At 45.1% G+C, this 72,089-nt stretch overlaps 1 protein-coding gene and 2 pseudogenes across 2 annotated transcripts; all 3 read left to right on the top strand.

Annotated features, from left to right (window-relative positions):
• Window positions 1–14,257: 14,257 nt before the first annotated feature.
• LOC123723858 (nitric oxide synthase, inducible-like) lies at window positions 14,258–44,282 on the top strand (annotated as a pseudogene). Its single transcript, XR_014381918.1, has 24 exons — window positions 14,258–14,346; window positions 15,107–15,169; window positions 24,756–26,599; window positions 26,781–26,920; window positions 27,344–27,508; window positions 33,102–33,193; window positions 37,506–37,646; window positions 37,790–37,928; window positions 38,720–38,894; window positions 39,116–39,217; window positions 39,457–39,651; window positions 39,782–39,864; window positions 40,059–40,203; window positions 40,524–40,629; window positions 40,733–40,782; window positions 41,118–41,324; window positions 41,484–41,559; window positions 42,402–42,480; window positions 42,612–42,802; window positions 42,930–43,091; window positions 43,319–43,529; window positions 43,711–43,798; window positions 43,948–44,069; window positions 44,154–44,282. The product of XR_014381918.1 is annotated as a nitric oxide synthase, inducible-like (transcript).
• Window positions 44,176–45,135, top strand: LOC106581243 (nitric oxide synthase, inducible-like; annotated as a pseudogene).
• Window positions 45,136–45,913: 778 nt separating this feature from the next.
• Window positions 45,914–52,146, top strand: mrps23 (mitochondrial ribosomal protein S23). The gene is made up of 5 exons (XM_014163224.3): window positions 45,914–46,196; window positions 46,489–46,668; window positions 46,750–46,827; window positions 46,943–47,066; window positions 51,380–52,146. Exons 1-5 carry the CDS (start codon window positions 46,153–46,155, stop codon window positions 51,509–51,511), a joined length of 558 nt encoding a protein of 185 aa, XP_014018699.1. The 5' UTR covers window positions 45,914–46,152; the 3' UTR covers window positions 51,512–52,146.
• The last annotated feature ends 19,943 nt before the right edge of the window (window positions 52,147–72,089 follow it).

Below are 72,089 nucleotides of genomic sequence, written 5' to 3'. Positions count from 1 at the left end.
GCTGTCAGTATTGTTTACGTGTTTAGCTAATGCATAATATCATCAAAGTACAGAATTGCCAGCAACTGTAACCATTTCATGTTTGTAGCTATTATTATGTGCATGCTACTATTACTGTAAGAGTGTGTTGTGTGCAAGAAAAGTAAATAAGTCATAGAAGATTCTAGACCACCTAGTGTGCTCCCGCAAACACACTGATTTATGGCGTATTAGTTAAGATCTCTAGCTGGCTGTAGAGAAGGCCATAAATTGTGACTGGCAGCTGTCATTATTTTACAATGACGGCCTACCCAGGCAAAACCCTAACCCGGACGACGCTGGGCCAATTGTGCGCCGACCTATGGGACTCCCAATCACGGCAGGTTGTGATACAGCCCGGGATCGAACCAGGGTCTGTAGTGACACCTCTAGCACTGAGATGCAGTGCCTTAGATTGCTGCGCCACTCGGGAGCCCCCACACTGCACAAACCAGCTATTAAACTAGGATTATATTTCTTGATACAGAGTAGGATTTTCTCTGTACTGTAGATGGCACAGTGCCCTCAGAAACCTGAGGATGAAACGCTTTTCAGTTGAAGAGCAAGATGATTTATGCTGTTATTGAGTGATTTGCATTGTCATGTATGTGGAAAGCACCTGTGTGAACATGTGAGTGTTGGGGTAATCCAAGTTTTAGATTCCTGGAGAGATAATTGCTCAATTATGAATAAGTTTGTGGCCTGTTGCGTTCTGTTTGGCTGGTTTTTACAACAATGCAACAATTTTCAAAACATCCATAGACCAATATTATGGTGCCCCCAGGTGGTAAGGGTAGGCAACAACACATCTGCCACACTGATCCTCAACACTGGGGCCCCTCAGGGGTGTGTACTTAGTCCCCTCCTGTAATCTCTGTTCACCCACGACTGCGTGGCCAAACACGACTCCATCATTAAGTTTGCTGACGACACAACAGTGAACAGCCTGATCACCGACAACGATGAGACAGCCTATAGGAAGGAGGTCAGAGAACTGGCAGTGTGGTTCCAGGACAACAACCTCTCCCTCAATGTATGCAAGACAAAGGAGCTAATCGTGGACTACAGGAAAAGGCTGGCCGAACAGGCCCCCATTAACATCGACGGGGTTGTAGTGGAGCGGGTCGAATGTTTCAAGTTCCTTGGTGTCCACATCTCCAGAAAACTATCATGGTCCAAACACACCAAGACAATTGTGAAGAGGGCATGACAAAACCTATTCCCCCTCAGGAGACTGAAAGATTTGGCATGGGTCCTCAGATCCTCAAAAAATTCTACAGCTGCACCATCGAGAGCATCCTGACTGGTTGCATCACTGCCTGGTATGGCATCTGCTTGGCCTCCGATCGCAAGGCACTAAAGAGGGTAGTGCATACGGCCCAGTACATCACCGTGGTCAATCTTCCTACAGGACCTATATACCAGGCGGTGTCAGAGGAAGGCCCTAAAAATTGTCAAAGACTCCAGCCACCCTGGTCATAGACTGTTCTCTCTGCTACCGCATGGCAAGCGGTACCGGAGCGCCAAGTCTGGGTCCAAGAGGCTCCTAAATAGCTTCTACCCCCAAGCCATAAGACTCCTGAACAGCTAATCAAATGGCTAGCCAGATTATTTGCATTGCCCCCCACCTCCTCCTCTGGAACGCTGCTGCTACTCTTTGTTATTATCTATGCATAATCACTTTAATAATTCTACCTACATATACATATTACCTCAGTTACCTCGACACCGGTGCTCTCGCACGTTGACTCTGTACCGGTACCCCCTGTATATAGCTCCGCTATTGTTATTTACTGCTGCTCTTTAATTATTTGTTATTCTTATCTCTTACTTTTTTGGGGGTATTGTCTTAAAACTGCATTGTTGGTTAAGGGCTTGTAAGTAAGCATTTCATTGTAAGGTCCACACCTGTTGTATTCGACGCATGTGACAAATAACATTTGATTTGATTTGAGATCCGTATTTAATGTGCGACTCATTGTCTTGTTAATGTCAGTATAGCCATTCTTTAGAAGTTGTACATGTTTTCCTTTCATTGATGTTTGACATAAACCACATCCAGTGGGTGTTATTTTTGACCACACAAATGTTTTAGCTGTTCTGCTCTTCAGTAGAACTCAATAGAAACAGAGATGGCTCCTTCTGTACTGCCGCTGTCAGTCAGCCTGTAAAGAATGTGGAGTGCTTGATGAGATAAGCGAGAGTTAAGATTTGATGTCCACTCAAAATAAAGTTGTAACATACAGTATGTTCTGAAATATGTAATGGAGGTAAGTGAGAGTTCATATGCACTAAAATAATGTATTTTCTATGTATGTATTACAACCGTTATAACAGTTAATGGTTTTTGATCATGGCTGCAGCTTTCATGTGTGGCTTCTCATATTCCAGTTTTTGTCTAACCGCTGCAGCCTCAAATACGGACAATTCTTGATAGTTTGAGCATCTACAGGGGACTATCCAAATAGTGATACAGAAAATTCTAAATTCTTTAGAAGTTCAAAAGTTTTTAACCAGGTTTCCATTTAACCATTTCAAACTAGAGCACACCTAAAGCCTACATGATGAGATTATGGATTTAAGAGCAAGATTATTTTTTATTTGTCAAACGGCATCCAAGCATCAATGATCATGTCATCAGAATAAGACCCTTGATATTTATTGGAAAGGAGCATCAAGCTCATCACCTTGCACTTTCACTACCCTGTGAAGTTCATCATAATTTATTTAATCTGTAGCCTAATAAACTGCATACTTTCCTGACGAGTAAAAGTGGGAGGACCACATATGTCATCGTGTGACTCCAAGTTTACTTCAATATGATGGTTATTATATAAATATTTGCACATAAAACCATTTCCACTGAAATGTCTTAAATAATTAATTTTACAGAGACAAAAACATCCCACCTTGTCTAGTGTATTTTGTTTTGTCAACATTTGGAAAGTTTACAGAAAAACGTTCTGTTACCATCAGGACTGTCATGGCATTTTTTATACGACATGTACTTTAATAAAAAGGTTGGATGGAAACCTGGTTAGTGTCACATTTGGTTATTGTGTTTGAGGCAGTCATTTTGTAAAGTTGAATACAGGGGCATACTGTAGGAATATTGAAGTCGGGTTTGTGTTGTCAAGAATTGATTACTTTATTTGATTCAACGTTTTTTATTTTGTACAGTATATTTATAGTAATCTATTTAATTGTTTTAATATTTTCAAGCCTTAAAATAAAAGATTCCTTGAATGCCTGAAAATTCACTGACTTTTAGTTGTGTGTACTAAGAATAATAGTATGGTTTGGTACATTTTTAGTTAATAGTACCTAACTAAATCGAGGTAATCGGTTTCCAAAAATGGTTTGAGTAAGGTCATAAGAATGACTTTCATTTAAGGCTCATATTTTGAGTTGGTATGACTATTGCACTACTCAAAGTTGACTACAGATTAAGCATAGCAGTTAAATATGCAGGAATTAAATGTATTTAATCAAACAATATTTAAGTTAAGTACAGTTTAAAAAAAATGTTCGCATAAAACCATTAATTAGGTGTGACCTTACTTTAAACTTTAACAAACATTTTTCTAGGTAATCTGTTTCCCAAAAAGTTTGTTCATAGAATTTATCGGGTTTACACTGTATGATGCAACAACAATCCTTTATTTTGTATTCTTATTTCTCAATACACATTTAAATGATCTGGTTTCAAATAAGAGCTCAAAATGTCACAGCTGTATAGGCCTAAAACAATTAGCTCAAGTTTAGAAGTTGCTGATAATATACACTGAGTGCACAAAATATTAAGACAACCTTCCTAATTTTGAGTTGCTCCACCCCCTTTTGCCCTCAGAACAGCTTCAATTCATCAGGGCATTGACTCTACAAGGTGTCAAAAGCATTCCACAGGAATGCTGGCACATGTTGACTCCAATACTTCCCACAGCTGTGTCAAGTTGGCTGGATGTCCTTTGGGTGGTGGACCATTCTTAATACACACAGGAAACTGTTGAGCATGAAAAACCCAGCAGCGTTGCAGTTCTTGACACAAACCGGTGTGCCTGGCACCGAATACCATACCCCGTTCAAAGGCACTTAAATATTTTCTTGCCCTCTAAATGGCACATATACACAGTCACATTTACATTTACATTTAAGACATTTAGCAGACGCTCTTATTCAGAGCGAATTACAAATTGGTGCATTCACCTTATAATATCCAGTGGAACAACCACTTTACAATAGTGCATCTAAATCTTTTAAGGGGGGGGGGGTTAGAAGGATTACTTTATCCTATCCCAGGTATTCCTTAAAGAGGTGGGGTTTCAGGTGTCTCCGGAAGGTGGTGATTGACTCCGCTGTCCTGGCGTCGTGAGGGAGCTTGTTCCACCATTGGGGTGCCAGAGCAGCGAACAGTTTTGACTGGGCTGAGCAGGAACTGTGCTTCCTCAGAGGTAGGGAGGCGAGCAGGCCAGAGGTGGATGAACGCAGTGCCCTTGTTTGGGTGTAGGGCCTGATCAGAGCCTGAAGGTACGGAGGTGCCGTTCCCCTCACAGCTCCGTAGGCAAGCACCATGGTCTTGTAGCGGATGCGAACTTCGACTGGAAGCCAGTGGAGAGAGCGGAGGAGCGGGGTGACGTGAGAGAACTTGGGAAGGTTGAACACCAGACGGGCTGCGGCGTTCTGGATGAGTTGTAGGGGTTTAGTGGCACAGGCAGGGAGCCCAGCCAACAGCGAGTTGCAGTAATCCAGGCGGGAGATGACAAGTGCCTGGATTAGGACCTGCGCCGCTTCCTGTGTGAGGCAGGGTCGTACTCTGCGAATGTTGTAGAGCATGAACCTACAGGATCGGGTCACCGCCTTGATGTTAGTGGAGAACGACAGGGTGTTGTCCAGGGTCACGCCGAGGCTCTTAGCACTCTGGGAGGAGGACACATGGGAGTTGTCAACCGTGATGGCGAGATCATGGAACGGGCAGTCCTTCCCCGGGAGGAAGAGCAGCTCCGTCTTGCCGAGGTTCAGCTTGAGGTGGTGATCCGTCATCCACACTGATATGTCTGCCAGACATGCAGAGATGCGATTCGCCACCTGGTTGTCAGAAGGGGGAAAGGAGAAGATTAATTGTGTGTCGTCTGCATAGCAATGATAGGAGAGACCATGTGAGGATATGACAGAGCCAAGAGACTTGGTGTATAGCGAGAATAGGAGAGGGCCTAGAACAGAGCCCTGGGGGACACCAGTGGTGAGAGCACGTGGTGCGGAGACAGATTCTCGCCACGCCACCTGGTAGGAGCGACCTGTCAGGTAGGACGCAATCCAAGCGTGGGCCGCGCCGGAGATGCCCAGCTCGGAGAGGGTGGAGAGGAGGATCTGATGGTTCACAGTCCATATCTCAATTGTCTCAAGGCTTAAATATCCTTCTTTAACCTGCCCCCATCTACACTGATTTGAAGGGAATTTAACAAGTGACATCAATAAGGGATCATATCTTTCACCTGAATTCACCTAGTAGAGTCTGTCATGGAAAGAGATGTTCATAATGTTTTGTACACGCAGTGTAGACACACTCTCCAGGATACACTTCCACACTTCCCCCAGGGGGCAGCAGCAATCTTGTCCTTCTCTGGTGTCTCCTCCACCCGTTACTGGGTCTGAGACTCCGAAGCCTCCCACCATTATCTCTGACAAATTGAAAACCCTAGTCATTGGCGACTCCATTACCCGTAGTATTAGACTTAAAAAGAATCATCCAGCGATCATACACTGTTTACTAGGGGGCAGGGCTACCGACGTTAAGGCAAATCTGAAGATGGTGCTGGCTAAAGCTAAAACTGGCGAGTGTAGAGAGTATAGATAGGGATATTGTTATCCACGTCGGCAACCAACAATGTTAGGATGAACAGTCAGAGGTCACCAAGCGCAACATAGCCTCAACGTGTAAATCAGCTAGAAAGATGTGTCGGCATCGAGTAATTGTCTCTCGCCCCCTCTCAGTTAGGTGGAGTGATGAGCTCTACAGCAGCGTCTCACAACTCAATCGCTGGTTGAAAACTGTTTTCTGCCCCTCCCAAAAGATAGAATTTGTAGATAATTGCTCCTCTTTCTGGGACTCACCCACAAACAGGACCAAGTCTGGCCTGCTGAGGAGTGGAGTCTGCCACTAGCACAGTCAGTGTCGTCAGCTCAGCTATCTCCATTGAGACCGTGTCTGTGCCTCAATCTAGGTTGGGAAAAACTAAACATGGCCGTGTTCGCCTTAGCAATCTCACTGGAATAAAGACATCCTCCATTCCTGCCATTATTGAAAGAGATTGTGATACCTCACATCTCAAAATAGGGCTACTTAATGTTAGATCCTTCTCTTCCAAGGCAGTTATCGTCAATGAACTAATCACTGATCATAATCTTGATGTGATTGGCCTGACTGAAACATGGCTTAAGCCTGATGAATTTATTGTGTTAAATGAGGCCTCTCCTCCTGGTTACACTAGTGACCATATCCCCCGCACATCCCGCAAAGGTGGAGGTGTTGGTAACATTTACGATACCAAATTTCAATTTACCCCCCCCAAAAAAATACTGCATTTTTGTCTTTTGAGCTTCTAGTCATTAAATCTATGCAGCCTACTCAACCACTTTTTATAGCTACTGTTTACAGGCCTCCTGGGCCGTATACAGCGTTCCTCACTGAGTTCCCTGAATTCCTATCGGACTTTGTAGTCATGGCAGATAATATTCTAATTTTTGGTGACTTTAATATCCACATGGAAAAGTCCACAGAACCTTTTGGAGCCATCATCGACTCAGTGGGTTTTGTCCAACATGTCTCCGGACCTACTCAGTGCCACAGTCATACTCTGGACCTAGTTTTGTTCCTTGGAATAAATATTGTGGATCTTAATGTTTTTCCTCATAATCCTGGACTATCGGACCACCATTTTATTATGTTTGCAATCGCAACAAATAATCTGCTCAGACCCCAACCAAGGATCATCAAAGCCATGCTATAAATTCTTGGACAACCCAAAGATTCCTAGATGCCCTTCCAGACTCCCTCCACCTACCCAAGGACGTCAGAGTGCAACAATCGGTTAACCACCTAACTGAGAAACTAAATTTAACTTTGTGTAATACCCTAGATGCAGTCGCACCCCAAAAACAACAAAAACAACATTTGTCATGAGAAACTAGCTTCCTGGTACACAGAAAATACCTGAGCTCTGAAGCAAGCTTCCAGAAAACTTTAACAGAAATGGCGCTACACCAAACTCGAAGATTTCCGATTAGCTTGGAAAGACAGTACCGAAGAGCCCTCACTGCTGCTCGATCATCCTATTTTTCCAACTTAATTGAGGAGAATAAGAACAATCCTACATTTATTTTTGATACTGTCGCAAAGCTAACTGAAAAGCAGCATTCCCCAAGAGAGGATGGCTTTCACTTCAGCAGTGATAAATTCATGAACTTCTTTGATAGAAAGATCATGATCATTAGAAAGCAAATTACAGACTCCTCTTTAAATCTGCGTATTTCTCCAAAGCACAGTTGTCCTGAGTCTGCACAACTCTGCCAGGACCTAGGATCAAGGGAGACACTCAAGTTTTTTAATACTATATCTCTTGACACATTGATGAAAATAGTCATGGCCTCTAAAACCTCAAGCTGCATACTGGACCCTATTCCAACTAAACTACTGAAAGAGCTGCTTCCTGTGCTTGGCCCTCCTATGTTGAACATAATAAAATGGCTCCCTATCCACCAGATATGTACCAAAGTCACTAAAAGTGGCAGTAATAAAGCCTCCCTTGAAAAAGCCAAACCTTGACCCAGAAAATCTAAAAAAATGATCGGCCTATATCGAATCTCCCATTCCTCTCAAAAATGTTTGAAAAAGCTGTTGCATAGCAACTCACGGCCTTCCTGAAGCCTAACATTGTATACGAAACACTTCAGTCTGGTTTTATATCCCATCATAGCACTGAGACTGCACTCGTGAAGGTGGTAACTGACCTTTTAATGGCGTCAGACCAAGGCTCTGCATCTGTCCTCGTGCTCCTAGACATTCGTGCTGCTTTTGATACCATCGATCACCACATTCTTTTGGAGAGATTGGAAACTCAAATTGGTCTACATGGACAAGTTCTGGCCTGGTTTAGATCTTATCTGTCGGAAAGATATCAGTTTGTCTCTGTAGATGGTTTGTCCTCTGACAAATCAACTGTAAATGTCAGTGTTCCTCAAGGTTCCGTTTTAAGACCTCTATTGTTTTCACTATATATTTTACCGCTTGGTGATGTCATTCGGAAACATAATGTTAACTTTCACTGCTATGCGGACGACACACAGCACATTTCGATGAAATATGGTGAAGCCCCAAAGTTGCCCTCCCTGGAAGCCTGTGTTTCAGACATAAGGAAGTGGATGGTGTCATTTTTTTTAACGTTTAAACTCAGACAAAACAGAGATGCTAGGTCTAGGTCTCAAGAAACAGAGATGTTCTGTTGGATCTGACAATTAAGCTTAATGGTTGTACAGTTTTCTCAAATAAAACTGTAAAGGACCTCGGTGTAACCCTGATCTCTCTTTTGACAAACACACAGTTGAAGTTGAAAGTTTACATACAACTTAACCAAATACATTTAAACTCAGTGTTTCACAATTCCTGACATTTAATCCTAGTAAAAATTCCCTATCTTAGGTCAGTTAGGATCACCACTTTATTATAAGAATGTGAAATGTCAGAATAATAGTAGAGAAAATGATTTATTTCAGCTTTTATTTATTTCATCACATTCCCAGTGGGTCAGAAGTTTACATACACTCAATTAGTATTTGGTAGCATTGCCTTTAAATTGTTTAACTTGGGTCAAACGTTTCGGGTAGCCTTCCACAAGCTTCCCACAATGAGTTGGGTGAATTTTGGCCCATTCCTCCTAACAGAGCTGGAGTAACTGAGTCAGGTTTGTAGGCCTCCTTGCTCGCACACGCTTTTTCAGTTGTGCCCACACATTTTCTATAGGCTTGAGGTCAGGGCTTTGTGATGGGCACTCCAATACCTTGACTTTATTGTCCTTAAGCCATTTTGCCACAACTTTGGAAGTTTAATTGGGGTCATTGTCCATTTGGAAGACCCATTTGTGACCAAGCTTTAACTTCCTGACTGATGTCTTGAGATGTTGCTTCAATATATCCACATAATTTTACTCCATCATGATGCCATCTATTTTGTGAATTGCACCAGTCCCTCCTGCAGCAAAGCACCCCCACAACATGATGCTGGCACCCCCGTGCTTCACGTTTGGCATGGTGTTCTTCGGCTTGCAAGCTTCCCCCTTTTTCCTCCAAACATAACGATGGTCATTATGGCCAAACAGTTCTATATTTGTTTCAACAGACCAGAGGGCATTTCTCCAAAAAGTACGATCTTTGTCCCCATGTGCAGTTGCAAACCATAGTCTGTCTTTTTTATGGCGGTTTTGAAGCAGTGGCTTCTTCCTTGCTGAGCGGCCTTTCAGGTTATGTCGATATAGGCCTCGTTTTACTGTGGATATAGATACTTTTGTACCTGTTTCCTCCAGCATCTTCACAAGGTCCTTTGCTGTCATCTCTAGGAGACAGAACGTGTCTTCTTCCTGAGCGGTATGTCAGCTGCGTGGTCCCATGGTGTTTATACTTGCATACTATTGTTTGTACAGATGAACGTGGTACCTTCAGGCATTTGGAAATTGCTCCCAAGGATGAACCAGACTTATAGAGGTCTACAATTTATTTTCTGAGGTCTTGGCTGATTTCTTTTGATTTTCCCATGATGTCAAGCAAAGAGGCACTGAGTTTGAAAGTAGGCCTTGAAATACATCCACAGGTGCACCTCCAATTGACTCAAATTATGTCAATTAGCCTATTAGAAGCTTCTAAAGCCATGACATCATTTTCTGGAATTTTCCAAGCTGTTTAAAGGCACAGTCAACTTAGTGTATGTAAACTTCTGACCCACTGGAATTGTGATACAGTGAGTTATAAGTGAAATAATCTTTCTTTAACTTCTCTGGCGCAGGCGTTCCGCTAGCGACCCACCTCGACAACATCCGGTGAAATTGCAGTGTGTCAAGTTCAAAATACATTAATACTCATAATAAACATTCATAAAAAATACAAGTGTTATACATCGGCTTAAAGATTACCTTGTTGTTTATCCAGCCATTTTGTCAGATTTCAAAAAGGCTTTACGCCGAAAGCATACCATGCGATTATCTGAGGACAGCGCCCCACTTACAAAAGCATAACAAGCATTTTCCAACCAAGCACAGGAATCACGAAAGTCAGAAATAGCAATAAAATAAATCACTTACCTTTGAACATGGAATGGAGTAGAATGGAACAGCACCTCACCATAGTGATTGGGTTCCCTCATCTCTATATAATATGTGTCTGTGTCTGTGTGTGTGTGTCTGTGTGTCTCTATATATTAGATATTTTTTGTATTTATTTTATATAAACATGGAATGGAGTAGAATGGAACAGCACTTCACCATAGTGATTGGGTTCCCTCATCTCTATATAATACATATCTGTTTATTTTACGTGTTGATACAGGGCTCAGACGTGAAAGTATTCTTACTGAATTTCTGTCTTTCACAGTCCTACCGACTCTGACTGGGAGCCCCCGGTGCCACGGTGCCCATCCCCCACTGAAGCTGGTTCATCCAGCCAGACCCCTGCTGTCTCCGGCTCCACACCTACCCCCGCCCGGCCATCAAGAGGTGTGAAGTCAGTGACAAAGAAGCGGAGGAGGGGAAGTGTGAAACCTGCCGAAAAAGAGCCAGAGGGGCACACTGTGTTCAAAGATGATGTGGTGCCACATCCACCAACATTTCGACCAAAAAGGCAGCCAGGCCCTCAGCTAGACATGACTGCAAAGTACAGCCCCCTGAACTTTTTCCGCTGTTTTTCACCTCATCAGTTGTTGATTCCCTGGTCTATAACACTAATAAGTATGGGGCTAAGAAGTAGGCAGGCAAGAAAGAGGCATAGAAGCCCATTTCCATGCCAGACCTTTCTTGTTACCTTTCAATGGTCATTTACATGGGTCTTGTGAAGCTAAAAACCCTGAAGAACTACTGGAAAACGGCACCCTTCTATCAACTGCCTTTCCCCACCACTGTCATATCTTCCAAAAGGCTTCTGACTATCTCACGGGGCTTCATATCAGTGACCCAGAAGTTGATGAGGATAATGAGAAGAGGAGAGGCACAGCAAGGTTTGATAGGCTCTGCAAAATCCAACCTCTCTACCACAACGTGGTTGAGGCCTTCAAGACCTATTTTCAGCCTGCCCAGAACCTCTCCATAGATGAGAGGATGGTAGCCTCAAAGGCCAGAATTGGCCTCAAACATTACTTGCGTAACAAACCTACTAAATGGGGTTACAAACTGTTTGTTTTGGCTGATTCTGCGTGTGCATACACGTGCAATTTTTTTGTTTATGAGGGGAAGAGCCGTTTTGCAACCGGTAAGGGACTTAGCTATGATTCCGTTATGGAGTTATTGGATTTTCAATTGCTGGGGAAGGGCTACAAACTGTTTGTGGACAACTTCTACACAAGCCCTACCCTGTTTACAGACCTGAGGAAGTATCCAGCTTGTGGGCTTGTGGCACCATTCGTACCAACAGAGTGGGCTTTCCAAAAACCAAGGTGAACGACATGCCTAAGCGGGCTGATCAGGGTACCATGCGATGGATTCGTGAAGATGGCCTGCTCTTTGTGAAGTGGATGGATACCAGAGAGGTGGTCATGTGCACCACTATCCACAAGTCCTTCAGTGGCGATCACGTTGTCAGGCATGTGAAGGACGCTACTGGGGCATGGACCACCAAAAATGTCCCCTTTCCAGCTGCTGTGAAGGATTACAACAAGAGCATGGGAGGTGTGGACCTGTCAGACGCGCTGATAGGTTACTAGAATGTTCTCCACAAGACAATGAAATGGTACAAGACATTGTTCTATCATTTCATTGACATTGCTGTGGTGAATTCATTCATCCTCCAGAAGGAAATGGCTAAGAGCTGTGGACAGCCCCCCATCTCACAGCTAGCCTTCAGAGAGCTGCTCATCCAGGAGCTTGCTAGCTACAGCAAGTCCACTCCATCACCTTCTGTCCCCTCTACCTCTGTCCCTTCTGCTCCTTCAACCAGTGGTGTTCACATGCCCACATTCATCTCTGCAGACATGAATGTGCCTCAAAACAAAAATGTCACAGTAGGGAGGTGTCGTTGTGCTCTTTGCCACATGAAATCCCCCGGCACCTGCACCACTTGTTCGGTGACCCAGAAAGAGACTGCTATGGGCTATGGCATCAGCAGCACAATATTGTGAATTCAAAGTGTGTAAATAGTTACCCTTGTTATTTTGTATCAATTTTTCAAAAAAAATAAATGTAGTATTTTGTGTATAGTTATTTGCATCAAAATGTATCACTGTACAAATTCGGCCACTTTTGGGCAACTTTTGGGCAACTTGTGTGGGACACCTGGGTGACTTCATGCTCAGTCATGTAGCTCACTCATTCCTGAAGTTATCTGTCTGAAACTTTGCTCAACTACTGTTGCCCTCTTATGTTCTTCATTGAAAGTATCCCCAGCATCCTATCTGAATGTTTGGCTGTTCTTGTTCATTTGAAAGATGATACAACAACAATAAAAAACTGAAAACGTATGTTTTTTCCTTGTATTTTCTTCTACCAGATCTATTGTGTTATATTCTCCTACATTCAATTCACATTCACATTTCCACAAACTTCAGCGTGTTTCCTTTCAAATGATACCAAGAATATGCATATCCTTGCTTCTGGGCCTGAGCTACAGGCAGTTAGATTAGGGTATGTCTTCAGGCGGAAATTGAGAAGAAGGGGGGCAAGCCCAAACAGGTTAAACAATTGTTGGAAAAATTACTTGTGTCATGCACAAAGTAGATGTCCTAACCGACTTGCAAAACTACACTTTGTTAACAAGAAATTTGTGGAGTGGTTGAAAAATGAGTTTTAATGACTCCAACCTAAGTGTATGTAAACTTCCAACTTCAACTGTATATCGGATATGAGATTTTGGCCATTTCGCCCAGCCCTACTCTGACGTGATCTTCCTGTCCAGGTTGACGCCCCCCTCGGGTTCATTCCGTGGGGGAGATCTTCGTGGGCTATACTTTTCCTTGTCTCAGGGTAGTAAGTTGGTGGCTGAAGATATCCCTTTAGTGGTGTGGGGTTGTGCTTTGGCAAAGTGGGTGGTTATATCCTGCCTGGTTGGCCCTGTCAGGGGGTATAGTCGGACAGGGCCACAGTGTCTCCCGACCCCTCGTCTCAGCCTCCAGTAATTATGCTGCACTAGTTTGTGTCGGGGGGCTAGGTTCAGTTTGTTATATGTGGAGTATTTCTCCTGTCTTATCCGGTGTCCTGTGTGAATTTAAGTATGCTCATTCTAATTGTCTTTCTCTCCTTCTATTTTTCTTCTCTCAGAGGACCTGAGCCCTAGGACCATGCCTCAGGACTACCTGGACTGATGACTCCTTGCTGTCCCCAGTCCACCTGGTTGTGCTTCTGCTCCAGTTTCAACTGTTCTGCCTTCGGCTATGGAACCCTGACCTGTACACCGGACATGTTACCTTGTCCCTGCTGTCTCGAACTCTGAATGATCGACTATGAAAAGCCAACTGACATTTATTCCTGAGGCGCTGACCTGTTGCACCCTCTACAACCACTGTGGTTATTATTATTTGACCCTGCTGGTCATCTATGAACGTTTGAACATCTTGGCCATGTACTGTTATAATCTCCACCCGGCACAGCCAGAAGAGTACTGGCCACCCCTCGGAGCCTGGTTCCCCTCTAGGTTTCTTTGTAGGTTCCTGCCTTTATTGGGAGTTTTTCCTAGCCACCGTGCTTCTACATCTGAATTGCTTGCTGTTCGGGGTTTTAGGCTGGGTTTCTGTTCAGCACTTTGTGACATTGGCTGATGTAAAAAGGGCTTTATAAATACATTTGATTGATTGATTTTTACTTAAAATAATAGGTTTCTGGTTTTACTTACAGTTTTGTATATAGTACCTAAATTATGTGTGTTGAAAAAGACTGGCTTTTGAAAATAAAAATCCAAGGTAATATGCTGCTAAATTTGAACAAATATTTCTAAGTAACAACCAACAACTTAAAAATAGAATATTCAAATTATCATTATTATGTTGGACTGACATGCTAGATCTAGTTCTGAACGTCAATTGTGCTTGGAAAAGTTCAACGGACGTCGTCTTGATCTTTGTCCTCTGGAATGGCCATGTGGCAGGTAAGGACCAAATTATAACTTGTAATGTAGTTTGGATCTCTCTACACATATTTTCAATGAAATGTAAAAAATATTAGTGGAAAACGTTAAATAATATTCTTCAAGTATGAAAAGCCTTTAGCTCGCTATGTTGCCAGAGTATGTTATATATTTGCACGTTGATAAGCTAGCTAGTTAACAGCTGTGGTGTCTGTATAGTCAGCTAGTGGTGGGCATGCTACTAGCTAGTAAGTTAGCAGTGCATTTACTCACCTCAGCGCTGTTTCTAACCTTTGTTATTTTTTTGTAAGGTTTATATTAGCCGAAATAGCTATGTAACATATTAGCTACCTAGCTTACCAAAAAATGCATAATCAGCAAACATTACAGTAGAACTGAACACATGGTGCCCCTACAATTTAATGTTTGCCTGCTAGGCAAGCTGGCCAGGCAGAGACAGGAACGAACAATACGTAGCTAGCTAGCTAACTACACCTAGCTATCTAGCTACACCTGTCCTTGCAGAAACCTTCTTGTTGTACACGTATTGACAACATGTTCAAGGCAGCACTGCAAACGTTGACCTTGTGCAGTAGTTATCTAGTCAATAATCTAACAGCCAAACTAGCTAAATTAAATAACTGGGCTGGCTAGTAAGATGGAAGAGTTGCTTGTTATCTAAGTCAGCTAGGATTGCAATGTATCCGTTTAGCTAACTAGCTAAAGCTGAAGTCATTTTCCTGACATTGTCATAGATTTTAATTCAACTCCTCTTCTTTAGGTATAGGTATTCATACATTCCTGAATACTGGACAGACCATATTTTCCAGAATACATTGACAAGGTATGTAAATGTATTCAAATGTCTGCGTATTTTCATTGTAGCTCACATTAGGGCTTGTAGGGCAATGCGGAAAACTCAGACAGAATCCTATGGAATCCAGAAATTTCAACAGAATACACGGTACCCCTCAGACAGGATACACAGGATATTTTTATTACAGTAACCCAACATTAGTGTGAATAATAGGTATTACATATATACTGTATTTTTAAATCAACCAAATGGATTGAACATGTTAGGCAACAAAAAGTTTACACTGAATTCCGGAAAATAAAACCACATTTGGGAAAAAATAACAAGGATTTCATAGGGCCCTATTAGTGTTTTACACAATGCATTGTTGCCGAGGCAGGTATTGACAATGTGTTCCTTATTTTAGAATGAGAACATATGGGATGTGTAAGTAATAATATGTTTTGAGCTTTTGTAGTTCTTATGTATACACAAAAAATTATTGATTTTATCTAAGTTCCATGGGGATCAGGCGGCACATGCAATGTAAGATCTGAAGTTTTGCTGCGTTCAAACAAACAGAACTTTTGAAACACTATAGACTGAGACATGGACAATCAACCACTGCCCTGCCTCCAACCAGATTGCATCTGTTCCTTCAAAACATGGGGTCCCCTTAAGGTACATTTGTCAAGGCAACATGCAACTGACAAGTCAGTAAGGCCAGGAGAGGTCTTTTCTTTTAAATGTGAAATTTGCAGAGCTTGCAGTTTCTCAACAGACAAGTTTTTTTTTTAACACCTTGGAAACTATCTAAAGAAACACGAAACTGTCCTCTGCGTATTTGACAAGTGCGGATTTAGAACAAATGTATATGGTACCTTTACATCTCATAGGAGTTGAAAACACAATCCTCATTCTCTGGGCAACTTTAGAACTGGAGTCATACAAAAACATATTGAACATTCAAATACACAAGTCCATGAAGAGGAGTAAACTTTAGAAGAACCAGAATTGCAAAATGACATTGAGCAAAAAAAAGGTCACCTTTTGCTCAAATTGGAAACTATTTACAACATGTCAAACAAGTGTATCAATGAGGTAGTAGAGGAGCTGCAGTACATATCGTGCTCTGTGTCAGGGAACATGGCTGTGTCATTGACAATGACATGATCTCAGATTTGGTTTAAGATGTCTGTGAGACAAATCCCATGAGCACAGTTTTAGAGCCGGATGGACCCCTCGCCACACCGTACAAGCGGAAGGAGTTTAAGAAAAACTTTGTGGTGGAGCCGGTAGAATATATAGTTGATGCAAAGAAAGGAAGAAGCTTTCAGTATGTTCCTATTCCACAGTCACTATTACAAGTATTGAGCAACAAGGACATTCAGGAGAAAGCTTTTAAAAAAATAGTTTCTCGATACAAGTCTTTTTATGATGACACACATTTCACTGAAATGTTTATCTTTACTTCTCTATGTTGTTGACTTTGAAGTGTGCAATCCCCTTGGAATATCCCACAAAAAGCACAAAATCACAGGAGTCTATTGGGTGTTAGCAAAGGTCCCATTACAGTTTAGGTATACACTCAAGTCTATTTACTTAGCTGTTCTCTTCAAGGCTGTTAGATATGGAAAGGTGCTAGAACCACTTTTAAAAGATCTTGCACAATTGGAGGAGGAAGGACTTTTTATTCCTGTGCTGGGAAAGATACTGAAGGGCACTGTTTTATGGCAGAATATAAACAGTGTAGTTATTCACTCCGGTAATATGGCAGAATATAAACAGTGTAGTTATTTACTCTGCAAGGCAATCAAACAAGCTAAACATCAGTATAGAGATAAAGTGGAGTTGCAATTCAACGGCTCAGACACGAGACGTATGTGGCAGAGACTACAGACAATCACGGACTACAAAAGGAAAACCAGCAATGTCGCCGAGACCGACGTCTTGCTTCCGGACAGGCTAAACACATTCTTCGCACGCTTTGATGATAACACAGTGCCACCAATGTGGCCCTGTACAACACCTGGAATGGTGACAGGCCAGTGAAGGAACACTGGAGAGTGTTGTGTGCATACTCCACCCAGGGAAGGTGCTGACTCCAAGTGGCAGGGTTGACAGACACACAGCACCGTAAGGCGGTCTCCAGATCCTGGTTCACCTGCTCAGTTTGACCATTGGACTGAGGGTGATAACCCGAGGACAGACTGACTGATGACCCCAGAAGAGTAAAGAATGACCTCCAAAATCTGGAGGCAAACTGGGGACCCCGGTCGGAGACTATGTCCAGAGGAAGTCTGTGAAGGCGGAAAACATTCTGAATGACTAGCTGAGCAGTCCCACGGGCAGATGGAAGCTTAGGCAGCGGAATGAAATGTGCCACCTTGGAAAAGCAGTCCACAATGACCAGGATGATCGTGTGTCCCTCTGAGGATGGAAGGCCCGTGATGAAATCCATAGAGAGACGGGACCATGGTCGAGAAGGTGTTGGCAGCGGATGAAGAAGCCCCAGAGGCTGCTGCCGAGGAGTCTTGTTCCGGGCGCATGTCGGACAGGCAGCCACAGAGTGTCCGCCTCTGGCGAGGGCCACTATTACTTCCTCCTCAAAAAAAACTCTAGCATTTGCTGCCCTCCCGGATGAGAGGTGAGACGCGACGAGTGAGCCCACTGAAGTGGACCGTGCCCCAAGAGGAACAAAAAGTCTGTTAGATGGACAGCTGTCTGGAACTGCCTACCTCACTACAGTCTCTATACCCCAGGACACCGGCGCGAGGATGAGCGCCCTGGGGATGATGGATTCAAGCAGCCGATCCTCACTGGAGCTGGGGAACAGGCGAGAAAGGGCATCCGGCTTCACGTTCTTAGACCCCGGACGGTAAGATAACGTGAATCTGAACCGAGTGAAGAAGAGAGCACAACGAGCCTGTTGGGGGTTGAGGCGTTTAGCCTCCTGGATGTAGGCCAAGTTCTTGTGGTCAGTCCAAACCGTAAAGGGATGTTCCGAGCCCTCCAACCAGTGCCGCCACTCCTCCAAAGCCAGTTTGACCGCAAGAAGCTCCCGATTGCCGACATCATAGTTCCTCTCCACTGGAGTGAGATGCCTGGAGAAGAAGGCACAGGGATGGAGCTTTTGGTCTTTCACCAGGCGCTGCGACAGAACCGCATCCATGCTAACCTCAGGGGCATCCACCTCTACCACGAAGGGGAGAGAAGGGTCTACATGAACGAGAATGGGTGCAGAAGAAAACCAACGTTTCAGGACCTGGAACGCCTTCTCAGCAGCAGGGGTCCAGCATACATGCCCAGCCGAGCCCATGGTGAGCGTTGTCAATGGCGCCTCCACAGCATTAAAGTTTCTCACAAATCTCCGGTAGAAATTAGCAAAACACAAAAAACGCTGAACTTGCTTGACCATGCTGTGTCGCGGCCAGTTGACCACCACTCCTACCTTTCGGGAGTCCATCCATACACAGCCCTGAGACACAATGTACCCCAGGAAGGAGATCTGAGGAACGTGAAACTCACACTTTTTGGCCTTCACAAACAGGTGATGAGCGAGGAGTCTTTGAAGAACCTTGAGGACATGTTAGACGTGTTCAACCATGGACTTGGAGAAGATGAGGATGTCATCCAGGTACATAAACATGAACTGGTGAAGGAAGTCACGCAGCACATCATTGACCAGGGCCTGGAAAATGGCTGGAGCATTAGTAAGTCCAAACGGCATGACCCGGTACTCATGATCACCATTAGGAGTGTTGAACACTGTCTTCCACTTGTGTCCCTGTCTGATGCACACCAGATTGTACGCGTTCCGTAAATCCAATTTACAGAAAACCGTAGCTTCCTGGAGTCTCTCAAAAGCTGATGGCATAAGAGGAAGGGGGTAACTGTTCTTGATGGTAATGTTATTTTAAACGCTGGTAATCGATACAGGGGCATAATCCCCATCCTTCTTCCCAACAAAGAAAAAACCCGCTCCTGCAAGTGAAGTGGATGGCCGAACAAATCAGCCACCAGCGCCTACTCAATATAACTGTTCATGGCTGCAGTCTCTGGACCTGAGAGAGAATACAGCCCTCCTCTCGGAGGAGTGGTGCCGGACAGGAGGTCGATGGCACAATTGTAGGGCCTGTGAGGAGGTAGTTTGTTGGCCATTTATTTTGCTGAAGACCTGACCCAAATCCCAGTAATCCCGAGGTATGCGAGAAAGATCAGGCTTGTAATTCCCACCCAGAGGAACAGGAAGATCGGAAGTCTCCAGACGAGCAGGGCCGGAAAGCTGTGGAGAGAGTTGCTGGTAGGTGAACTGGCATGAAGGATTCCATCCCAAAACTCTTCCCGAAGGCCAGTCAATTTGAGGATTATGTGTGGAAAGCCACAGATGTCCAAGAACCAGGGGAAGCTCAGGAGAGTCCACCAGATGTAAATGGATAAGCTCCACATGGTCATCCAGAACTCGTAGCTGGATAGGCATGGTGAGTTGCTTCACCTTCCCAGACCCTAGGAGTAGACCATCCAGCGCAGTGACCGACAATGGCATGTCCAGTTTAGTGAGTGGCAGCCTCTGTTGGCGAGCTAATGTGCGATCCAGAAAACAGCCGGTAGCCCCAGAGTCTATGAAAGCCGGAATGTCCAACTGTCCCTTGTCCCACCGCAGGTTGGCCGGAAGCAAGGTGCGTACCATATCGGATGTAGGAGACTGTATCTGACTCTCCAGAGCGGAAAGTCTGGTGCCTCCCAATTGCATCGGCTCCTCTAAAGGATATGAAGGAGAACCATAGCTGAATTGAGAACCCTGACGGGGTGCAGGACAAGCAGGCCCAGCACATGGCACTGGAACAAATGAAGAGTGGACTCCCTCAGCGGGGCCCGAAACACTGGAACCAACTCGGGACCTCTCCGTCCTCTCATGACGACATTTCCGAAGCCGGTTGTCAATCCGGATGGCCAGAACGATAAGCTCCTCCAGAGTGTCAGGGTTGTCCCGGGAAGCCAGTTCATTCTTGAGAACCTCGCTGAGTCCATTCAGAAAGATTGAGTGAAGTGCCGCTATATTCCAAACACTCTCAGCGGCGAGCGTCCGAAGGTCAATGGTGAGCGTCCGAAGGTCAATGGCGTAATCAGCTATGCTCCGGCTGCCCTGCCAAAGCGCAATCAATCTTTGAGCAGCATTCCTACCACTGATAGGATGATCAAAAACCCTCATCTCCTGGGTGAAGCTTTGCCAATTGAAACAAATGTCTGATTGCTGCTCCCAGATGGCAGTAGCCCAGGCCAGAGCTCGTCCTGAGAGCAAGGAGATGACATATGCCACTCTGGAACGCTCGGTGGGAAACGTTGATGCCTGCAGCTCGAAGACCAGTGAATATTGGAGCAGGAACCCACGACACCTCCCAGGATGCCCCTCATAGCACTCCAGTGCTGAGAGATGAGGATCCCGAGGGGAGGGAGTCCTGTAGACCGGGATCTGTCCGGTCTACAGAGTGAACAAGAGTTCCTAAATCCTCCGACAAAGTCTTCAGCCGCGCCTCATGGCAACCAATCACTGTTCCATGGTGAGTGAGAGCCGACCGTAAGTGGTGGAGCTCGGAGTGTCCTTCGGACGATGTAGAAATCTCTGTTGGGTCCATTTTGTGGGCTCAGGTCTACTGTGACAATAGTGCTAGTACGAACTTGGACCCAGGCGCAGAGAAACACAGCAGGCAGAGGTAAGGGTAAATCCAGAATATTTACTTAAGGTCTTCATAGCAAAACAACAAAGCAAGGGCACACGAGATCACTGAACAAACCATGAGACCTGAGCAACTGGCCCAGTCCACAGAGGAACCTAAATAGTCATCCAGCAGGTAATCCCAATTAGCCCAATCAGGGTCACCTGGATACTAGAGGAAACTGAAGAGTGCTCTCCAGTGGCAACCATAGGTAGTACACTCCAGGAAGAAACCCTGACCTGTGACACCATGGACTGTGGACTCTCCTTTTCCGTGGCCGACGTGAGTAAAACATTTAAACGTGTTAACCCTCGCAAGGCTGCCGGCCCAGACGGCATCCCTAGCCACGTCCTCAGAGCATGCGTAGACCAGCTGGCTGGTGTGTTTACATATTCAATCTCTCCCTATCCCAATCTGCTGTCCCTACATGCTTCAAGATGGCCACCATTGTTCCTGTACCCAAGAAGGCAAAGGTGGAGAGAGGAGGAGGTTTTTCAGCGCCTCCACCAGCCCCACTACAACAGGTCCCACTGTCCACCCCTCTTTCACCTGGTCCCAGCGGGATTCGACTCGCGCTCCCGAAGGAGTATGATGGGACGGCTGCCGGATGCCAGGGATTTCTACTACAGCTGGAGCTCTACCTGGTGACCGTCTACCCGGCTCCTTCGGGGCGTGAGAGTGTGTCCGCCCTCATCTCCTGCCTCTCAGGCAAAGCCCTGGAGTGGGCCAACGCCGTATGGAGTGAGGGAGACGCGGCGTTGGACCATTACGCAGAGTTCACCCGCCGCTTTCAGGCAGTGTTCGACCACCCGCCTGAGGGTCGAGCGGCGGGTGAACATCTGTTCCACCTGAGGCAAGGGACGAGGAGCGCGCAGGATTTCGCCTTGGACTTCCGGACCCCGGCCGCCAGCGCGGGATGGAACGACAGCGCCCTGATCGATCACTACAGGTGCAGTCTGCGCAAGGACGTCCGTCGGGAGTTGGCCTGCCGAGACACCACCCTCACATTGGACCAGCTGGTGGACCTGTCCATCCGGTTGGACAACCTGCTGACTGCCCGCGGACGTCCGGATCGGGACCTGTCAGTTCCATCCCCCAGCACCTCCGCTCCGACGCCCATGGAGCTGGGAGGTGCTGCACTTAGGGCGACCGGAGGAGGGGCCATTCCCTGCACCATCTGTGGCCGCAGAGGGCACACTGCTGGTCGGTGCTGGGGGGGTTCCTCAAGGAGTCGAGGCAGCAGGCAGGGCAATATCGTGTCACCCCAGGTGAATCGGCACCAGGCTCACCCAGAGCCCCTGTTGCTCACATGTATGTGTTTATTTCAGTTCCTGAGTTTTCCCTGTATTCCCAGCATAAGGCGCTAGTAGATTCAGGCGCAGCTGGGAATTTTATTGACCATTCATTTGCTCATAGTTTAGGGATTCCCCTTGTTCCTGTGGATATGCCCTTCCCTGTGCACGCCCTAGATAGTCGACCATTAGGGTCAGGGCTGATTAGGGAGGCCACCGCTCCACTTGACATGGTTACGCAGGAGGGTCATAAGGAGAGAATCAGTCTCTTCCTTATTGATTCACCTGCATTTCCCATGGTGCTGGGCTTACCCTAGTTGGCCTGTCATGACCCCACTATTTCGTGGCAACAGAGGGCTCTCAAGGGGTGGTCACGAGAGTGCTCAGGGAGGTGTGTGGGGGTTTCCATCGGTGCGACTACGGTGGAAAGTCCAGACCAGGTCTCCACCTTGCACATCCCCTCAGAATATGCCGATTTGGCTCTCGCCTTCTGTAAGAAGAGGGTGACTAAATTACCACCTCATCGATGGGTGGACTGTGCGATAAAGCTCCTGGTAGACGCAGCACTACCCAGGAGTCACGTGTATCCTCTGTCACAGGAGGAGACGGTGGCTATGGAAACATATGTCTCCAAATCCCTGGGGCAGGGATACTTTCGGCCCTCCACTTCACCTGCCTCCTCAAGTTTCTTTTTTGAGAAGAAGAAGGATGGGGGTCTGCACCCGTGTATTGACTATCCACGTATCAATCAGATCACTGTGAGGTACAGCTTCTCGCTGCGTCTCATCGCCAGTGTGATCGAGTCAATGCACGGGGCGCACTTCTTCACAAAATTGGATCTCAGGAGCGCTTACAATCTGGTGCGTATCAGGGAGGGGGACGAGTGGAAGACGGCATTTAGTACTACCTCAGGGCACTATGAGTACCTCGTCATACCGTACAGGTTGATGAGTGCTCCATCAGTCTTCCAGGCCTTTGTTGACGAGATTTTCCGGGTATAGTGGTGTATATCGACGACATTCTGATATACTTCGCTACACGCGCGGAGCATGTGTCCCTGGTGCGCAGGGTGCTTGGTCGACAGTTGGAGCATGACCTGTACGTCAAGGCTGAGAAATGTCTGTTCTTCCAACAGTCCGTCTCCTTCCTAGGGTACCGCATTTCCACGTCAGGGGTGGAGATGGAGAGTGACCGCATTTCAGCCGTGCGTAATTGGCCGACTCCCACCACGGTAAAGGAGGTGCAGCGGTTTCTAGGGTTTGCCAACTACTACCGGAGGTTTATCCGGGGTTTTGGTCAGGTAGCAGCTCCCATTACCTCACTGCTGAAGGGGGGACCGTTGTGGCTGCAGTGGTCGGCTGAGGCGGACAGGGCTTTTGGTCACCTGAAGGCTCTGTTTACCTCCGCTCCCGTGCTGACTCATCCGGATCCCTCTTTGACGTTCATAGTGGAGGTGGACGCGTCCGAGGCTGGGATAGGAGCCGTGCTCTCTCAGCGCTCGGGCATGCCACCAAAGCTCCGCCCCTGTGCTTTCTTTTCGAAGAAGCTCAGCCCGGCAGAGCGAAACTATGATGTGGGGGACCGGGAGCTGTTTGCTGTTGTCAAGGCTCTGAAGGCGTGGAGACATTGGCTTGAGGGGGCAAAACACCCTTTTCTCATCTGGACTGATCACCGCAATCTGGAGTACATCTGGGCTGCGAGGAGACAGCCCACCTTGCCTGGCGAGGGTTCAATGTTCTTTACCCGTTTTGTTTTCACTCTATCCTACAGACCAGGTTCCCAGAACGCTAAGGTGGCACCAGTGGTGTGGGAGCTGGACGCGGACATCGAGCGGGCGTTACGCACAGAGCCCACTCCCCCCCAGTGTCCACCTTGAGCGCCTATACATTCCGTCTGCTGTCTGCGACCGTTTGATATATTGGGCCCATATGTCACCCTCCTCTGGTCATCCTGGCATTGGTCGGACGGTGCGTTGCCTTAGTGGGAAGTACTGGTGGCCCACCTTGGCCAAGGATGTGAGGGTTTATGTTTCCTCCTGCTCAGTGTGTGCCCAGTGCAAGGCTCCCAGGCACCTGCCCAGAGGGATATTACAACCCTTACCCGTTCCACAACGGCCTTGGTCGCACCTGTCGGTGGACTTCCTGATGGATCTTCCGCCATCACAGGGCAACGCCACGATCCTGGTCGTTGTGGATGGTTTTCTAAGTCCTGCAGTCTCCTCTTTGCCCAGTCTCCCTACAGCCCTATAGACTGCGGAGGCCCTGTTCACACATGTTTTCCGGCACTACGGGGTGCCTGAGGACATAGTTTCTGATCGGGGTCCCCAGTTCACGTCCAGGGTCTGGAGATTAAGCGCACGGTGGTTCAAGCGCTCGGAGGAGACCTGGGACGCCGTCCATGTGCACCTACAATGGGCCGTGAGGCGGCAAAAAGAGAGCGCCGACCGCCACCGCACCAGGTCTGGCTCTCGACCCGAAACCTGCCCCTCCGCCTGCCCTGCCGGAAGCTGGATCCGCGGTTTGTGGGGCCATTTAAAGTCCTGAGGAGACTGAAAGAGGTATGCTACAGGTTACAGCTTCCCCCAGATTATCGCATTAATCCCTCGTTCCATGTGTCTCTCCTCAGGCCGGTGGTGGCTGGTCCACTCTAGGAAGCTGAGGTGCGGGAGGGTCCTCCTAACCCTCTGGACATCGAGGGGGCCCTGGCGTATGCTGTTCAAGCCATCATGGACTCGAGGCGTCGGGCGAGGGGCCTTCAGTACCTCGTGGAGTGGGTACGGTCCTGAGGAGAGATGCTGGGTGCCGGTGGAGGACGTCCTGGACCCTTCGTTGCTGCGGGATTTCCACCGTCTCCATCCGGATTGCCCTGCGCCTCGTCCTCTGGGTCGTCCCCGATGTCGGCGTGCTGCTGGAGCCGCGCGTCAAGGGGGAGTACTGTCACGACTTCCGCCGAAGTCGGTCCCTCTCCTTGTTCGGGCGGCGTTCGGCAGTCGACGTCACCGGCTTTCTAGCCACCGCCGATCCACTTTTAATTTTCTATTTGTTCTGTCTTTGTCTTATCACACCTGGCTTCACTCAATCAATTTACTTGTTTATTCTTTAACCCTCTGTTCCCCATGTTGTATTTGTGAGTGATTGTTTATTGTTACGTGGATATTTGTCAGGCGCTGCACTTTTGTTTTAGACCGTGATTTTGGCACTAGTATGTGTTAGTTGCTGTCATATGTTAACCGGTATTAAAGTGCGCCTGTTCATTATACTCCGCTCTCCTGCACTTGACTTCGCCTCCCATATACACACCTTACAGAATGAACGGAATTTATTTTTGAGATCCAGTTAGTTGTTTGCACTTAATATATTTGAGTTTGTCATACACTAAAAGCGAAGTATATTATACTTAAAAGATCCTCCTTGTTGGATTTACTTAAAGAGCTGATGCAAATAGTTACCTATATTTTTTTATGTAAAAGGAGCACCATATTTTTTACAGTGCAGGAAGTTGTCTTGTTTCCCATAATGTCACGAATAGCACTATTACCTCCACACTCCTGGAAAACCCCCATACCTCTGGACTGCAGTAGTTACTGGTCTAGTTGCCCTGGTCATGCTACTGATCTGATTCTTGGCAGACCAAACAACTGAAAAACCGGTTGGCCACAAAAATGTTAATTGTAATTCATTTTAGCCTACCTACCTGGAACACAACCAGGGAATTTTCCTAGAAGCCTGCCCATGTTTCGTTACAGGCAGGTATAAATTGAAAAATCTCAGGAGGAAAAGTTTCAGAGAGGAATTGATGCCTGTCTCACCTCGAATTCGATCGTTTTAGAGTTTATGCCACAACACTGAAGGCTATTGAGCACATTTTAACTTTAACATTTTTAATTAAACTAAATATTCATGTTTTTTTTTGTTACCAAGGTATTCAAAATGATTTTACTCAAAGCAAAATAGCCTATAAGCACTAACATTTCGATCTAATAGGCTACAAATGTTTGAATTATTTAGATAAATGGCATTTCCATATATGATAATGAACTGCATTTATTTTACAATTATGGAGATGGTGCTTCAAGATGATGAAACCAAAATAGCTCTCCAGACTAAACCAATGAAGGTACGAATTGAGATTACGGTCCTGTGTGGCTCAGTTGGTAGAGCATGGTGTTTGCAACGCCAGGGTTGTGGGTTCGATTCCCACGGGGGACTAGTACGGGGAAAAAATGTATGAAATGTATGCCTTCACTACTGTAAGTCGCTCTGGATAAGAGTGTTTGCTAAATGACTAAAAAGTAAAAAAAAAAAATGACTAATATTAGAAAATGTGCTAAAAGCAAGTGACATATGTTAAACCCGTTTCTCCTCTATGTTCATCCCATAGTGGGAAACAAGAGCAAGCAGGTGTCCGTTGTCTATACCTGTGCGTAACGTGAAGGATGGCTCAAGTCTCAATGATATGCTGCAGTTAAGGTGTGTTTACAGTTTATGATGCTTTGTGTGGTACCGTACCGCAACTTATTTGCTTGGCTCTTTTGCTCAAATTATGAAGCCGCGCCTCAATTTGAGTGTTTTCTATTTCAGTAAAGATTGAACACTATAAAATAAAGCAATACATTTGAATTTAAATTGTCTTATTTTATTTCATATGCAGAACCAACAATGTACATCACAAGTTTGTGAAGGTTCTGTCATGACTCCCAAGGCTCTAACGCGCTGTCCCAAAGACACTCCTCTTGAGATCCTACCTCAGCTGATCGACCTAATCAACCAATACTACAAGTCCTTCAAAATGTAACTAATAGGCCTAAGTGTAATACTTCTCTAAAGACGATGACTATTATTATTGCAAAATTGTTCAACCCAAGTGTGGAATCTGTAAAAGACACACTGTTGCTTAAAATTGCAATATTGTTTAATGCCTTTTAGGCATTTATAGATTGTTGCCTATATTTTCTGTACTACATTTATGAGCCTTTATAAAGCCTTTACTGTACAATGTATTCTTAGATGCTTCATATATTATGACAGTATGGGAAAATATTTAAGCCAGTTAGCCTTTATAGCCTATTGTACGAATTTGCTTATAGATCATTTATGAAGCATCTATGCGGGCCTTACAAAAGGTTTGCAATGGGAAAAATGTAAATCCCCTCTATTTTATGATTTGTTTGTTTTCAATGATTTACACATAGCCTAATTTAATCTCAAATGCAGAGCCCCAAAACTGAACACCACCTTGCCAGATTGGAGGAAGTTGCTATGGAGATAGGTTCCACAGGAACATATTCGCTGACTATGGACGAATTAGTGTTTGGTGCTCGACAAGCATGGAGGAACGCCCCAAGATGCATCGGCAGGATTCAGTGGTCCAATTTACAAGTAAGAAAACATACTAACAAGGCAGAAGATACATTTCCGTTTCTCATTATCTATTAGGAATCAATATCAGTATATATTATATTCTTGTATGTGTTTTTCATGCATGCACATGGGTGTCTATGTGTAGGTTAACCTAATGAATGATGAGGGTGAGTATTGTTAAAGTGGGACACTTTATGAAAATATGCTTTCTGGAACACCTTACAGAATCATCCCATTGTCTTAACCCCCAACATGATACCATTCTAAATAGCTTAAGAACTCCACTACACTGCACTACCATTCCATTAAAATAACATTAAATTGATCAGAAATACAGTGTAGACATGGTTAATGTTGTAAATGACAATTGTAGCTGGTACCGGCTGATTTTTAATGGAGTATCTACATAGGCTTACAGAGGCCCATTATCAGCAACCATCACTCTTGTGTTCCAATGGCAAGTTGTGTTAGCTAATCCAAGTTTATCATTTTAAAAGGCTAATTGATCAATAGAAAACCCCTTTTCAATTATGTTAGCACAGCTGAAAACTGATTAAAGAAGCAATACAACTGGCCTTCTTTAGACGAGTTGAGTATCTGGAGCATCAGTATTTGTGGGTTCGATTACAGGCTCAAAATGGCCAGAAACAAAGAACTTTCTTCTGAAACGCATCAGTCTATTCTTGTTCTGAGAAATGATGGCTATTCCATGCGAGAAATTGCCAAGAAACTGAAGATCTCGTACAACGCTGTATAGTACTCCCTTCACAGAACAGCGCAAACTGTCTCTAACCAGAATAGAAAAAGTAGTGGGAGGCCCTGGTTGTCACGTCCTGACCAGTATAAGGTTAATTGGTATTGTAGTTTGGTCAGGACGTGGCAGAGGGTATTCGTTTTATGTGGTTCGGGGTGGTGTGTTTTGTTGAAGGGGCATTTGGTTTAAGTATTCCGGGGTTTTTGGGCACTGTTTGGTTTTCAGGTATTCTATGATTTGTCTAGTATGTCTGTTTCTATGTTTGGTTAATTGGGGTTGGGACTCTCAGTTGAAGGCAGGTGTTGTCTATCTGCCTTTGATTGAGAGTCCCATATATGAGGGTGTGTTTGTTATTTGTGGGTGATTGTTCTGTGTTGAGCTTATTGCTTTGCCAGACTGTTTGTTGTTCGTTCGTTCTAGTTCTTTGTTATTTTGGTGTTCATTTTGTATTTATTACAAAGCAAGATGAGCATACACATACCTGCTGCGTTTTGGTCCTCCATTTCCAACGACAAGCGTGACACTGGTGCACAAATGAGCAAGAGGACAAGTACATTAGAGTGTCTAGTTTGGGAAACAGACGCCTCACAAGTCCTCAACTGGCAGCTTCATTAAATAGTACCTGCAAAACACCAGTCTCAACGTCAACAGTGAAGAGGCGACTCCGGGATGCTGGCCTTCTAGGCAGAGTTGCAAAGAAAAAGCCATATCTCAGACTGGCCAATAAAAATAAAATATTAAGACAGGCAAAAGAACACAGACACTGGACAGAGGAAGACTGGAAAAAAGTGTGATGGACAGGCAAATCTAAGTTTGAGGTATTCGGATCACAAAGAAGAACATTTGTGAGACGCAGAAAAAATGAAAAGATGCTGGAGGAGTGCTTGACAACATCTGTAAAGCATGGTGGAGGCGACATGATGGTCTGGAGGTGCTTTGGTGGTGGTAAAGTGGGAGAATTGCACAGGGTAAAAGGGATCTTGAAGAAGGAAGGCTATCACTCCATTTTGCAACGTCATGCCATACCCTGTGGACGGCTCTTAATTGGAGCCAGTTTCCTCCTACAACAGGACAATGACCCAAAGCACAGCTCCAAACTATGCAAGAACTATTTAGGGAAGAAGCAGTCAGCTGGTATTCTGTCTATAAATGAGTGGCCAGCACAATCACCGGATCTCAACCCTATTGAGCTGTTGTGGGAGCAGCTTGACCGTATGGTACGTAAAAAGTGCCCATTCCAACTTGTGGGAGGTGCTTCAGGAAGAATGCTAAAGGTCTGCAAGGCTGTAATTGCAGCAAATTGAGGATTCTATGACGATAGCAAAGTTTGAAGGACACAATTATTATTTCAATTAAGAATCATTATTTTGAACCTTGTCAACATCTTGACTATATTTCCTATTCATTTTGCAACTCATTTCATGTATGTTTTCATGGAAAACAAGGACATTTCTAAGTGACCCCAAACTTTTGAACGGTAGTGTATGTGCATGCAAAGAGCAAACAACAAGCTACACAAGAACTCACTACTGTAATGGTCCAGGTTACAAAGTGGCTCAGTGACTCATGTTCACATCTCAATGTTAAAAATCCAGTCTGCATGTTCCTCACATAGAGGGCAACTGATGCCACTGAGCCAGATGTCTATGTGTCAGGGGAGAAGCTCCAGCTGGTATCCGATTTTAAGTACCTTGGCATCATACTTGATTCCAACCTCTCTTTTAAAAAGCAGGTGAAAAAGGTTACTCAAATAACCAAATTCAACCTAGCTAATTTCCGATATATACACGAAATTGTTTGACTACAGAGGTAGCAAAACTGTACTTCAAATCTATGATACTCCCCTACTTAACATACTGCTTGACTAGTTGGGCCCAAGTTTGCTGTACAACATCAAAGCCCATTCAGTCTGTCTACACACAGGCTCTCAGGGTGCTTGATTGGAAGCCCAACAGCCATCATCACTGTTACATCCTCAGGAAGCATGAGCTCCTGAGTTGGAAAAATCTTGTGCAACACACCGACGCATGTCTTGTATTCAAGATCCTAAGTGACCTGGCTCCCCCTCCACTCAATACTTTTGTTAAACAGAAAACCCACACCTATGGCAGCAGATCTACAAGGTCTGCTTTGAGAGGTGACTGTATAGTTCCCTTAAGGAAAAGCACCTTTAGTCAATCTGCTTTCTCTGTGAGAGCTTCCCATGGCTAGAGGCCAATCAGACTAGTGAAAATAATCCCTAGCTGTGTATTACCGCTTTCAAATCAAATCAAATAAAACTTTATTTGTCACATGCGCCGAATACAACAAGTGTAGACTTTACCGTGAAATACTTACTTACAAGCCCTTAACCAACAGTGCAGTTCAAGAAGAGTTAAGAAAATATTTACCAAGTAAACTAAAATGAAAAGTAATAATAAAAAGTAACACAACAGGAATAACAATAACGAGACTATATACAGGGGGCACCGGTACCGAGTCAGTGTGCAGGGGTACAGGCTAGTTGAGGTAATCTGTACATGTAGGTGGGGGGAAGTGACTATGCATAGATGACAAACAAACAGCGAGTAGCAGCAGTGTACGAAAGGAGGGGTCAATGTAAATTGTCCGGTGGCGATTTTATTAATTTGTTCAGCAGTCTTATGGCTTGGGGGTAGAAGCTGTTGAGAAGCCTTTTGGTCCTAGACTTGGCGCTCCGGTACCGCTTGCCGTGCGGTAGCAGAGAAAACAGTCTATGACTTAGGTGACAGGAGTCTCTGACAATTTTATGGGCTTTCCTCTGATCTATTATATAGGTCCTTGATGGCAGGAAGCTTGGCCCCAGTGATGTACTGGGCCGTTCATACAACCCTATGTAGCGCCTTACGGTCAGATGCCGAACAGTTGCCATACCAGGCGATGATGCAACCGGTCAGGATGCTCTCGGTGGTGCAGCTGTAGAACCTTTTGAGGATCTGAGGACCCATGCCAAATCTCTTCAGTCTCCTGAGGGGGAAAAGGTTTTGTCGTGCCCTCTTCACCACTGTCTTGGTATGTTTGGAACATGATATGGGCCTTGGTATGCTTTCCCTGTTGTCTGTAGCTGGTGAGGTGCGGAAACACTTTTATGTATTTTGTTTTGTTGCTTTTTGCGTGCTACGTGTTACTTGTTCTATGTTGCTCTGCGTGTGCTCACTGCTCATTGATTGTCTGTAATGTTATTGTAATTGTTTTTAATAACCTGCACAGGGACTGCGGTTGAAAATTAGCCCGCTGGCTAAAACCAGAACTTTAACTGAAACGTTAATTAATGTGCACTGTCCATGTAAAAATAAACTCAAACTCAAACTGCAATCCACTTTAATGACCGGACATTGTTCCACGTAATGGAAACAGATTATAATGTTAGAATACATTAACTTAATGCTCAAATTAACTGGTGTTACCTAAACTATAAAACCAAGCAACAGTAATCAGAAACTGTCAAAGAACATCTCCAATCCAACTATTCAGGCTTCAAATGTCCCACTGCGTCCCTTACAGCCCGATATAGCCCAGCGAGCATGACTCGCTTTCTCCAGCGGACTAAAACATGGCATTAGTAGTTTATCTAAAAACCACCAATAACTAATAACATATTCCATTCAAATTATTAGAAGGCATTGTTGTCATTCCAGTCTACCCAAACAATATAACACAGGATGGATGGCTCTTCTTCAAACATAAATTGTCCTGAGACCACATTTTTTCTGTAGATACTGGCAAATTGGGACACCTTGATAATCAAAGTGGGACACTTCATTCTTTATTGTAAAGAAGGATAAATTAGAGTATATGAGAAATTTCTATATTTTTATAATAAACTTCAATTATTCATACAAATTAAATGTATTAAAACATTCTTTAGGTCATTTTGTGGAACATTAAAGTGGCAATATGTAACTTTTTGGGCAACCCAACCAAATTCACATAGAAATGTGAGTTATAGATCCATCATTCTACCTGAAAGCAAGTCTAAGAAGTGGTAGATCTGTTCAATGTGCGCTATTGTAATGCTTCCAGTTCTTACATTTTTTTTTGTTTTGTCTTTTACTTTAGGGTTTTGTACACCAGCTTCAAACTACACTCTAGTCGACATTTTGTAGAATGAAACCATTAAGACCTCACCCCTCAAACATGTCAATGACTGTTTTATTGTCACCAGAGTGTCAAATACAGCAAAATAAACTTCTTTAATCATCATATTACCTGTATGGTTATGAATATAGCTAGCTAGGATTTTTTATGTTGGTGAGGTAATATCTTTCCAAGTAAAATGCAGCAATGATTGTTTTTGCTTGCAAGCTAGATGATAGCAGATTTGAGGAAAATGTAATAAAACATTTGATCCTATTTAGAAAATTGATTTCTGTTAAGAAAACAACATGTATTTCATAATCCCCCCGGGAAAAAACTGCCTTAAAATGGCCTAGAGTGTCCAGTGTGACAGTAACAGGATGTCCCAGTTTGGCAGCAGGCAAATATTCTAAAAAGGTGAGAGTAGTAAAATAACCATTTACAGTCATTATGATTTACATTTACAAAATATGTTGTAATGAAAAGCTGAATATCCATTCTTAATTTTTTATAAGCTTAACATTATCTCAGAATCCTATGTCATTTTACTTACCATTAGAGACATGTCATTACACGGGATGCCACGCCCACAATTATGTCACACCCATTGAATCAATGTTTTATCACATACTTCCTCACTAACACACAGGCATTGATTGTTTGTTATGTTATTGTACACATTTAAAGATATCCATTATAAAGCTTTGCTAGGTGTCCCACTTAACCAATACTCACCAACATGTTTCTTGGATTGTTCTGCAGGTGTTTGACGCCAGAAAGTGCAAGACTACTCAGGATATGTTCAAGTCTCTGTGCAAACACTTACAGTTTGCCACAAATGGAGGAAACCTAAGGTAAACAAAGAGTTCGGACAAAGAGCAGGGACTAGTTTCAATCCAAACATCTGCGTTATAGCGCGATTGAAACTATAAGGTAATTTTCGATTGAGAGATCATATGCAGTGTTTACGTGAATGCAGTCTCTGCGAATGCGGGAAGATTGCCTTTCGATTTAAATCACGCTTCCACACAGATTGAATCTAGGCCTAGGTGACCAACAGCCCTACTTTCTGAGGTAGCCTAACTACTGCAGCGTTCTTTGTGAAACATGAAAGGATAGAGAAGTATGAGGCAGAGGGCAGAAAACACTGAGTAAAGATGAACCCTGTATGTAGTTAGAAATGTGTCAAATGTAAACTACAGATTTGTCCCACTAACTGTAAATCATTCACTAACTGTAAGTCGCTCTGGATAACAATGTCTGCTAAAATACTAAAATGTAAATGCACCAATGTAAAAGTAATTATACTAATACTCCTGTCTCATGCGTTATTTCTGGGGATGAAGTTGGTATGGTCATGCAAATGATGTTACTGATCTGGTTGGCCTGGCATGCTACTGATCTGATTATTGATAGACCATTATCTTGGCCAGGTCGCAGTTGTAAATGAGAACTTGTTCTCAACTAGCCTACCTGGTTAAATAAAGGTGAAATAAACAAATAAAAAAGACCAAACAACTGAAACACCCGTCTCTAAGAAATCTTTTACAGTCTAAATGTAATTTTAATGGTAAAATTCTTGAATGGAAAATTCTCTTAACATTAATGAATAACTTAAAATAAATACAACTTAAATATACATTAACCTCTTCAATTAAAATAAATTAACATTATCATCTATAGAATGATTTAACTAAGTATACATACCAACTAGAAAATAAGCAGCGGTAAAAGTGGAAATGGAAAACAAAATAGAAACGAAAAGGCCTGATGGTGGCGCTAGAGGATAGGTCAAGTGGTCACCAAATCAATAGGTTTCTTCCACTTAGTCTTGATTGTGCACAACAAATTTTATGGCAATCCAGCCATTACTTTGAGATATATCTTGTTCTCAGTCTTGTTCTCAGCCTGTGGGCATCATGTGTGTAGTGATCCAATATCCATAGCCATGCCATTTAACAGTTATCACTGGCCCTTGCTCAGCCTTACTCACCAAGAGCCCAGTGCCGAGCCTTCTTGCTAGCAGTCACTGATCAAGTCTTTGAAGTCCAGCTTTCTAGCTAACTGACTTTCAATGGACAGCATGGCAAGACTTCAAAGCCTGTCCTGGGACATAGTGGACCTCAAATAGTTTTTTATCAGTTTTAGCTTACTGAAAGCTCTCTCGCCACCAGCAACAGTCACAGGCTGTGTGCAAAATATACGTAAAGCAATGCACACTTCTCCAACAATGCTTTGCAGCTGCATCTTACAAATCGCATTCTGGAGACCAAGAGGGGACAAGTTAGGGGGGAAAGTGGCAGCATATACAGTGTTCAGGTGTCTTACTTCATTTGGAAACTCAGGTGTAAGATCTCTGATCTCTGGAATACTTCATGATCAGTGGATGGCACACAGAAGGGACTTTATCCTCACTAATCTGCCCATCTTTCAGAACAGCAGAAAAGTATTCTACAATTTTTGCAGTGTTCTGGAACCTAGTGTCCAAGTTACTTATGATGTTGTCCATAGCAGTAAAAAACACTGTGTTCTGAAACACTGTTGCTGCACTGTCCTGAGCTGTATCCTCTTGAGAGGTCTCATCATGGAATCTCTTCCTTTTCCTCTGGCGGCTGTGTTCCTTGTTAAATAGAGGTGTAACGTTGCCTCAGACAGAAGAGACTCCCATCCATCTCTAAGAACCCTGCATCTCTTCCTTTAAGGCTCTGATATTGGCTGCCTCTGTGTCAAGTGAGATTTTTCCTGACTGGAGAATCACATTCCTGTTCTCAATGCATTGCAGTACCTGCAATTATGCCAACTGACATGTCATTCAACACAATGCTGCTCACCTCCTTCTTCAGTTGGGAGTAGGGCTGGTTCAGGGGTATGGGTATGGGGAGACAGGGCTGGTTCAGGGGTATGGGGATGGGGAGACAGGGCTGGTTCAGGGGTATGGGGATGGGGAGACAGGGCTGGTTCAGGGGTATGGGGATGGGGAGACAGGGCTGGCTCAGGGGGATGGGGAGACAGGGCTGGTTCAGGTGTATGGGGATGGGGAGACAGGGCTGGTTCAGGGGTATGGGGATGGGGAGACAGGGCTGGTTCAGGGGGATGGGGATGGGGAGACAAGGGCTGGTTCAGGGGTATGGGGATGGGGAGACAGGGCTGGTTCAGGGGTATGGGGATGGAGAGACAGGGCTGGTTCAGGGGTATGGGGATGGGGAGACAGGGCTGGTTCAGGTGTATGGGGATGGGGAGACAGGGCTGGTTCAGGGGGATGGGGAGACAGGGCTGGTTCAGGGGTATGGGGAGACAGGGCTGGTTCAGGTGTATGGGGATGGGGAGACAGGGCTGGCTCAGGGGGATGGGGAGACAGGGCTGGTTCAGGTGTATGGGGATGGGGAGACAGGGCTGGTTCAGGGCTATGGGGATGGGGAGACAGGGCTGGTTCAGGGGGATGGGGAGACAGGGCTGGTTCAGGGGTATGGGGATGGGGAGACATGGCTGGTTCAGGGGTATGGGGATGGGGAAACAGGGCTGGTTCAGGGGTATGGGGATGGGGAGACAGGGCTGGTTCAGGGGTATGGGGATGGGGAGAAAGGGCTGGTCCAGGGGTATGGGGATGGGGAGACAGGGCTGGTCCAGGGGTATGGGGATGGGGAGACAGGGCTGGTTCAGGGGTATGGGGATGGGGAGACAGGGCTGGTTCAGGGGTATGGGGATGGGGAGACAGGGCTGGTTCAGGTGTATGGGGATGGGGATGGGGAGACAGGGCTGGTTCAGGGGTATGGGGATGGGGAGACAGGGCTGGTTCAGGGGTATGGGGATGGGGAGACAGGGCTGGTCCAGGGGTATGGGGATGGGGAGACAGGGCTGGTTCAGGGGTATGGGGATGGGGAGACAGGGCTGGTTCAGGGGTATGGGGATGGGGAGACAGGGCTGGTTCAGGGGTATGGGGATGGGGAGACAGGGCTGGTTCAGGGGGATGGGGATGGGGAGCCAGGGCTGGTTCAGGGGTATGGGGAGACAGGGCTGGTTCAGGGGTATGGGGATGGGGAGACAGGGCTGGTTCAGGGGTATGGGGATGGGGAGACAGGGCTGGTCCAGGGGTATGGGGATGGGGAGACAGGGCTGGTTCAGGTGTATGGGGATGGGGAGACAGGGCTGGTTCAGGGGTATGGGGATGGAGAGACAGGGCTGGTTCAGGGGTATGGGGATGGGGAGACAGGGCTGGTCCAGGGGTATGGGGATGGGGAGACAGGGCTGGTTCAGGGGTATGGGGATGGGGAGACAGGGCTGGTCCAGGGGTATGGGGATGGGGAGACAGGGCTGGTTCAGGGGTATGGGGATGGGGAGACAGGGCTGGTTCAGGGGTATGGGGATGGGGAGACAGGGCTGGTCCAGGGGTATGGGGATGGGGAGACAGGGCTGGTTCAGGGGTATGGGGATGGGGAGACAGGGCTGGTCCAGGGGTATGGGGATGGGGAGACAGGGCTGCTGAGCCTGAAGCTGCATCTGTTGGGCCTGGCACCAGGCAGGGGGAGGGACAACTGATTTATTATGAATAGCTTGCTAAACATGTGCCTGCATTGATTAAATGTTGGCTAAAAGAGGAGTGAAATGTAAACACCCTGAATTTTCTGTGAAGATATGAAGTAACTAATGTTAGGGGAGCAAAAGTAGCCTATTTCACTACGGACTAAGCTATCAGGTTCATTTCCACCACTCACGGACTACATACAGAGGCTCTCTGGATGTTTACTTTTTGCCAAAAACAAGAAAAGAAAAAGAAACAGTTACTTTTTTTAGTACATTGTAAGTAAAATAATATATTAATGATGATAGGTTAATAATTGAAAAAAATGTACCTAATGTTCTAATAATTTTTTAGGGCCCCCCCCCCCCCCCCCCCCCAGGCATATTGCTTAATGTGTTTTTAAATTAAAAATGTCAATAACTTGGAGCTGATTTCCTAGATTTTAGTATTTTATGTCAACAACTAAATTATTAGGCAATTAGTTATTTTTTTTTCTGGATATAAAATTGCCAATGGGCTGCCTATTGGGGAACCCTGCTGTAGGACATTCACTCTGTTATGGGCCAGTTTCACAAGCTCCTTCCATGAGTATTTCAGTTTGTCTGTTATTACATATCTTCTTCTTTCTTGTGTCTTATTTATTTCAGGTCTGCGGTTACCGTCTTCCCTCTGAGAAAGGAAGACATGCAAGATTTCCGGGTGTGGAACAGCCAGTTGGTGAGTATGCAGGTTACCAGATGCCTGATGGCAGTATCCAGGGAGACCCATCCAGTGTAGAATTCACTAAGGTACTATATAAAGTAGCTATAGCCACCAGGATCCACCCAGCTATTTCAATAACATGCATTCAAACAGGCTCACATACTGTATGTACTTGTTTGAAAATATACATTTTTAAAGTTGCTGTTACTTTTGTGCCGTGTTCTTAAAGATCTGTATCCAGCTTGGATGGAAACCTCAGTACGGCCTCTTCGATGTATTGCCACTAGTCCTGCAGGTCAACGGGGAGGACCCAGACCTTTATGAAATCCCTCCACACCTGATCCTGGAGTTTCCATGGAACACCCTCAGTGAGTGACTTTAGCCTCATTTCTATTGAATGATTATGTAAACACACTTTTGAGAACAAATACAATGTTAAGCCTGCAGAGTGTCATCATAGCTATTCCACTACATACAACGACATTCATTGGTTACGATACCGCTACAAAAGGGGTGTCCAGTTATGTTATGACACGTGTATGCAATCCGTTTGATTCCATACTAGATTTGACATTGATTGGATTCATCAGAGACACAGTATTCAGATCATCAGGCCTCCATAGCCATGGTGATGTTTTTAAGTAGGAGTTATCTAATTAAATCAATGTTTTATGTAGCTGCCTGGGTAAATTCAAACCATTGCCCCCAGTCGCTCAAGAGCTTGAACTAAAAAAAAGGTTTTAAAATCCTCCGTCTGGAGCTCTTGAGGAACGGAGCTGAATAGGAGAGAGTGAAGAGCTCTATAGAACTTAACTACGCAGCACATTCCTTTATCCAAATAGTTTCCCAAAGCCAGGTCTAGGATGGCCCAATGACCTGTATCATTTTCTTTTATTTAAATGTCTAACCACTCCAAAGTGGTCCTTCATTCATTTCACTGGACACAATACTGAGTTGAGTCAAGTGTTTCAAGCACCTTTGGTAGAGTGAGCACATCAACTGTGTGTGTGCGTAACTCATTCTGTATGAAAAAGGTGTCACAATGAGGACTGAATGATTCACTATAGAAACTAAACACATCTATCCTAGTGGTGGTGTTTTTGGGCATGCTCTTTTATATAGTATTATCAGATATATTGTGTTGATCTTTCCTCATTAGGTATAAGTGGTTCCAAAACCTTGGACTGAAGTGGTATGCTGTGCCTGTGGTGTCCAACATGCTGCTGGAGATTGGTGGACTTGAATTCACAGCCTGTCCCTTTAATGGCTGGTACATGGGCACTGAAATTGGTGTGAGGGATTTCTGTGACTATCAGCGTTATAACGTCTTGGAGGTAAGGCTCACTTTCACAGGTACTCACCATGGCTACAGCACAGGGTCGTGCTCAGCAGGAGTAGCGCATGTTTTGAAATGGACGGAAACCTCGTCTGGAATAACCAAAAATATAATTTTCTGTTTAAAAATGTTTTCTTGTTTCATACCTCTGCAACACAACCCTGGCTGACTTGATAATGATGCAATGATTGTAGATATTTTGGCTTCCTGTCCGTACAGGAAGTTGGTCGCAGGATGGGCCTGGAGACACACAAGCTGTCCTCACTGTGGAAGGACCAGGCCTTGGTGACCATCAATGTTGCAGTCATATACAGTTTCCAGGTAACCTATGGTTTTCACGTATACAGGACCAATCCAAAGGCATGTTTTTCCCAGTAGATATCCCATGTTGTTGTTGTTGCTGTTTTGTTACATAATTCGTTTTTTTAATACCTACAATTTTAAATAAGATACTTCCATCCAATAATATTTAGCCGGAGGATGCTACGACTGTTCAGCCATCAACTGGAGTTTTCCTTGAGATAAATGTACTCCTTTTGTCTCATTACTGTTCGCTGTAGAAGAACAAGGTGACCATCACAGACCACCACTCTGCAGCTGAGTCCTTTATGAAGCACATGGAGACAGAGTTCCGTCTGCGTGGCGGCTGCCCTGCAGACTGGGCCTGGCTGGTTCCTCCCATGTCTGGCTCCCTCACCCCCGTCTTCCACCAGGAGATGGTCAACTACATCCTCTCTCCCTTCTTCTACTACCAGGTAGATACTGAGACACCATCTTGTACTGTGCATAGTATATAGGTTATGTCATTCATCTGGTTAAGCTCCACCAGGGCAACAGTGCAGTTGCTGAATGATCATCTGTAACTGTTGTTGTTGTTGTTTGAAGCCTGACCCCTGGACGACCCATGTCTGGAGAAATGGGGAGAAGTGCCTGAGGAAGCAACAGATCAGCTTCAAAGTGGTGGCCAGGTAATCTTCCATGGACTATGACACCCATATCTGTAATGCTTTATGAACACAGTCATGATGCGTTATAAATTAGAATGCAGTCCTAATCATATTATTGACATAGCTATAAATGCATATAATGGTTGAGGTTGAGCTAAGCCATGCTCATAATGCATTACAAAGTATTATCATTCATGGCTGGTTCCCTCCTATAGGGCGGCGCTCTTTTCTTCAACCCTTATGAGCAGAGTGCTGGCTAACAGGTTGCGTTGCACTGTCCTGTACGCTACTGAAACAGGGAAATCACAGACATTGGCCCAGAGACTGAACTCCATGCTAAACTGTGCCTTCAACTGCAGGGTAGGAGATCCATCTCATCTCTATGAAGGATGATAGGGGGCCTACTGCCTCAGGCTAATGTGCTTCAGGGCATTTGTGTGTGTTAAGCACTGTGAATCAATGTAAAACTCTAGTTTAATTGGAACCTAAATGTATGTGAGGACTATATTGAGCTCATTTAGAGTTCATTTACAGAACAAGCAATGGGAAGTTAGCTAGCTAGTAGATGTGCTTGTACAATGTACAATCTGTTGATGTCTTAAGTCACTACTGTCCTCAAAATACAGAAGTTCCCAGAAATGTTATAAAGTTAACTAAAGCTGCTCTGTATATCTTCAAAGTTGCTCTGTAAGGAGGACTATAACGTCAGTGAACATGGAACAGGAGAGCCTTCTGGTTGTGGTAACAAGCGCCTTTGGGAATGGAGACTCCCCTAGAAATGGAGAGGTGAGTTTCTGTATTTTGAAGATATTTAACAATAATATTTTTCCCCACGTTTATAAAATGTAATGTCTAAATATTCACCACATGTTAATATTTATTTCTCTAGAGTTTCAAGAAGCAGCTTTTCTCCTTGCAGTGTCTCAGGAACAAGCTAAGGTAAGTAGTATCTCAAGCATTTCTCTCTGCATAGGCTCTCCGTACTGTGCTGTACATGTACATTAGTGGAGGTTGCTGAGGGGAGCTCATAATATTGTCTGGAACGGAGCGAATGGAATGGCATCAAACACATGGAAACCATGGATTTGGTACCATTCCACTGATTCCGCTCCAGCCATTACCACAAGCCTGTCCTCCCCAATTAGGTGCTACCAACCTCCGGTGATGTACATGTCTTTAAGATGTACTAATTTGATGAAGTGGCGGCTTGACTACAGTCTCTGACACCTCTCTTTGGTTTTGAAACTGGTCATATCTCCCCTCTCCTCCCCCAGGTACTGTGTGTTTGGACTGGGCTCGAGGATGTACCCACAGTTCTGTGCATTTGCCCATGCCGTGGATGCCAAGCTGGAGGAGCTGGGGGCAGAGCGGGTGACGCCCACTGGAGAGGGGGATGAACTGAACGGACAGGAGGAGGCCTTCTCTTCCTGGGCTCTCACCGCTCTCAAGGTAGGCAGACAAGGAAGGATGGCTCTCTGGCTTAAAAGTGGATCTTAGCTACGTGTTGATGATCATTTTTGCAGTGTATTTAATAGTATACATATTAACATACTCCTGGTATGTCTACTATATGCTCAAGTAACATTACAAAAAATACCTGTTATGATCTTTAATTTCATAAGCATTTGCATATCTTATTGATCTGGGGCAGAGCGACTCTGCGAGGCCTGGGAACCTCTGAGATACTGTGTAGCTGCTCCCAGGACCACATCACAGGTGACCCGATCCTGTAGGTTCATGCTCTACAACATTCGCAGAGTACGACCCTGCCTCACACAGGAAGCGGCGTAGGTCCTAATCCAGGCACTTGTCATCTCCCGTCTGGATTACTGCTACTCGTTGTTGGCTGGGCTCCCTGCTTGTGCCATTAAACCCCTACAACTCATCCAGAACGCCGCAGCCCGTCTGGTGTTCAACCTTCCCAAGTTCTCTCACGTCACCCCGCTCCTCCGCTCTCTCCACTGGCTTCCAGTCGAAGCTCGCATCCGCTACAAGACCATGGTGCTTGCCTATGGAGCTGTGAGGGGAACGGCACCTCCGTACCTTCAGGCTCTGATCAGGCCCTACACCCAAACAAGGGCACTGCGTTCATCCACCTCTGGCCTGCTCGCCTCCCTACCTCTGAGGAAGCACAGTTCCCGCTCAGCCCAGTCAAAACTGTTCGCTGCTCTGGCACCCCAATGGTGGAATAAGCTCCCTCACGACGCCAGGACAGCGGAGTCAATCACCACCTTCCGGAGACACCTGAAACCCCACCTCTTTAAGGAATACCTGGGATAGGATAAAGTAATCCTTCTAACCCCCCCTTAAAAGATTTAGATGCACTATTGTAAAGTGGTTGTTCCACTGGATATTATAAGGTGAATGCACCAATTTGTAAGTCGCTCTGGATAAGAGCGTCTGCTAAATGACTTAAATGTAAATGTAAATGTACTACACCTGGGCCAGGGGATGGACATTTGACAAGGGACTGGTGTAGCACTAAAGCATTATAAACTAATCTTGTATTTCAGTCAGCCAGTTGTACATGATGATTTTCACTGTCCTCTCTTTCGCAGCACTTTCAGCCATTCACTCTAAAACTGTCTTCCCCATGAAACTGAAGAGGAGACAGAATCTACAGAACCCCCATTCAAGGTTAATTTCTTGTCATCTTCCACACAATTTTTTTTACCCACTAGCATTGTTATTGTTGCAATACTTTTAACATTATTGACAGGACTCAATATTGACAGGGTTTAATTCAGCATTGTCGTTCTTGTTTCTAGCCGGTCCACCATTCTGGTGGAGCTGGAGAGGGAGACAAGTGCAGAGGTCATGAACTTTGCTCCAGGAGACCATGTTGGTGTTTTCCCAGGGAATCTCCCTCAACTGGTGGCTGGAATCCTAAAGTTCCTTCCCCATACACTCCCAACCAACCAGTCCCTACGACTGGAATACCGCTCTGACTCCTGCCTTGGTACAACACTATTCAGTAATAATGGTGGTGATTGGTAACCACGGTAAAATCAGATTTTTTTTAGGAAGACATCATCTTCAAAAAATGGACACTGTTAAAATGACTCTGCATTTCTATTTCCCAACAGATGATGAGAAAAACTGTCAGACGCATCCCAGCATGCCCTTTGTCTCAGGCGCTCACCTACTTCCTGGATGTGACCACGCCCCCCTGTCAGAACCTCCTCCACAAGCTCTCTCAGCTGGCAAGACAGGAGGGGCACTGCCAGCATCTGCTGACCTTGGCAAAGGTAACTTCTGTTTGTCTCAAGGACTACTGTGTTCATTATTGTCTCTTGAAATAAAAATGAGATAAATCATGAAAAAAAAGCCTTTAACCTACCACCCTTTGGAATTGTATAGAATTGAAGAAAATACTATGTTTCATACATATAACTCTGTAAGCTGATGCACCTTCCAAAAAATTATATAAACAGATATTTCTCGTTATTTAGCTTCTGTCTTAATTTGCCGTCAGGACTCTCAGGAGTACACGACCTGGAAGATTTTCCGTGTTCCCAACTTCCTGGAAGTCCTGGAGGAGTTCCCGTCTTTAGAACCCTCTGCAGCCTTCCTCCTCAGCCAGCTGCCCCTGCTCAAGCTCTGCCTCTACTCCATCAGCTCCTCCCCTTAGCTCCACCCCAATGAGCTACATCTCACTCTGACGGTGCTCAACTATCACACACAAGGTATGGGACATTAGATTTGACATTTTTGTCACTTAGCAAACATTTTTATCCAAGGTACAGGACAGGGCAACTCACCTTAGAAATTACAATACATCAGTTATCAAATGCTTTGAAAGGAATTTGAACTGCTATCTCTTGGCTGTGAAAGTAACTGTACTGTATTTTTCTGTACTACCTATAGATGGACAGGGTCCTCTTCACCACGGGGTCTGCAGCACCTGGCTGGATACCATTAAGAAAGGAGACCTGGTACCATGTTTCATCTACAGGTATAGAACGTAGTACTGTAACATACTGTATGTCAGTAGGCTGGTACATTCTCCAATTGTACCAAATGCTTGGTTGTAGCCTATCCCCAGTATAATTGATTGAGATTATTATTTTAAGTGAAGCTAACTGATTGTGTTATTGTTTACAGTTCAGGTGGGTTCCACCTCCCAGCAGAGCCCAGCACTCCAGTCATTCTGGTGGGGGCTGGCAGTGGCATTGCGCCCTTCCGAAGCTTCTGGCAACAACGGCTACATGACATGAAACATCCAGGTAGTGTGTGTGTCTGTATGTCTGTTTGTGTGTCTGTTGATACAAAATCTCTGACCTTAAGGGCTATGGTTTTGTTTTGGCAAGGTTCTCTGGAAGTCCTATGAGCCTGGTGTTTGGCTGCCAGAGTTCGGAGACAAAGAGGAGGCACTGGAGATGAGAAGACAAGGGGTCCTGAAGAGTGTTACAACCACATATTCCCGCTAGCCAGGTCACCCAAAGGTACTGTTGCATTGTCATTTTGAAAGAAATCATGTACTGAGTGAGCACTTGAAAAGCTTGATTGAATCTGATTGGCTTGAGATTCAAGTGAAGGTTGAAGCGTAACATTTTTCCTATCTCCCTGTACTGTGCCTCCTATTCCTAACCTTTGACCTCTGTGTGTCAGCAGATCTATGTCCAGGATGTCTTGAGGGAGAAGATGGCAGGGGAGGTGCTGAGTGTGTTGCAACAGAAAGAGGGTCACTTCTACGTGTGCGGGGGTGTGAACATGGCCCAGGGAGTTACTCTAGCAGTACAGGAGATTCTGAGCAGCCAGCTTGGCATTACCCTCACACAGGCAGGAGAATACCTGGCCCAACTGAAGGTTGGGTCACCTTTCCTCTCAATCACTAATATGAAAACGAATGTGAATGCTATGTATCCTCTTAATCTAGTTCCAATACTGTAGTAAGTGGACAGTGTTTTACAATGCTTTTATGGTTTGTATGTTTGTTTCTTTATTTGAAGATTCAGAAGAGGTACCATGAGGACATTTTTGGAGCCCAGTTTCAAAAGTGAGGTGATCTGGATGGAGAAAGATCTACACATAGCATGCATTTTCCTCTATGCTTGTGATGCCCTGTTTTTGTTTTTGGTGATAGATTAGGATTGTCACTTTGGAACATGTTTGTAGCTGTTGGTGGTCCCAAACAAACCAGCTAGCCATCCTTTGGCCCACTGCTTGAAAAAGTACCCAATTTCACTGTTTTCACTTTATTTTTAAAGCACTGTAAGTATATTTCAAAGAGATGATTATAACATTTACATTCACGTCATGATATTAAAGATAGATTATAGATGCATAGGTGATACGTATATGTAGTGTTTGTACAATATAATAGAATGTGGGATTGTTGAATCTGAATTATACATAATAGAAATATGCTTGTAATCCGAATGTGTTTTACTCATTGTGAATATTAATTTGAATAAAAATAATATTACATAATAATTGTAGTTGATGCCTTCTTGCAAGCCTCTGGTTCAGAGTATCAGTGACCACAAGAAGGTCAAAGAAGTAAAAGCCTATCAGTGCTGCTGAGGTTTGAGGAGTTTCTTCCTGGGAAAGTACAGCTAGGATTCCTTAGTTTAAATGTCAGAGAATTGGTCCCATCCCCATTGCAGTGTTTTAAATGCCAAAGAATGGAACATGTAGCTGTTCAATGTAAAGGAAGGAAAATATATGCCAAGTGTGGAGAGGAACATGATTAAGGTGAATGTGGGAACAATGTGAAGGTGAAGTGTTGTAATTGTGGGGGTAACATAGTGCAGTATGTGGTGGATGTTAGGTGCAGAGAGAGAGGCTCAGAGATCTTTAATTAGTCATGATGTATCGTATGCAGAGGCTGTAAGACAGATTGGTGTAACTACAGTGTGGAATGATGGAGCTTCCATGGCTGCTCCTGTAGTAAGTGGACCTAATGTCAGGGCTGGTGTTTCTGGTAGAAGTTAGTAGGGATTTATATGTTTTTTATTTAATTTTCATGGTAGTTCAGAATTGGGCAGATCATGATTGAGCGTACATTCCAGCACAGTAGGTGGCGGCATGCAATTACATGATTGTTTGCTGACCGCCATGAGATCATAGAAGAAGAATATCAGCCCCTGCAGCGCTTAAAATGTAGATGTTCTGGAACGCGCCCCATGTTTACAGTGCGCTTTCGGTGCAAATTATCCCTGCAGAAATTACTTGCGGAAGTGGTGGTCGTCCATGCACGTGAAAAGAGGCCCTGTAGTTGGTGTTTGCTAACTCTGGTCTTTGAGTTTACTGGATAATTACCTAGCTGCATTTTACGCGCATAGTGTAGTTAAATTCAAGTCCATTATGGCTGGAAGTCGACTTGAAAAATTCGGAACAGTGTTCACGCGGTAGGTCAAAATGTCGTGTTGCTAGCTAGCTAACGTTAGCCAGCTTAATTTCTGTCATTCAAGGTTACTGGAGGATGCCATCTAGTTTTCTAGACCCTTTAGAGTTTTCTAGCTAGGTTAACTAGATACCATTTTATTTGATGTTGGAGTGTCTTTTCAGCAACTGGTAGTCAATGCTATCAAGGCTATGGTTCCGCATAATATACATTCTAACGTTAGCTAGCTAGTCTAGCTCTTCGCATGTGAAAATGAGAATGCAACAATGGAGCAAATGCACTGGTTTCATTTTCAGAGTCAGAGATCTTATGCGTTCTGGAGTTGTCAAACAGTCTGACAAGCCCATTTGGTATGATGTATACAAGGCCTTTCCACCCAAGAAAGACCCACTTTATGTCAGACCAGTGGCCAAGATCTATGGGAAGAAAGAAGAGGCTGTGCCTGACATCTTCTACAGAGAGGATGAAATCAGAGCGTAAGCTAATTAAGCGTTTTACTGCCATTCAAAAGCTGTTAGGAATATACATGTGTTGATCAGCATCGGTCTCTGTTCCAGGAAATTCTATGAGGTGTATGGAACAGGGCCCAGAGCTTTTGATCTCTCCAAATCCAACTTTGTTTCAACATGCCAAAGGTATGGGCAATAAATCACATTGATCATAGGTTCGTCAGGTTTTAAGATTCCTCATACAATGCTGGATCCTAACTACTGCAGTTCTATAAAGTGTTTTTTTTCTTCCTTTGTGTAGGTTTGTGGAGAAGTATACAGAGTTAGAGAGCTGGGGAGAGCTGGAGAAACAGTCCCTGTTTGAGGAGACTGGGAAAGCTCTCCTTGCCGAGGGCTTAGTATTAAGGAGGAGGGGTGGTCCTGCGGTGAGTAGACTGTTCAAATGATACAACTCAATCATTTTAATGCTGGCTGCCTGTTTTCCAAATACTCTATAGACAGACATACTACATGACCAAAAGTATGTGGACACCTACTCGTCGAACATCTCATTCCAAAATCATAGGCAGTAATATGGAGTATTAAATGCTTTCCACTAGATGTTGGAACATTGCTGCAGGGACTTGCTTCCATTCAGCTACAAGAGCATTAGTGAGGTTGGGCTCTGATGTTGGGCGATTAGGCCTGGCTCGCAGTCGGTGTTCCAATTCATCCCAAAAGTGTTGGGTGGGGTTGAGGTCAGGGCTCTGTGCAGTCCAGTCAAGTTCTTCCACACCGATCTCGACAAACCATTTCTGTATGGATCTCGCTTTGTGCACCGGGGCATGGTCATGCTTAAACAGGAAAGGGCCTTCCCCAAACTGTTGCCACAAAGTTGAAAGCACAGGATCATCTAGAATGTCATTGTATGCTGTAGCGTTAACATTTCCCTTCACTGGAACTAAGGGGCCTTGCCCGAACCATGAAAAACAGCCCCAGATCATTAATCCTCCTCAACCAAACTGTACAGTTGGCACTATGCATTGGGGCAGGTAGCATTCTCCTGGCATCCACCAAACCCTGATTCGTCCGTCGGTCTGCCAGATGGTGAGGTGTGATTCATCACTCCAGAGAACACGTTTCCACTGCTCCAGAGTCCAATGGTGGAGAACTTTACACCACTCCAGCTGACAATTGGCATTGCCCATGGTGATCTTAGGCTTGTGTATGGCTGCTCGGCCATGGAAACCCATTTCATTAAGCTCCCGACTAACAGTTGTGCTGATGTTGTTTCCAGAATCAGTTTGGAACTCGGTAGGGAGTGTTGCAACCAAGGACAGACGATTTTTAACCTCTCTGGGCTAGGCGGGACGAATTCGTCCCACCTACGTAACAGCCACTGGCAGCCTGTGGCGCGATTTTCAAAACCTTAAAAATCCTATTACTTCAATTTCTCAAACATATGACTATTTTACAGCTATTTAAAGACAAGACTCTCGTTAATCTAACCACACTGTCCGATTTCAAAAAGGCTTTACAACGAAAGCAAAACATTAGATTATGTCAGCAGAGTACCAAGCCAGAAATAATCAGACACCCATTTTTCAAGCCAGCATATAATGTCACCAAAACCCAGAAGACAGCTAAATGCAGCACTCACCTTTGATGATCTTCATCAGATGACAACCCTAGGACATTATGTTATACAATACATGCATGTTTTGTTCAATCAAGTTCATATTTATATCAAAAACCAGGTTTTTACATTAGCATGTGACGTTCAGAACTAGCATCCTTTCGACCCTGCAAACTTCCGGGGAATTCGCTAACATTTTACTAAATTACTCACCATAAACGTTCACAAAAAGCATAACAATTATTTTAAGAATTATAGATACAGACCTCCTCTATGCACTCGATATGTCCGATTTTAAAATAGCTTTTTGGTGAAAGCACATTTTGCAATATTCTAAGTACATAGCCCAGGCATCACGGGCTCGCTATTTAGACACCCGGCAAGTTTAGCACTCACCATAATCATATTTACTATTATAAAAGTTTGATTACCTTTTGTTGTCTTCGTCAGAATGCACACCCAGGACTGCTACTTCAATAACAAATGTTGGTTTGGTCCAAAATAATCCATCGTTATATCCGAATAGCGGCGTTTTGTTCGTGCGTTCCAGACACTATCCGAAATAGTAAAGAAGTGTCGCGCGCATGGCGCAATTCGTGACAATAAAATTCTAAATATTCCATTACCGTACTTCGAAGCATGTCAACCGCTGTTTAAAATCAATTTTTACGACATTTTTCTCGTAGAAAAGCGATAATATTCCGACAGGGAATCTCCTTTTCGGGCAAACAGAGGAAAAAATCCCAAAGGCGGGGGCGGTCGGGGTCACGTGCATAAGGCCAGTGTCCCTTGATCGGCCACTTGAGAAAGGCGATAATGTGTTTCAGCCTGGGGCTGGAATGACGACATTCTGTTTTTTCCCGGGCTCTGAGCGCCTATGGACGACGTGGGAAGTGTCACGTTAGAGCAGAGATCCTTAGTAAATGATAGAGATGGAAAAGAAGTTCAAGAAATGGTCAGACAGGCCACTTCCTGTAAAGGAATCTCTCAGGTTTTGACCTGCCATTTGAGTTCTGTTATACTCACAGACACCATTCAAACAGTTTTAGAAAATTTAGGGTGTTTTCTATCCATATGTAATAAGTATATGCATATTCTAGTTACTGGGTAGGAGTGGTAACCAGATTAAATCGGGTATGTTTTTTTATCCAGCCGTGTCAATACTGCCCCCTATCCTAAACAGGTTAAGCGCTTCAGCACTCGGAGGCCCTGTTCCATGAGCTTGTGTGGCCTACCGCTTCGCAGCTGAGCAGTTGTTGCTCCTAGACATTTCCACTTCACCATAACAGCACTTACAGTTGACCGTGGCAACTCTAGCAGGGCAGAAATTTGACGAACTGACTTGTTGGAAAGGTGGCATCCTATGACGGTGCCACGTTGAAAGTCACTGAGCTCTTCAGTAAGGCCATTCTGCTGCCAATGTTTGTCTATGAGATTGCATGGCTGGTGCTCAATTTTATACAGCAACAGGTGTGGCTGAAATAGTCGAATCTACTATTTTGAAGTGTTGTCCAAAAACGTTTGCATATACAGTAACAGTCAAAAGTATGGAAACACCTACTCGTTCAAGGGTATTTCTTTATTTTTTTTACTATTTTCTACGTTGTCGAATAATAGTGAAGACATAAACTATGAAATAACACACATGGAATCATGTAGTAACCAAAAAAAGTGTTACATTGATTTGATTTATTTGAGATTCTTCAAAGTAGCCACCCTTTGCCTTGATGACAGCGTTGCACACGCTTGGTATTCTCTCAACCAGCTTCACCTGGAATGCTTTTCCAACAGTCTTGAAGAAGTTCCCACATATGCTGAACACTTGGCTGCTTTTCTTTCACTCTGCGGTCCAACTCATCCCAAACCATCTCAATTGGGTTAAGATCGGGTGATTGTGAATGCCAGGTTGTCTGATGCAGCACTTCATCACTCTCCTTCTTGGTCAAATAGCCCTTACACAGTATGGAAGTGTTGGGTCATTGTCCTGTTGAAAAACAAATGTTAGTCCCACTAAGCGCAAACCAGATGGGGCGGCGTATTGCTGCAGAATGCTGTGGTAGTCATGCTGGTAAAGTGTGCCTTGAATTCTAAATAAATCCCTGACAGTGTCACCAGCAAAGCACCCCCACACCATCACACATCCTCAATGGTTCACGGTGGGAACCACACATGCGTAGATAATCCGTTCACCTACTCTGCGTCAAACAAAGACACAGCGGTTGGAACAATGGATCTCAAATTTGGACTCATCAGACCAAAGGATAGATTTCCACTGGTCTAATGTCCATTGCTCGTGTTTCTTGGCCCAAGTAAGTCTCTTCTTACTGGTGTCCTTTAATAGTGGTTTCTTTGCAGCAATTTGACCATGAAGGCCTGATTCACGCAGTCTCTGAACAGTTGATGTTGAGACGTCTGTTACTTGAAGCATTTATTTGGGCTGCAATTTCTGAGACTGGTAACTCTAATGAACGTATCCTCTGCAGCAGAGGTAACTCTGGGTCTTCCTTTCCTGTTGAAGCTAGTTTCTCATGAGAGCCAGTTTCATCATAGCGCTTGATGGTTTTTGCGACTGCACTTGAAGAAACTTTCAATGTTCTTGAAATTTTACAGATTGACTGACCTTCATGTCTTAAAGTAATGGACTGTCACTTCTCTTTGCTTATTTGAGCTTTTCTTGCCATAATATGGACTTAGTATTTTACCAAATCTTTTGTATAACACCCCTACCTTGTCACAACGGATTGGCTCAAACGCATTAAGGAAAGACATTCCACAAATTAACTTTTAACAAGGCACACCTGTTAATTGAAATGCACCTCATGAAGCTGGTTGAGAGAATGCCACGAGTATTCAAATCTGTCATCAAGGCAAAGGGTGGCTACTTTGAAGAATCTCAAATATAAATACTTTTTGCTTACTACATGATTCCATGTGTTATTTCATAGTTTTGATGTCTTCTATTATTCTACAATGTATAAAATAGTAAAAATAAAGAAACCCTGGAAGTAGGAGTAGGGCTGTCCACTTTTGACTGGTACTGTATAGTGTATATACTAATCACTTACAAACATGAGACCTTCTGTTTGTAACGGAATGGCTGCACTTTTGCCGGTTGACCTGCAGGTGGCGTCAGAGACCAGGGATCCAGTGTTGGGCATGAAGCTGACTGACATGCTGGCGGAACTGCAGACAGATGCACCTGGCGAAACACAGACACCAGGAGAAGATCCACAAGCACCAGTGACTCCACAGTAGGCCTCTGCAACATGGCTTCAACCACACTCTTCACCTAGATGGAACCCATAGGAGGGGGGGCTTGTGGTAATGGCTGGAGCTTATTAAGTGGAATGGTCTCAAACACATGGTTTCCATGTGTTTAATGCCATTCCATTTGCTCCGATCCAGGCGTTATGAGCCGTCCTCCTTTCAGCAGCCTTTACTGATGGAACCAACCATCCACCTCCACTGACTAAAAAGGGACTTTCAGTATCTGTCCAACACTAGACTGATACTCCTCAGTCCAGACTTTCTGAACAATGGATCAACAAGAAAGACTTCTTGTTCAGTGTTTCTGGGTGGGCCTGGGCAGCTTTCACAACCCTCTATCTTGACTGCAGGTTTTCGACCGGTAATGTGTAGGATTCCAAGTTATTGTACATTTCTGGTCTGGAACTTTGTAAGACTGATGTTATGCATAAGGCTGTAAATACATATTCAATGTGTGTAATATATATTGTATGTCCTACTGAACTCTTGAGTATTCACTTGCAAGATGATGCTTACGTTGCAGTGTGCTTTGACTTTCGACAGGCCACCCCTGTTGATAGGTGACGTCGCTGTGATTATTGATTGGCACAGAGTGATCAGTAAAGTAATTATATATTCTAGAATGTGGCCTCTCTTCCATTTTTCCTCTGTTGCTCACCCTCCGTTATCTTTCAGTTACGCTGTAGAACACTCATGCAAGACAAGCAAGCTGTGAGTGAGTGTTGATATTGCATTCTCCATTTGCTGCTGTGACAGTCTAATTCAGCAGTGTCTGCTGCCTGAGCTTCTGGGATGAAATGGAGATATTAATGCCGTATTGCTTCACAGAGAAATACCACTGAGCACATAACCACATCAGCCGACTGGGGATGAGTAAATAAGCATCACAGGTGCCACATTAAAAGAAATGCAAGGTAACATCTGTGGAAGGTATTCCACCAGATAGGAAAGGATTGACATCAACACATATGCACTGAATGATTGGTAATTAAATTCCACAACTATATTTAAATTAAGATTAGTTTCTACTGCCACAATTCAAATGAGCACCACACCAACATTGCATATTGTTCTGAACATAATCTTGGCATGTGTTTTTCCATGTGTATTTCAGATTCAGTAACATCTCAAAGCGCACCAGAATAACATACGAAGTAACCAGTTATTAGAACCTCTGCAGGTTACCTTTTCTCTTCTCTCTAATCAGGATGATCATCCTTCTTCCTGTTCTCATTGCTTGGAGAGACTTTGATCCACTGTATGACCTAGCAGCCCTGCAGTTCAACTGCCATTTGAAAATAAATCTAAACCGCGCTTCTATCTAGAGCCTTGGCTTTGATATAGAGAAGTACTGGTCGGGGTTATTTGCTCGACAAAAAAACTTGCATCCATGAGCGTTTTCCCAGTTCCAAAGTTCCCCCCCCTCTTTCCTCCACCATCTTTTCAAAGAGATGACCTTGGCGGTGTTTCTCATTATCAGCCGTCTTTCTGTTTATCGAAAGAGAACTGTCCATCTCACAGTCTATTCTGCGCTCGCATGGAGAGGAGAAATGATATCACCAGAGTAATGGAATGGGTGATTGTCTGCACACAGTCAAAGAGAAAGCAATTCTGTGGCGGATGGATGGCTAGACTGTCTGAGGGCCTAATGAACAGAAAGGATAGAATCAGGTAGAGAAGGGAAAGAATCAGAAGGAGGGAGAGTTGGGTTCGGAATGAAGAACAATCCTTGTCTGTCTGCCGAATCCACAGGCTCATTTTATTTCTTTCATCACATTCCCAGTGGGTCAGAAGTTTACATACACTCAATTACTATTTGGTAGCATCGCATTTAAATTGTTTAACTTGGGTCAAACATTTCGGGTCGCCTTCCACAAGCTTCCCACAATAAGTTGGGTGAATTTTGGCCCATTCCTCCTGACAGAGCTGGTGTAACTGAGTCAGGTTTGTAGGCCTCCTTGCTCGCACAAGCTTTTTCAGTTCTGCCCACAAATTTTCTAAAGGATTGAGGTCAGGGCTTTGTGATGGCCACTCCAATACCTTGACTTTGTTGTCCTTAAGCCATTTTGCCGCAACTTTGGAAGTATGCTTGGGGTCATTGTACATTTGGAAGACCCATTTTTTGAATTTATTTCACCTTTATTTAACCAGGTAGGCAAGTTGAGAACAAGTTATCATTTACAATTGCGACCTGGCCAAGATAAAGCAAAGCAGTTCGACACATACAACACAGAGTTACATATGGAGTAAAACAAACATACAGTCAATAATACAGTAGAAAAATAAGTCTATATACAATGTGAGCAAATGAGGTGAGATAAGGGAGGTAAAGGCAAAAAAGGCCATGGTGGCAAAGTAAATACAGTATAGCAAGTAAAACACTGGAATGGTAGATTTGTAGTGGAAGAAAGTGCAAAGTAGAAATAGAAATAATGAGGTGCAAAGGAGCAAAATAAATACAATAAATATTTGAACCAAGCTTTAACTTCCTGACTGATGTCTTGAGATGTTGCTGCAAAATATACACACAATTTTCCTCCCTCATGATGCCATCTATTTTGTGAAGTGCACCAGTCCCTCCTGCAACAAAGCACCCCCACAACATGATGCTGCCAACCCTGTGCTTCACGGTTGGGATGGTGTTCTTCGGCTTGCAAGCATCCCCCTTTTTCCTCCAAACATAACGATGGTCATTATGGCCAAACAGTTCTATTTTTGTTTCATCAGACCAGAGGACGTTTCTCCAAAAGGTACGATCTTTGGCCCCATGTGCAGTTGCAAACTGTAGTCTTGCTTTTTTATGTTGGTTTTGGAGCAATGGCTTCTTCCTTGCTGAGCGGCCTTTCAGGTTACACAGTTTTACTGTGGATTTAGATACTTTGTACCTGTTTCCTCCAGCATCTTCACAAGGTCCTTTGCTCTTCTGCGATTGATTTGCACTTTTCGCACCAAAGTACGTTAATCTCTAGGAGACAGAACGCGTCTCCTTCCTGAGCAGTATGACGGCTGTGTGGTCCCATGGTGTTCATGCATGCGTACTATTGTTTGTACAGATGACCGTGGTACCTTCAGGCGTTTGGAAATTGCTCCCAAGGATAAACCAGACTTGTGGAGGTCTACAATTTATTTTCTGAGGTCTTGGCTGATTTCTTTTGCTTTTCCCATGATGTCAAGCAAAGAGGCATTGATTTTGAAGGTAGGCCTTGAAATACATCCACAGGTACACTGCCAATTGACTGAAATGATGTCAATTAGCCTATTAGAAGCTTCTAAAGCCATGACATTTTCTGGAATTTTCCAAGCTGTTTAAAGGCACAGTCAACTTAGTGTATGTAAACTTCTGACCCACTGGAATTGTGATACACAAATGATTTCAGTTATAATTCACTAAGTAATTTTTCCAACAATTGTGTCATGCACAAAGTAGATGTCCCAACCAACTTGCCAAAACTATAGTTTGTTAACAAGAAATTTGTGGAGTGGTTGAAACACTTAGGTTTGAGTCATTAAAACTCGTTTATGTAAACTTTTGACTTCAACTGTAGCCTACTGAATATTCTGACATGCTTTCTGTACGTGTTGTATGGTTGAGTTTGTAAGTTCTAGGTGGAGAAATGCGGAGAGCAACCATTGTTGAGATGGAATTAATACAATGAACTTCACGAAGGAGGCCTTTAACTAGAGAAACACTGTCTGGCAGTAGATGGCTTCTTGGCAGCAGCCACAAGATTTCTCAATATTTCCTTTCAAAAGGTATTTTCAGGCAGATAATACATTTTTTCTGCCAGGCTTCTGGCAAGGACCTCTGGATACAAATGATTCCAATTGAGCATGGACTGAAATGTAATTGATCAAAATGCCATTCTCTCTGTCATTGGAGTGTGGATAACAGTTTACTGCTTCTGGCATAGATTTCTAAAGAAGCTGTGGAGGAGAGACTAAATAAAAATGAATTCTGTAAGTGAAAAGTGTTTGGGCGAGAATTCTGCTTTTGTTAGGTTACAGCCTTATTCGAAAATGTATTACATTGAGGAAAAAAATCTATCTACACACAATACAAAGCAAAAACAGGTTTAGATTTTTTTTCCTAATAAAAAAAGTTAGAATTCATTGAAATATCACATTTACATAAGTATTCAGACCCTTTACTCAGTACTTTGTTGAAGCACCTTTGGCAACAATTACAGTCTCGAGTCTTCCTGGGTATGTCGCTACAAGCTTGGCACACCTGTATTTGGGGAGTTTCTCCCATTTTTCTCTGAAGATCCTCTCAAGCTCTGTCAGGTTGGATGGGGAGCGTTGCTGCACAGCTATTTTCAGGTCTCTCCAGAGATGTTCGGTCAGATTCAATTCCAGGCTCTGGCTGGGCCACTCATGGACATTCAGAGACTTGTCCTGAAGCCACTCCTGCATTGTCTTGGCTTTGTGCTTAGTCGTTGTCCTGTTGGAAGGTAAACCTTCGCACCAGTGAGGTCCTGACAGCTCTGGACCAGGTTTTCATCAAGGGTCTCTCCAGTACTTTGCTCCATTCATCTTTGCCTCGATCCTGACTAATCTCCCCGTCTCTGCCTCTGAAAAACACCCCCACAGCGTTATGCTGCCACCAACATCCTTCACCGTAGTGATGGTGCCAGGTTTCCTACAGCCGTGACGCTTGGCGTTCAGGCCAAAGAGTTCAGTCTTGGTTTCATCAGACCAGAGAATCTTGTTTCTCATGGTCTGAGAGTCTTTAGGTGCATTTTGGCAAGCTCCAAACGGGCTGTCATGTGCCCTTTTTACTGAGTGTCTTCCGTCTGGCCACTCCACCATAAAGTCTTGATTGGTGGAGTGCTACAGAGATGGTTGTCCTTCTGGAAGATTCTCCCATCTCTACAGAGGAACTCTAGAGCTCTGAGTGACCATCAGGTTCTTGGTCACCTCCCTGACCAAAGCCATTCTCCCCCGATTGCTCAGTTTGGCCTAGCGGCCAGCTTTAGGAAGAGTGTTTGGTGGTTCCAAACTTCTATTTAAGAATGATTTAGGCAACTGTGTTTTTGGTACGTACCCTTTCCCAGATCTGTGCCCCGACACAATCCTGTCTCGGAGCTATACTGACAATTCCTTCGACCTCATGGCTTAGTTTTTGCCCTGACAATGAGACCTTTATATAGACAGGTGTGTGCTTTTCCAAATCATGTCCAATCAATTGAATTTACCACTGGTGGACATCAATCAAGTTGTAGAAACATCTCAAGGATGATCAATGGAAACAGGATGCAACTGAGCTCAATTTCTAGTCTCAGAGCAAAGGGTCTGAATACTTATGTAAATAAGGTATTTCTGTTAGTTTTTTTGACTACATTTGCAAACAATTCTAAAAACCTGTTTTTGCTTTGTCATTGTGGGGTATTGTGTGTCGATTTGAGGATTTATTTATTTTTTCATCCATTTTAGAATAAGTATGTAACAAAATGTGGAAAAAGTCAAGGAGTCTGAATACTTCCGAAGGCACTGTATGTAACCACAAAACTATTCTTACTTGTTTACACCTGGCACCTGGTTGGTTGTCAAATGTGATCAGTGGTAGAAAATAAAACTGAATTCATTAAATATGTAACAATGTATTTTCTCAATGTTGGGTAGCCTAGGTTGTGTAAAATATATAATTGAATGTGTTTTTTATTCTGGTTTGTAAGGGGCTGTAGAGTGTGCGTGTGTGTCACTGTATATACCCTACCATAGCCTATATACAATAGAACATTCAATAATTCATTCAATGGCTGTATTTACATTTTCCATATTCATAAATGGGTCAAAATGTAAATTGAACTTTCTCTTCAATGCTTTCTCCCACTCTGTCTTTTTCTTCCTGCTCACTGGCAGTGCTGTCACAAAGCTATCTCATCTCATTGGCATTGTACAGTCGGTGTGTGAAACTGCCTTAATTGTTTTGCCTTTCTATTGGTTACGATAAAGCCTGGCTTGTCAGTCACTTTGGAGGATAACTGTATCACAATTTGCAAGACAGTGGGGTGAGGGAGTTAAAATGTTTTTTTTAGTGTCATGTTTTATTTTTTTTACATTTGATATCCTACTATGCCCATTATGCCCTTATCATACCATCCTTTTCCACCTTAAACAGCCTAAAGTTTGACAGTGTTTCACTTGATGTGTAGTTTTACCTGGAAGAGCTATTGATTTGGGCTGGGCAATGCATACAACAGTTCAAACTCAATGCAGTCATATGTTAATCTTCATATATAAAGGGGTATGTAAACATATAAAAATAGGCGTTCAAACAGACAGAATTCAAATACAATTATTTGATCAATGGGAGTGAAAAAATGTGCTGTGCATTGATAACCACACGAAAGTAATAACAGAAATACGGCACATTTTTTAAATTATTTCACACAATAGCCTGCTGAATTTGCAAGAAATTTTCTTTCATTTTGATTCCGGCACAAATTAAAATGTGACACTGATTTGCCCATGTGGATTGATGTTTAAGCATTGTCTCAATGATGAGTTTAGCGTTCGACTAGCCACGTGCAACATCCACGCGCAGCTACAAAGCTGCTAGAGTTAGCAGCAGGTTGACATGCAAAATCCGCCAACGTAGTACAAATGAAGCCTGAGCTGGAATGGGAAGCCAACTGAAGCTGGCTAGGGTTAGAAAACCCTGATTAGATCTAGCTTGCTTCGTAGTATACCCCTCTGGCTGTGTCGACTCCAATGATGAGATATTGATTGGCTGAGAAATGTCATTGTTGAATAATAACCCCGGGCTATGAGGATTTCGCCCATTGTAGAGAGATTGAAAGTGAGAGCTTTCTCAGCCACTGGGTGGCACCCCAATCATACACGGAGTATTTCTCCCTTTTTGGGGTCTACCCATGCACACGCACATACACAACACAGTTCAGTGAGTAATTGTCATCTGTGGCAAATTGAAGGGCAGATGCTTGTTCCAGCGTTCTTCCTATTTAAATGATCTTGTCAATATTTTTTACAAGGCCTTAGTTTTCCTCCCCCTACCTGTGACTGAGTTTGGATTTACTAAATATATAATAAATAGGAGAAAAAGGAAGACACGTGATTGATCAAAATCTGTCACTTCTTTTGTCACCTTACTCACATTACAAGTACTTTGCAAGGGAGAAGGGTTCACAAAATGTCTAATGTGGGAGAGCATGCCTGTCATTTGTGTATGTATAGCAGGCATTTTAAGATATCCTCCTTGAAAATACAGCTTTTTCTCAGTTTACTTCAGTCGCAACATCCTTTTGTAAGGTCATTTTCTCCAGTCATCCATCCATTACATTTCTTTCCCCAAGGCACCATAACTCCTCTGTCAGAGAGCATAGCCGCAGGAAGTACGGGTGCTGCGTGCCTGATAAATCAATATATATATATATATATATTTTTTTTTTAAGTAAAACATTTTTATTCCAACAAATGAATAAACCTGGTCTTTATTACTCCTCTATAGCAGAGTCAGCGGTGATTAAGGTTCTGGGCAGGGTACTGGGTGGAGGCCGGCTAGTGGTGACTGTTTAACAGTCTGATGGCCTAGAGATAGAAGCTGTTTCTCGGGCCCAGCTTTGATGCACCTGTACTGTCTCCACCTTTCAAGATGGTAGCGGGGTGAACAGGCTGTGGCTTGGTCATTGGTGATCTTCTTGGCCATCCTGTTACACTGGGTGATGCGTTGCGCTGACCGCACCACCCTCTGGAGAGCCCTGCGGCAGCGGACGGTGTGATTGCCATACCAGGCGGTGATACAGTCCGACAGGATGCTCTGTGGTGCATCTGTAGAAATTCGTGAGGGGGCCAAGTCGAATTTCTTCAGCCTCCCGAGGTGGAAGAGGCATTGTTGCGCCGCCTTCACCACACGGTCTGTGTGAAGGGACCATTTCAGGTTGTCATTGATGTGCACACTGAGGAACTTGAAGCTTTTGACCCTCTCTACTGCGGTCCTGTGGATGGGGGGGTGTGCTCTCTCTGATGTCTCCTGTAGTCTCTTATCAGCTTCTTCATTTAGTTGACATTGAGGGAGAGGTTATTTTCCTGGCACCGCCCATCCAGGACTCTCACCTCATCCCTGTAGGCTGTGTCATCGTTGGTGTTAATCAGTGTCCAAAACATTTTGCATTAATCTAAATGCATGAGAATTCAGTAAAAAAAAAAACATTACCTTTTATTTAACTAGGCAGGTCCGTTAAGAAGAAATTCTTATTTTCAATGACAGCCTAGGAACAGTGGGTTAACTGCCTTGTTCAGGGGCAGAACGACAGATTTTTACCTTGTCAGCTCGGGGATTCGATCTTGCAACCTTTCGGTTACTAGTCCAACGCTCTAACCACTAGGCTACCTGTCGCCCGACTTGCTTCAGAAAGACTACTGTATGAGGCTACATACCGTACATGAACGTGCAAAATGACTAGCTTCTGGGATTAGCCACTGAGTTTCCAAGGATAATAGAGACGGGCACAGTCACTTAGCACGGTAACGTTCTGTGTTCCATTAATTAGATTAGGTTACATTAGGCCAACTGGGAAACTGGGTGGGCTTGGATGATAATAATGTCACCCTGAACGGTTTGCTTGACCTGGCTCTAAAACCTGCACCTGAATTATATTGTTATTTTTTACAAAACCACTATGTGATATGTAAAATAATATGAATTGAGTTTAAAATCTTGTTTTTGCAGTGTGTGGAGAGCATTCTCTCGCTTCCTTAGTGCTACTGCCCTGGCTCTATGTGCACACATCAAGTTGATTGAGTGAAGCCACCATCTCCTACTTGGCAACTGGGAAGCATTCATCTTTGACATGTCCAATACCAACGTTGTCCACATCAGTCTAGTTGTTCAAGCAAGCACTAATCCATTAGTGGAATTGATGGACAGTAACAAAATCTATGTTGAATGCAATTAAATTAATGTGTATTTTTACCAGTGAAAAATGGGTAAAGTGGGTGGGAAAAACAAAACTCATAATGGCAGCTTTCTTTAATTGGACATATGAGGGACATACTTAAATTAACTCTTTGTGTCTGTGTGGGTGGGTGTGTGGGTGTGTAAGGGTGCATTTGTATATCTGTCTCTGTCTTGATGTTTAGACCCTTGTCTTACAATGAGAGTTAAGTTGCTGGTAGTGTGTGGTTGGCTAGCATCAGGGCTGAAGTCTCATCACGAGGCCCAGGTGCAGATGGAATTAGACAATAAGAGGCGTGAAAGTAGTAAATTCAGAGGAGCGTAACGGTTGCTCTGAGGGAGAAGGAGGGAGGGAGAGGCGGGAGACCGGGTTATATGAGCGTTTTAAGGGGTTAGATTTGCGGTGTCTTGCCCCCTCCAACCAAAACCCAGATAAAACGGGAGTGTGAACACATCAGCGAGTACCCATGACAACTGAAGAGGAACAAATGTCACACTGAGCACTGGATGACTGGCAGCCGCCTGCTCCCTTCATCCCCCCTCCACCGCCAGCCGTGGCAAATGCCACAGGATGTATTATGCAGATACAGTAGTCACACACACTCCAGCCCAGAGAGCCAGCCAGTCAAAGAGCTGAGAAGTTCAATTCAGAGCCTCCACTCTGTGGCTGTCTGTGGTACAATTTTAGACAGGTGTCCATCTGTCTGGGTTATTGAAATGTTAGAAATATCCCAGATTGTGTTTTTTATCTGCTCATTGATAAATACCTTAATGAGATTAGTATAACTGTCTTGCGTTAGACCTACAATATGTATTCACAACACCAGGATTAAGACTACGTGTGTAAAGGAGGTGCTTCCTTTGTGGTTTGAACCAGTTATCCATAGTTCAATGCATTTTGTAATTTTGGTGAAGTGTCCCTTTAAAAAAATGTTGACTGCTTATTCATATCGTTCTGCAAGCATGCAGTGTCTGAAGATAAACAGTGGACCACTGGTCTGGTTCGTCTCCGTCTGTCTGGGTGGTGGCAGAGCGAGGCGCCCGGATGGTAAAGGACATCACCATAATCAATGGCAGGTTGGCTCCACTGGGGGCTGGGGCCCTTTCACAAACCCTGTTTGTCTTACTCCTCCGCAAGCAGCTCGGGCGGGTGGCTTGGAAGAAAGGCTGTTATACCGGTGTACTGGTCAGGGTATTGATTGGGACCTGCTTGTCTGTTGTTTGTTTTATTTATTGTTTATTTATTTCTCTGTGCTGGGAGTCTAAGCGTGAGACCAAATCTCCATAACTCGAAGACAAGTTCCAAACAGATAAGGGCATGCTTCTTGTGCCGCTGGTCTTAAAGTACAATCTCTTCGCAGTTCTCTTTTCCCGTGGCTTGGGCATCTTTTCATTGGAGATCTTCGTCCGAAGTTTAAATGAGCGTTGTGCCATGTAGACATTTAAAGGTGCATTTTGCACGATTTTCTTCTTTGAAAATTAATATTAAAAACTGTTCAACTCAAGCAGTGGTGTTGGTAGACTATGTCTCTCCCTATTCATGTCTGTCTGCAAGTACAATTGGCAGGCTGACTGTGTCCATGGCCGGGTAAAGGGTTAAAAGGTTTCCTGCCAGGTTCTGTCTCCTCACTCTTGACGTGTGTGTGATCCAGGTCAATGTAATTTGCTCTGCAGGCTTGTTAATTTCAGACGGCATTAAAATGCACAGGCTCACTCTGGGCTCCGCCCCAGGCTGTTCCCTCGCCCCTGTCACCTACAGCACCTTTCGCATGATACAATTCAAAATAATTGGCCAGATAATTAATCCTTGTGAAATGGCCTCCTAATAAGCGTAAATTGCATACAACAGCTTAAGCTCGCTTTTTAAAATCTCATCAGAGCTCACGATTAGCTTGAAAAGGACCAGGCCTGGAGAGCTCTCGAGGCCCATGCAGCACATTAAAGTCTCTCATTTAGCCACGTCTCTCTCTGTGCTTACCTTCTGCCAAAGTGTTTATTTCTAAATAATGATGGAAAAGGCACTATTGACAGATGGAGCAGGCAGGAGGTGGTGGAGTGAGGGCAGCTTGGGGTATATACTGTAGCACCATGCCTGGTGGTGGAGAGAGGGCAGCTTGGTATATACTGTGCCTGGTGGTGGAGAGAGGGCAGCTTGGGGTATATACTGTAGCACCATGCCTGGTGGTGGAGAGAGGGCAGCTTGGTATATACTGTGCCTGGTGGTGGAGAGAGGGCAGCTTGGGGTATATACTGTAGCACCATGCCTGGTGGTGGAGAGAGGGCAGCTTGGTATATACTGTGCCTGGTGGTGGAGAAAGGGCAGCTTGGGGTATATACTGTAGCACCATGCCTGGTGGTGGAGAAAGGGCAGCTTGGGGTATATACTGTAGCACCATGCCTGGTGGTGGAGAAAGGGCAGCTTGGGGTATATACTGTAGCACCATGCCTGGTGGTGGAGAAAGGGCAGCTTGGGGTATATACTGTAGCACCATGCCTGGTGGTGGAGAAAGGGCAGCTTGGGGTATATACTGTAGCACCATGCCTGGTGGTGGAGAAAGGGCAGCTTGGGGTATATACTGTAGCACCATCCCTGGTGGTGGAGAAAGGGCAGCTTGGGGTATATATTGTAGCACCATGCCTGTGGCTCTAAGACACTAACCTAGGGTATCATCACACCCTGGAGGGCCGGAGCACAACGGTACACACACACACACACACACACACACACACACACACACACACACACACACACACACACGTCTCCCCAAACCACAGCATCAAGACCCTGGCATGCAGCCCCTCCCCTCCCTGCCTGTCTATGATCGCTACTAATAAGTTAATCCGTTAACTGCCACCACATTTGCACACAGCGAACTTTAGGCAAAGAATAAGCAAGTAACCGGACTGTAGTAGCAAGTGCCTTTGACAGTAGCTACAGCTGACTGGAGGCTATAAGCAGGAGACAGCGGGGAGGGAAGAATGGGAGCTGACTGGAGGCTATAAGCAGGAGACAGCGGGGAGGGAAGAATGGGAGCTGACTGGAGGCTATAAGCAGGAGACAGCGGGGAGGGAAGAATGGGAGCTGGCTGGAGGCTATAAGCAGGAGACAGCGGGGAGGGAAGAATGGGAGCTGACTGGAGGCTATAAGCAGGAGACAGCGGGGAGGGAAGAATGGGAGCTGACTGGAGGCTATAAGCAGGAGACAGCGGGGAGGGAAGAATGGGAGCTGACTGGAGGCTATAAGCAGGAGACAGCGGGGAGGGAAGAATGGGAGCTGACTGGAGGCTATAAGCAGGAGACAGCGGGGAGGGAAGAATGGGAGCTGACTGGAGGCTATAAGCAGGAGACAGCGGGGAGGGAAGAATGGGAGCTGACTGGAGGCTATAAGCAGGAGACAGCGGGGAGGGAAGAATGGGAGCTGACTGGAGGCTATAAGCAGGAGACAGCGGGGAGGGAAGAATGGGAGCTGACTGGAGGCTATAAGCAGGAGACAGCGGGGAGGGAAGAATGGGAGCTGACTGCTGTAATGAGTTAAGAAGCAGCACCAGAGAAGGACTGTTTTTAAGGGAACTGTTACAGTGTATTGCTGCCAGACTCGATGTTGACATTTCTTTAACAATACACCACTGGGCTCTTTGTTCTCTTTGTCAGACGGCACTGTGTGCCAAGCCTTTATACAGAGACACATTTTAATTGAAGCCTTCGTGAAGTTATGTGTGCACATTTTCAGTTTGGATAACATCACATCCTCCCTTGTCAGGTAATTGCTGTTTGTCCAGAGCTGTAACCATTTCAAAGCCAAAAGCACAGTTTGTGTTCTATCTTGTTCTTGATAAAGAGAGATCAAAGTTATACAGATCTTACTGCTTTATTTCTCAATAAGTAGCTCTCCCCTCATACACAACAACATAATCAACTTAACTTTATTCACACAGTCCCAACTAGACCTTCCCCCCTTTTTTGTGATATCCAATTGGTAGTTAGTCTTGTCCAATTGGTGCAACTCCCCTACAGACTTGGGAGAGGCAAAGGTCGAGAGCCATGCGTCCCCCGAAACACGACTGCTTCTTGACACACTGCTCGCTGAACCCGGATGCCAGCCGCACCAATGTGTTGGAGGAAACATCATCCAGCTTGCAGGTGCCCAGCCCACCACACAGAGTTGCTAGAGCACGATGGGACAAGGAAATCCCAGCCGGCCAAGCCCTCCTATACCGGATGGTGCTGGGCCAATTGTGCGCTGCCTCATGGGTCTCCCTGTCACAGACAGCTGTGACACAGCCTGGGATCAAACCAAGGTCTGTTCTGACACCTCAAGCACTGTGATACAGTTCCTTAGACCGCTGCGCCACTCAGGAGGCCAAATTGTGTAATATATTTAACCAGAGTTAGATCTAGTTTGCGTGGGAGGAAAGTTTAAATGGGGAATTGAATTGTGTTTGCAACAACATGCAGATTTCTGTGCAGCCATAGCTGCTGATTATGATTGGTGTGTTATTGCTCTCTAGAGCATAACAAATCGCCATTATGTTGTTTTGCTGAGACTAATTTAATTGTCACATTGTCACAAAATTAATTATCTGTCATTTATATTGATGCCATAAGCGCAAGTAAAGAGTGCAGCTGCTGCCTCTGGCACCGCAGCTAAAAGTACACCCAGACCTGCTCCAGGTCTCCCACTCCTCTGATTGGGAAGGAGGAGAGGGATTTGATGTTACCTCTGAGGGGCTCCTACAAGCACCTACTTCTCTCCACAAAGTTGCATTGAAAAGCAGTAGCCAGCCATGGCTTGTCCTGCTGAGCGAGCGAGCTCTGTGTGTGGGTGTGTGTGTTTATTGTGTGTTTCCCCTCAGTGCCCCTAATTTAGTTGTGCCATGAGTGGTCAGGCTGTGGTGAGAGACCCCTTCCTTCCCAGCAGATAAAGAAGCTAAAGAGCTGGACTAGATTGTTTAAATGCCATGGTCAGGTCTACTTTTTGTCTACTGCTACAAGGACCTCTTGGCTCTGGAGGGTTCTTCATCAAATATACTGTATCCCCACCCTATGGGTCACGGTGGAGAGGAGAGGAAGAGGAGCAGCTAGCCTCTCGCTATTTCTGAGATTAACTCCACAGCAGCACTCAGTGAATATCAATTATATGCTTGTCTTTTTCTTCAAATCTTAGCAGTGCAGATTTGATAAATGCTTGCTAGTCTACTTGTCGTAGTAACTTTAGCAAATGTCATTTCTGAATGGCGGTAGAAAGGGTGTATGTCTCTATTCTGTCTCTATCATCTCTCTGTCCCTGCCGGCTCTACCTGTCATTGAAGATCCTCCCCATGTGAAAATCAGTGGTGTAGTGGACGGTAAACTCAAGTTAATTCAGATTAATCACATTTTATTTTTGGAATAGCAGTTTCTCACTTAATACTATAAACATGTTTTTTGTATTAGGGTTTACCCACCTATTTGTTTTATACCTGTACATCCCTGGTGAGTATACAGGGTGGGCCAGTGGGTACAGGGATGGGGTAGCAGTGAATAGCCAGTGGGTACAGTGATGGGGTAGTAGTGAATGGCCAGTGGGTACAGTGATGGGGTAGTAGTGAATGGCCAGTGGGTACAGTGATGGGGTAGTAGTGAATGGCCAGTGGGTACAGTGATGGGGTAGTAGTGAATGGCCAGTGGGTACAGTGATGGGGTAGTAGTGAATAGCCAGTGGGTATAGTGATGGGGTAGTAGTGAATGGCCAGTGGGTACAATGATGAGGTAGTAGAGAATGGCCAGTGGGTACTGTGATGGGGTAGTAGTGAATGGCCAGTGGGTACAGGGATGGGGTAGTAGTGAATAGCCAGTGGGTATAGTGATGGGGTAGTTAGAATAGCCAGTGGGTACAGTGATGGGGTAGTAGTGAATGGCCAGTGGGTACAGTGATGGGGTAGTAGTGAATGGCCAGTGGGTACAGGGATGGGGTAGTAGTGAATAGCCAGTGGGTACAGTGATGGGGTAGTAGTGAATGGCCTGTGGGTACAGTGATGGGGTAGTAGTGAATGGCCTGTGGGTACAGTGATGGGGTAGTAGTGAATAGCCAGTGGGTACAGTGATGGGGTAGTAGTGAATAGCCAGTGGGTACAGGGATGGGGTAGTAGTGAATGGCCAGTGGGTACAGGGATGGGGTAGTAGTGAATAGCCAGTGGGTACAGTGATGGGGTAGTAGTGAATAGCCAGTGGGTACAGTGATGGGGTAGTAGTGAATGGCCTGTGGGTACAGGGATGGGGTAGTAGTGAATAGCCAGTGGGTACAGGGATGGGGTAGTAGTGAATAGCCAGTGGGTACAGTGATGGGGTAGTAGTGAATAGCCAGTGGGTACAGTGATGGGGTAGTAGTGAATGGCCTGTGGGTACAGTGATGGGGTAGTAGTGAATGGCCAGTGGGTACAGTGATGGGGTAGTAGTGAATAGCCAGTGGGTATAGTGATGGGGTAGTAGTGAATGGCCAGTGGGTACAATGATGAGGTAGTAGTGAATGGCCAGTGGGTACAGTGATGGGGTAGTAGTGAATGGCCAGTGGGTACAGTGATGGGGTAGTAGTGAATGGCCAGTGGGTACAGGGATGGGGTAGTAGTGAATAGCCAGTGGGTACAGTGATGGGGTAGTAGTGAATGGCCTGTGGGTACAGTGATGGGGTAGTAGTGAATGGCCTGTGGGTACAGTGATGGGGTAGTAGTGAATAGCCAGTGGGTACAGTGATGAGGTAGTAGTGAATAGCCAGTGGGTACAGTGATGGGGTAGTAGTGAATAGCCAGTGGGTACAGTGATGGGGTAGTAGTGAATAGCCAGTGGGTACAGGGATGGGGTAGTAGTGAATAGCCAGTGGGTACAGTGATGGGGTAGTAGTGAATGGCCAGTGGGTACAGTGATGGGGTAGTAGTGAATGGCCAGTGGGTATAGTGATGGGGTAGTAGTGAATGGCCAGTGGGTACAGGGATGGGGTAGTAGTGAATGGCCAGTGGGTACAGTGATGGGGTAGTAGTGAATAGCCAGTGGGTACAGTGATGGGGTAGTTAGAATAGCCAGTGGTTACAGTGATGGGGTAGTAGTGAATAGCCAGTGGGTACAGTGATGGGGTAGCAGTGAATAGCCAGTGGGTACAGTGATGGGGTAGTAGTGAATAGCCAGTGGGTACAGGGATGGGGTAGTAGTGAATGGCCAGTGTGTACAGGGATGGGGTAGTAGTGAATGGCCAGTGGGTACAGGGATGGGGTAGTAGTGAGTAAATAGCCAGTGGATATAGTGATGGGGTAGTTAGAATAGCCAGTGGGTACAGTGATGGGGTAGTAGTGAATAGCCAGTGTGTACAATGATGGGGTTGTAGTGAATGGCCAGTGGGTACAGTGATGGGGTAGTAGTGAATGGCCAGTGGATACAGGGATGGGGTAGTAGTGAATGGCCAGTGGGTGCAGTGATGGGGTAGTAGTGAATAGCCAGTGGGTACACGGATGGGGTAGTAGTGAATAAATAGCCAGTGGGTACAGTGATGGGGTAGTAGTGAATAGCCAGTGGGTACAGTGATGGGGTAGTAGTGAATAGCCAGTGGGTACAGGGCTGGGGTAGTAGTGAATGGCCAGTGGGTACAGGGATGGGGTAGTAGTGAATAAATAGCCAGTGGGTACAGTGATGGGGTAGTAGTGAATAGCCAGTGGGTACAGTGATGGGGTAGTTGTGAATAGCCAGTGTGTACAGTGATGGGGTAGTAGTGAATAGCCAGTGGGTACAGTGATGGGGTAGTAGTGAATAGCCAGTGGGTACAGTGATGGGGTAGTAGTGAATAGCCAGTGGGTACAGTGATGGGGTAGTAGTGAATAGCCAGTGGGTACAGAGATGGGGTAGTTGTGAATAGCCAGTGTGTACAGTGATGGGGTAGTAGTGAATGGCCAGTGTGTACAGTGATGGGGTAGTAGTGAATGGCCAGTGGGTACAGTGATGGGGTAGTAGTGAATGGCCAGTGGGTACAGTGATGGGGTAGTAGTGAATGGCCAGTGGGTACAGTGATGGGGTAGTAGTGAATAGCCAGTGGGTACAGTGATGGGGTAGTAGTGAATAGCCAGTGGGTACAATGATGGGGTAGTAGTGAATAGCCAGTGGGTACAGTGATGGGGTAGTAGTGAATGGCCAGTGGGTATAGTGATGGGGTAGTTAGAATAGCCAGTGGGTACAGTGATGGGGTAGTAGTGAATAGCCAGTGAGTACAGGGATGGGGTAGTAGTGAATAGCCAGTGGGTACAGTGATGGGGTAGTAGTGAATGGCCAGTGGGTACAGTGATGGGGTAGTAGTGAATAGCCAGTGGGTACAGGGATGGGGTAGTAGTGAATAGCCAGTGGGTACAGTGATGGGGTAGTAGTGAATGGCCAGTGGGTATAGTGATGGGGTAGTTAGAATAGCCAGTGGGTACAGTGATGGGGTAGTAGTGAATAGCCAGTGGGTACAGTGATGGGGTAGTAGTGAATAGCCAGTGAGTACAGGGATGGGGTAGTAGTGAATGGCCAGTGAGTACAGTGATGGGGTATTAGTGAATGGCCAGTGGGTACAGTGATGGGGTATTAGTGAATGGCCAGTGGGTACAGTGATGGGGTAGTAGTGAATAGCCAGTGGATACAGTGATGGGGTAGTAGTGAATGGCCAGTGGGTACAGTGATGGGGTATTAGTGAATGGCCAGTGGGTGCAGTGATGGGGTAGTAGTGAATAGCCAGTGGGTACACGGATGGGGTAGTAGTGAATAAATAGCCAGTGGGTACAGTGATGGGGTAGTAGTGAATAGCCAGTGGGTACAGGGATGGGGTAGTAGTGAATAGCCAGTGGGTACAGTGATGGGGTAGTAGTGAATGGCCAGTGGGTATAGTGATGGGGTAGTTAGAATAGCCAGTGGGTACAGTGATGGGGTAGTAGTGAATAGCCAGTGGGTACAGTGATGGGGTAGTAGTGAATAGCCAGTGAGTACAGGGATGGGGTAGTAGTGAATGGCCAGTGAGTACAGTGATGGGGTATTAGTGAATGGCCAGTGGGTACAGTGATGGGGTATTAGTGAATGGCCAGTGGGTACAGTGATGGGGTAGTAGTGAATAGCCAGTGGGTACAGTGATGGGGTAGTAGTGAATGGCCAGTGGGTACAGTGATGGGGTATTAGTGAATGGCCAGTGGGTACAGCGATGGGGTAGTAGTGAATGGCCAGTGGGTACAGTGATGGGGTAGTAGTGAATAGCCAGTGGGTACAGTGATGGGGTAGTAGTGAATGGCCAGTGAGTACAGTGATGGGGTATTAGTGAATGGCCAGTGGGTACAGTGATGGGGTAGTAGTGAATGGCCAGTGGGTACAGTGATGGGGTAGTAGTGAATAGCCAGTGGGTACAGTGATGGGGTAGTCGTGAATGGCCAGTGGGTACAGTGATGGGGTAGTAGTGAATAGCCAGTTGGTACAGGGATGGAGTATGTGGCCAGTGGGTACAGTGATGGGGTAGTAGTGAATGGCCAGTGGGTACAGGGATGGGGTAGTTGTGAATAGCCAGTATATACAGTGATGGGGTAGTAGTGAATAGCCAGTGGGTATAGTGATGGGGTAGTTAGAATAGCCAGTGGGTACAGTGATGTGGGTAGTAGTGAATAGCCAGTGGGTACAGTGATGGGGTAGCAGTGAATAGCCAGTGAGTACAGGGATGGGGTAGTAGTGAATGGCCAGTGAGTACAGTGATGGGGTAGTAGTGAATAGCCAGTGGGTACAGTGATGGGGTAGTAGTGAATAGCCAGTGGGTACAGGGATGGGGTAGTAGTGAATGGCCAGTGGGTACAGTGATGGGGTATTAGTGAATGGCCAGTGGGTGCAGTGATGGGGTAGTAGTGAATAGCCAGTGGGTACACGGATGGGGTAGTAGTGAATAAATAGCCAGTGGGTACAGTGATGGGGTAGTAGTGAATAGCCAGTGGGTACAGGGATGGGGTAGTAGTGAATAGCCAGTGGGTACAGTGATGGGGTAGTAGTGAATGGCCAGTGGGTATAGTGATGGGGTAGTTAGAATAGCCAGTGGGTACAGTGATGGGGTAGTAGTGAATAGCCAGTGGGTACAGTGATGGGGTAGTAGTGAATAGCCAGTGAGTACAGGGATGGGGTAGTAGTGAATGGCCAGTGAGTACAGTGATGGGGTATTAGTGAATGGCCAGTGGGTACAGTGATGGGGTATTAGTGAATGGCCAGTGGGTACAGTGATGGGGTAGTAGTGAATAGCCAGTGGGTACAGTGATGGGGTAGTAGTGAATGGCCAGTGGGTACAGTGATGGGGTATTAGTGAATGGCCAGTGGGTACAGCGATGGGGTAGTAGTGAATGGCCAGTGGGTACAGTGATGGGGTAGTAGTGAATAGCCAGTGGGTACAGTGATGGGGTAGTAGTGAATGGCCAGTGAGTACAGTGATGGGGTATTAGTGAATGGCCAGTGGGTACAGTGATGGGGTAGTAGTGAATGGCCAGTGGGTACAGTGATGGGGTAGTAGTGAATAGCCAGTGGGTACAGTGATGGGGTAGTCGTGAATGGCCAGTGGGTACAGTGATGGGGTAGTAGTGAATAGCCAGTTGGTACAGGGATGGAGTATGTGGCCAGTGGGTACAGTGATGGGGTAGTAGTGAATGGCCAGTGGGTACAGTGATGGGGTAGTTGTGAATAGCCAGTATATACAGTGATGGGGTAGTAGTGAATAGCCAGTGGGTATAGTGATGGGGTAGTTAGAATAGCCAGTGGGTACAGTGATGTGGGTAGTAGTGAATAGCCAGTGGGTACAGTGATGGGGTAGCAGTGAATAGCCAGTGAGTACAGGGATGGGGTAGTAGTGAATGGCCAGTGAGTACAGTGATGGGGTAGTAGTGAATAGCCAGTGGGTACAGTGATGGGGTAGTAGTGAATAGCCAGTGGGTACAGGGATGGGGTAGTAGTGAATGGCCAGTGAGTACAGTGATGGGGTAGTAGTGAATGGCCAGTGAGTACAGTGATGGGGTATTAGTGAATGGCCAGTGGGTACAGTGATGGGGTAGTAGTGAATGGCCAGTGGGTACAGTGATGGGGTAGTAGTGAATAGCCAGTGGGTACAGGGATGGAGTATGTGGCCAGTGGGTACAGTGATGGGGTAGTAGTGAATGGCCAGTGGGTACAGTGATGGGGTAGTAGTGAATGGCCAGTGGGTACAGGGATGGAGTAGTAGTGAATAGCCAGTGGGTACAGTGATGGGGTAGTAGTGAATGGCCAGTGGGTACAGTGATGGGGTAGTAGTGAATAGCCAGTGGGTACAGGGATGGAGTATGTGGCCAGTGGGTACAGTGATGGGGTAGTAGTGAATGGCCAGTGGGTACAGTGATGGGGTAGTAGTGAATGGCCAGTGGGTACAGGGATGGAGTAGTAGTGAATAGCCAGTGGGTACAGTGATGGGGTAGTAGTGAATAGCCAGTGGGTACAGTGATGGGGTAGTAGTGAATGGCCAGTGGGTACAGGGATGGAGTAGTAGTGAATAGCCAGTGGGTACAGTGATGGGGTAGTAGTGAATGGCCAGTGGGTACAGTGATGGAGTAGTAGTGAATAGCCAGTGGGTACAGTGATGGGGTAGTAGTGAATGGCCAGTGGGTACAGTGA

Source organism: Salmo salar, chromosome 20 (genome assembly GCF_965601325.2).
Source record: "Salmo salar chromosome 20, fSalSal1, whole genome shotgun sequence".
Taxonomy (NCBI): domain Eukaryota; kingdom Metazoa; phylum Chordata; class Actinopteri; order Salmoniformes; family Salmonidae; genus Salmo; species Salmo salar.
This window is presented reverse-complemented; position numbering and strand designations above follow the sequence as displayed.

What these genes read in the sequence shown, in the direction of transcription:
- mrps23 (XM_014163224.3), top strand. Translation starts at nt 46,153, where the DNA reads ATGGCTGGAAGTCGACTTGAAAAATTCGGAACAGTGTTCACGCG. An exon ending in AGAGAGGATGAAATCAGAGC is followed by an intron (nt 46,669 to 46,749) that starts GTAAGCTAATTA and finishes TCTCTGTTCCAG; the next exon opens with GAAATTCTATGAGGTGTATG. An exon ending in TTTGTTTCAACATGCCAAAG is followed by an intron (nt 46,828 to 46,942) that starts GTATGGGCAATA and finishes TCCTTTGTGTAG; the next exon opens with GTTTGTGGAGAAGTATACAG.